This window comes from Theobroma cacao, chromosome 9, assembly GCF_000208745.1.
Source record: "Theobroma cacao cultivar B97-61/B2 chromosome 9, Criollo_cocoa_genome_V2, whole genome shotgun sequence".
Taxonomy (NCBI): domain Eukaryota; kingdom Viridiplantae; phylum Streptophyta; class Magnoliopsida; order Malvales; family Malvaceae; genus Theobroma; species Theobroma cacao.
The window spans coordinates 9233480-9304938 of NC_030858.1; the positions used below are offsets into that span (position 1 = coordinate 9233480).

At 33.8% G+C, this 71459-nt stretch overlaps 8 protein-coding genes and 1 long non-coding RNA gene across 11 annotated transcripts in view; 4 read left to right on the forward strand and 5 right to left on the reverse strand.

Annotated features, from left to right (window-relative positions):
• On the forward strand, nt 2663-5812 carry LOC18589035 (AP2-like ethylene-responsive transcription factor At1g16060). Its single transcript, XM_018127835.1, has 8 exons — nt 2663-2868; nt 2961-3043; nt 3171-3179; nt 3268-3356; nt 3451-3524; nt 3634-3684; nt 4015-4091; nt 4858-5812. The coding sequence occupies exons 1-8, from the start codon at nt 2711-2713 to the stop codon at nt 5379-5381; spliced, it is 1065 nt and encodes a 354-aa protein (XP_017983324.1). The 5' UTR covers nt 2663-2710; the 3' UTR covers nt 5382-5812.
• LOC18589036 (histone-lysine N-methyltransferase ASHR3) lies at nt 8557-22941 on the forward strand. Of its 3 annotated transcripts, XM_007013842.2 has the most exons (11): nt 8568-8999; nt 12076-12222; nt 13049-13213; nt 15033-15059; nt 15788-15905; nt 17021-17114; nt 18550-18643; nt 18800-18878; nt 19884-20055; nt 20905-20985; nt 22455-22941. In XM_007013842.2, the coding sequence occupies exons 1-11, from the start codon at nt 8664-8666 to the stop codon at nt 22609-22611; spliced, it is 1470 nt and encodes a 489-aa protein (XP_007013904.1). In that variant the 5' UTR covers nt 8568-8663; the 3' UTR covers nt 22612-22941. The 3 variants fall into 3 exon arrangements, with proteins under 3 accessions (XP_017983303.1, XP_017983302.1, XP_007013904.1); XM_018127814.1 differs by lacking the exon at nt 22455-22941 and having other exon boundaries at nt 8557-8999; nt 19884-20059; nt 20905-20990; XM_018127813.1 differs by lacking the exon at nt 12076-12222 and having other exon boundaries at nt 8567-8999.
• Nucleotides 25439-27098, reverse strand: LOC18589037 (gamma-glutamyl peptidase 5). Its single transcript, XM_007013843.2, has 3 exons — nt 26246-27098; nt 25809-26141; nt 25439-25708 (listed from the first exon to the last, which is right to left on the reverse strand). Exons 1-3 carry the CDS (start codon nt 26567-26569, stop codon nt 25586-25588), a joined length of 780 nt encoding a protein of 259 aa, XP_007013905.1. The 5' UTR covers nt 26570-27098; the 3' UTR covers nt 25439-25585.
• On the reverse strand, nt 31797-32059 carry LOC18589038. Its single transcript, XM_018126805.1, has one exon. The coding sequence runs from the start codon at nt 32031-32033 to the stop codon at nt 31797-31799; it is 237 nt and encodes a 78-aa protein (XP_017982294.1). The 5' UTR covers nt 32034-32059.
• On the forward strand, nt 40813-42561 carry LOC18589039. Its single transcript, XR_001929534.1, has 2 exons — nt 40813-41623; nt 41824-42561. It is a non-coding gene; the product is annotated as an uncharacterized LOC18589039 (long non-coding RNA).
• On the reverse strand, nt 47018-48729 carry LOC18589042 (putative GDP-L-fucose synthase 2). Its single transcript, XM_018127836.1, has 2 exons — nt 48379-48729; nt 47018-48282 (listed from the first exon to the last, which is right to left on the reverse strand). The coding sequence occupies exons 1-2, from the start codon at nt 48389-48391 to the stop codon at nt 47339-47341; spliced, it is 957 nt and encodes a 318-aa protein (XP_017983325.1). The 5' UTR covers nt 48392-48729; the 3' UTR covers nt 47018-47338.
• Nucleotides 49887-51611, reverse strand: LOC108660415 (S-adenosylmethionine decarboxylase proenzyme-like). The gene has a single exon (XM_018127826.1). It carries the CDS (start codon nt 51499-51501, stop codon nt 50341-50343), a length of 1161 nt encoding a protein of 386 aa, XP_017983315.1. The 5' UTR covers nt 51502-51611; the 3' UTR covers nt 49887-50340.
• LOC18589043 lies at nt 51624-51995 on the reverse strand. The gene is made up of 2 exons (XM_018127852.1): nt 51840-51995; nt 51624-51717 (listed from the first exon to the last, which is right to left on the reverse strand). Exons 1-2 carry the CDS (start codon nt 51981-51983, stop codon nt 51697-51699), a joined length of 165 nt encoding a protein of 54 aa, XP_017983341.1. The 5' UTR covers nt 51984-51995; the 3' UTR covers nt 51624-51696.
• LOC18589044 (probable LRR receptor-like serine/threonine-protein kinase At2g23950) overlaps nt 68436-71459 on the forward strand; it is a 5283-nt gene continuing 2259 nt past the window's right edge. The window contains exons 1-9 of the mRNA XM_018127807.1: nt 68436-68737; nt 68848-68980; nt 69109-69180; nt 69404-69547; nt 69857-69928; nt 70033-70092; nt 70175-70275; nt 70370-70501; nt 70586-70930. Of these exons, the coding sequence (XP_017983296.1) occupies nt 68647-68737; nt 68848-68980; nt 69109-69180; nt 69404-69547; nt 69857-69928; nt 70033-70092; nt 70175-70275; nt 70370-70501; nt 70586-70930 (1150 nt within the window). The 5' untranslated portion in view covers nt 68436-68646. The remainder of the gene's footprint in view (nt 68738-68847; nt 68981-69108; nt 69181-69403; nt 69548-69856; nt 69929-70032; nt 70093-70174; nt 70276-70369; nt 70502-70585; nt 70931-71459) is intronic.

The following is a 71459-nucleotide window of genomic DNA, read 5'->3' on the forward strand; positions in this document are numbered from 1 at the left end:
GGTACCATATAGGTAGAACTATTTAGCATAAATAAACTTACTATAGCTGTGATCCAAAATCCTCACGTGTTGCCTTTGCAGAGGAGTTTTACCTAGAAACATTAAGGCAACCTTATAGTTAATATACATTTACACATGTTGAAATTGTAACAACCTAAAAAGGTCTTTAGCACAATTCTCTAGCAAGCCTATTAATTCATCAAGGCATAATATCTCAAAAAAAAAATTCTAGATTATTCAGGAATATTCAAATAAATTCTTTATTCTGTTATTGTGATCAATTAAATCTTAATATTTTTATTTTGAGTCCAATGAACTATTGTTAGTCACAAAATGCCACTTGTTATTTTATGTCACATGATATTGATGTGATATGCTGATATGTCATAATATATGATGACATGATATGATGATATAACATTTTCATCCTCCACATTAATGTTACGTAAGTATAAAATGAAAAGTGACATTTTGACTAATGACAATTAGTCAACAGTCAGTTATAAAGCTCTATTTAGCTCAAAATAAAAGGAGATGGATTTTATTGAATGTAATAGAACAATAAGAATTTATTTGAAATTTTTGAATAATTCAGAGACTTTTTCAAGTATTACGTGATTCATCAATCACACTCAAATTAATTGATACTAATTAGAATGTGAGGATGAATTGTAAATCATTAGTGATGAAAAAACAGTAAAGAAAAGATGTGAAGTTGTTGATTTCTCACGTAAGTGCATGTATCGTTAACAAAAAATATAGTAATGAAGTAGAGTATCGTTTCTACGGAGAATTGTTTAATTTTTACTGTTAACTACTAAAATTATAACACCCTAATTTTATTCAAATAATTAAAATAAAAAAAATTAAAACTAAAATTAAATATTAAATAAAACTCACTTAACTACCAGATCTAAACTTATAATATTTCTCAATATTTCATTTGATTATTGTCTCTCTCTCTTAACTTAGTTTAATGGATTAAATTTCTAACATAGAGTCCTAAATTATTTACAAGTCTCTGTTGAGTTTCTTATAAAAATATCTCTTCCAATTAATTTACTATATGTCTATGCAAATTAAATTGAAGAAAGATTCATTAAGTTTGTGCTCTAATTTTGGCTACGTATGGCTTATAAGTGTATGTCTACCCTATATGCAAATCAAACCACTTAATCAACTAAATGTATTCGATCATACGCTATTTTATTTAAGGTCTACCTAAATCTACTTCGTCAAGGCTTAACCTAGGTTTCCAATTCAATCTAATTGGTGATTAGGCAATTAAAAGTATTAAGAACAAAATAAAATAAACAACGAAAATCTATCAAACATAAGTAAAAAAGAGATAAATAATTCAGACTACATAATGAGTTCAATCATAATCTTAGATTAAGAATTTAGTTCCTCACCAAGTCACACATTATCATCGAATATAGTTTAAACAATCAAAACAAACTAAGAAAATAAGAGAATAATAAAAAAGAATTAGCTCAAGAATTATAATCTTGATCTTCCAAGTCTTCTGAAATTCTTCAAAATCTTCTATCTTCAATGACTTTGTGGCTTGACCCTCAGCTTTTAATCTGGTGTTAGACCAAGTTGGGTGAAAAAAAAAGTCAATTTCAGCTGGGATTTCCTTATCAGACTGTGTAAGTCGCAGTTTTACCAAATTAATTAGCAGAAATCGTAATTACTCTAGGACTGCTACAGTATATCAAATTCGATAAGATTTTTGACCATCCTACAGACCGAACGGGGTAAAGTGGTTAACATAAAAGTTGTAGATCTTTCTCTTATCTTTTCAATGGTCAAAGAATTGCTTCATTTGGAGTTTTGTAGAGAAAGTTATGGCCAAAATACCGAAATATATGCATTGAAAGTTTGCACCTCAAAATTGCTCTCCTTATTTTACTAAAATTCTTTATTCAAACACCTACAAAAGCACAAATAAATCAATAACAACCTATCTTAACCACATTAACACCAAATTAAATATAAAATTAACTAAGATTAGATTGACTCACCTAAAATAACTAATTTAAGATAATTAAATAAAATCTATTAATTTATACGCATTACTACAAAAACTTAACCAAATTATTATTAAAATTAAACTCAAATAACTCTATATCATAAAGTTATCAGAATACATTTATGTTTTGATCTTATTGCTCCAAATACAACTAAAGTGAATTGAAATGTTGTCTTATCCTTTGTAACAAAACAAATAAGCTCTACGCGTTTCATAGAGCTCAAGTCGTTTAAAAAAGAATAAAGGTGACAGTATGAATACAGCAAAGAGATATTAGATTGATTACGAGGTAGAAAATGAAACAAGGGAATAAGTAAAGGGGGATCCATCAGCCTATAATCTGTAGGCAGGGAGGCTAAATTCATAATTTAAGGTCTTAATTGTGATTAAGACAGCTCATAGTTAGGTAAAGACAAGAGAGAAAGAGGGCTCAAGCCGGTTAAAGACGGCAAAATTATAATTTTTTCTTTGTAGCCGGCTATTTGTACTTTTGCCACCACAAAACCTTCCAAGCCCATGTTTCTTTTTTAAGTCTCCTCTCATCATCCCTTTATAACCCTCTTCATTGGAGGACTTAGTCGTATCATTCCGAATTCCTTTTTGTTTTTAAATCACTTTTCACTCATCTTCTTTCTTTCCTTGACGTACGTTGCTGAGAATTGATCATCAGGTTTCATGGGGAAACTATCACTGCAGAACCAGAAAAACAATGCACAAAATAATAACTTTAATAATACTACGAGTAATGGTGTTACCAAGGTGAAGAGAACTAGGAGAAGTGTTCCAAGAGACTCACCTCCTCAGCGTAGCTCGATTTATCGAGGGGTCACTAGGCAAGTCTTTTTGGTTATTACTTGCTAGCTAGTATTTGTTTATCTTGATTTTGGTTACCTGACATGCATGTTAATTTATGTGATTGTTTCAGGCATAGGTGGACAGGTCGATATGAAGCTCATCTATGGGACAAGTATTGCTGGAATGAATCACAAAATAAGAAAGGACGCCAAGGTTCATTTCCTTTTTCCCCTTATTGATCTTGTTCATATTTCTCAATGGAATTATATACGGAGCAAAGTTTATTGATTTAGTTTTCTCCTCCTTTATGCTGCTGCTGCTGCTATGTACTCAAATGCAGTCTACCTTGGTATGTTAACTACTACTTAGTGAGTGAAAATTTTTAATGCTGTTCTTTTTTTTTAACCTCACACATTTGGAAAATTTACATTTTCCAGGTGCTTATGATGATGAAGAAGCTGCTGCACATGCTTATGATTTAGCAGCACTCAAATACTGGGGTCAAGATACCATTCTTAACTTTTCGGTAATCTTATATTCTTATTAGCATTGTTTATTTTCATGTGGTTTTTAAGAAGACTGAGGAAGAAACTTACTATTTTACCATTAACAATACGCAGTTATCAACATACCAGAAGGAATTGAAAGAAATGGAGGATCAGTCTAGGGAAGAGTATATTGGATCTTTGAGAAGGTGAGATTGATGACTGATGATGAGAATTTATCAATAAGAAGGATCCATGTGAGAAGCAAGTATACGTTTATGCATTGAGTTAATCATGTATTTGGTCTTGAATGTGCAGGAAATCTAGTGGTTTCTCTCGGGGAGTTTCTAAATACAGAGGTGTTGCTAGGTACTTGTTTATAGTTTTATCTCGTTTCTTCTTCATTTCCGTCTTTTGTGAGTGAAAGCTTCAAATTGTTTGTGCACAAAGCTCTCAACAAAGGATTTATAAAAAATTTTATATTTAGGCAGATCTATATGGCTATAAGTACTCCAGCATTAACAAATTGCAATAGCTAGTGGATAATATTTATATATATCATATGTATATGTACATATACATACATGCACTTTTGCAGCATCTCAGTTATCTTTCTGATAATCTACATCTCAAATGCAACATTCATTTGTTACAGACTTTATAGTATTTACTTGTTTAAATTTTAATGTCGATGGACAGACATCATCACAATGGGAGATGGGAGGCTCGCATTGGCAGAGTCTTTGGCAACAAGTACCTCTATCTTGGTACATATGGTATTTGCCATTTCCCTTTTTTTTTTATTCTTTGTCTTTTCCTTTTACTGTTTCCAAATCCAAAACAAGCTAGACTCGCCAAATGTATATGCAAGAAGCAAAACCCCCAAAAGAAAACCAAAGAGAAAGAAGTTAAGAAAAGTTAGACTTCTCTCTGATTACAAAACATATGGGTACTATTTCTGTGCCATAGATGGATTAAATAAGAGTTGTTTTTCGTTTTCTTGTTGGCCATTACTTTCAGAGTTTGTGACGTTTATTAAATGGACATTCACCTGTAAACATATTTAATGTCCTGACTCGTTTTTCCTACCCAATAGCAAAGGCTAGCTTACTTTTTACATTCATTAATTGATTAAAATATTCCAAAATCTAGATTGAAAAGTACAAGTGAGTTGATCAGAATTGATCTTCGAGGTTGTCAAACAAACACTAGAATCTTATAGAGTCTTAATCACATATGAACTCACAATGGAAAGGGGGCAAGCATATCTTACAATTATATGTTTGTTACTTTTTCTTATAATTTCTTTGGAAGCTGAGGCAACCCAAAATCTACCCGATAATTAGCATACACTTGTTGAGAAGGATTGCATCAGTTAACTTAGTAGGATATGTTCCACCAACCTTAACAAATGTTTCATATCTAAATACAAGTGAAGAAAATTTCAACCTCTCCCCACTAAATTTTATTCAAAAATGAATCACTTTCAGCCTATTCTCGCTACAAAATTGTCCCCTAATCTGTTCATTGACTTTTTTGCAGCTACACAGGAAGAAGCTGCCACAGCATACGATATGGCTGCGATAGAGTACCGGGGATTAAATGCAGTGACAAACTTTGATTTAAGCCGTTACATCAAATGGCTTAAGCCTAATCAGACCAACACCGAAAGTAACCCTAACCCTAAGATAGAATCTACTTCAACAGGAACAACAAGCCCTACTCAAGAACTTAACCTAAACTTCGTCAACAACAACCAGTTGCAAGCCTCCAACCCTAGTGATCAATCCTTGCTGACTCAGCCACGGCCTGCGAATGCCACTTCAGCCCTAGGGCTTCTTCTTCAATCGTCAAAATTCAAGGAGATGATGGAGATGACTTCGGCTGCTGATCACTGCCAATTGACACCAGCGGTATCTGAACCAGTGCCATGCAGCTTCCCTGAAGACATACAAACTTACTTCGGATGTCAAGATTCGAGCAGTTATGGAGATGTTGATGATATTATTTTTGGTCAGCTTAACTCCTTCATGCCACCAATGTTTCAATGCGACTTTGATGCCTAGAGGAAGCTAATTTTAGTGATTATCTATATATATATATATGCATCGAGGATGACTTGTCCCTAACGTTTCTTATTTATTACTTATATATATACCAATAAAGATGTGTAGGTGCTTTGTGAATACAAAAGCCCTATCTAGGATCAGATTTGGCTGAAGTGGAAACAGTGGTAGGAGTTTAGATTTGACTTAGCCTAGAAATTAAACATTATATAAAGGGAGAAAAGGCTAAGAAGGGAAAGGATATACAGTTAGATGAGAAGAAAATACGTAGCTTCTTCATTGCAGGGTATCATGAAGTGACAAAAGATGGCGGCTGATCAATACATTTGGTTCATTTCTTGTAGATTAGAGAAGAAACTAAGCAGTTGTATTTAAGATAAATTTTTTTTTTCTATGAATAAGAAATCAATACTCGATCATCAGCAACTAAATATCGGATCCCTTCCATTGTTTATTTGCCTGCTATTTGATAAGCATCATTTTGTAAAGAGAAATGTTTAGTGCATTAAGTATTCTAAAGTATAATCGATCTAAGGTCACAATTATCCATCAAATCAATAAGTTCCCACAAGTGTATTAAGCCACACGTACGATAAGCAGTTCTAGAGTTGAATATGTGCTCAAATGTTTAAATATTGAAGAGAAGAAGCCACCTTGAAGCAGCAATCAGATGAGCCAAGAAAATTTGTATTAATTTAACCAGGAATTTCAATGAGCACGGACAAAAAGGAAAAATCAAGAATTGATTTTTAAACAAATGACAAATTTCTCTTTTGATCAATCGGAACATAGTTTAATCAAAATGGTCACATACACGACTAATAGCATTGATAATTTTTTATATAATTTTATGTATACATATATTATATAATATAATAAATTAAGTAATATTTAGTTTTCAAAGAAACTGACTAGTGCTAAGATCAGTGAGGATCTTTTCACGGCAAAGCCTGAAGTTTTCTGCATACAAAACTTTGTTGACATTCTTAATTAAAGAGGTGTTGTTGTAATAATTAAGTTAAATTAAGGTGATGAATTGTTAAATCTAAGAATTAAGAAAGCAAGTCGATATCCAAGAAAAGTAATGGTGTATTTATTTCTCTTATCCCCTGACTATTGGATGGTCAATTCCAATTGTCAACGACCGCACGTCATGGTACATTCCAGCCAAACTCTCATGGCACGTTTGGTTCGCGGAATAGATAAGAATGGAATAGAATAGTTATTACGTGAGAATATACTGAGGTGAGAATACAATAGAATAAGTATTATGTAGTTTGGTATGATGAATGGAATAGAGTAGGAATAATTATTATGACTTATTACAGTGTTTGGTTGGTAACAATAGCTTTAGAATAGGAAAGGAATAGAAAATAAAAAGACAACAATACCATTTATTATACTTAATTATTTTTTATTTTATTTTTTAATATTAATAATTTATATTAATTAAAATATTAATAATTAATAATTTAAAATCAATATTTTAATATAATTTAATTACTTATATTTTAATTAATAAATATTTTATTTATAATTTAATAATAAAATATTAAAATATTAATAATTTTTATTTTTATATTCATTAAAAATTTAATATATTAATAATTTAATAAAAAAATATTAAAAAAAATTTATATTAATATTTTAATATATTTTAATATTTAATAATGTTTAAATTATATATAAAATATTAATATTTAAATTTTATAAATAATTTATTCTTTTTTATTCTATTTTTTCCTTTTCTTTTTTCTTTTTTCAAGNACCATGTGGCCGGATCTGGCCACTACGACATCAGATCGGCGCTTCCCCGCGGCTGGATCTGGCCGTGGAGTGTCAGATCCAATCGTGGGATCTGGTCGGGAAGCACCAGATCCGGTGCTTCCCGCTGTCAGATTTGGCTGAATCTCTGTTTGAATCTTGTCCGACCATATTTGGTCATAAAATCGCCGTCGCAGCCGCTTCCGTCGTCGTCGCCGTCGCAATCGTCGTCGCTTCCGCTGCCGTCGTCGTCGCTTCCACCGCCGTCGCCGTCGCCACTAACATCATCTCCGGCGTTAATGTCACTTAGAGAGAGAATAAGATAGGAAAGAACATGAGAAGAAAGAGAAAGAAGAAGGGAAAATGAGAAAAAAAAAATATATATATATAGGTCTAGGGTTGTAATATTTTTAAATGATAAGGGGCATTTTAGTCTTATTATAATTCAGAGCTATTCCCATGGTCACGGAATAGTAAAAACCATGAGAAACCTCGGGTTTAACTATGCCTGAGTTTTACCCCTTTTGAGAGAATAGCTATTACTAGGTAATAGCTATTCTTTGTGATATTGCCATACCAAACAGAGGTAAGCTATTCCCTGTACCAAACGTGCAGTCAAAGTTGTGGAAACCTATTAGGATGACAAACGGAGGGCCTAGTTTCTATATATATATAGGTAGGTAGGTAGGTAGGTAGGTAAGAAGGCTTACTTAGGTGTCACATATATATATATATATATGCATTACATTATAAATACGAAAATTAATGGTAATTATTTTGTTGACATGTAATTACTGAATTGACATAATTATTTAAATGGATATGTAATAATCATATAAACTTATTTGTAAAGAAAGCGTATAAAGTAATAATTTTGAAGATATTTAAGTATATTAAGGGGCTTCAAAGAAACTAGGGAGCTAGGCATAATAAAAAAATTTATGAAGTTTTAATGGGGAGCCATGTACAACCTTTTAAGTAAGTAGATACAAGCTTTCCAAAGTGTGTATTATTATGATTAAAATATTACTGTATATGGCCTAACATTTACATCCCAAAGTGTAGATTGGGTGAGGCCCGGCCGAGCCTCTTGGGTCGGCCCATGAATACTTGTAGGAGGGACAGGTCCAAATAGACAGTAGAGAATCCACGTCTCCATTTTGATCCACCAACAGCTACCCCAAAAGGTTTCCAATTATTTCGCCCCGACGGTCCTCATTTTCACGCATTTAAAGCGCCAAGCCACCCCCAACGGATCGGCTCAATACCTACCGCATGGCAGTCTTGTAAATTCACAACTCTCCCTTCACACTCCCAATAATTTCACAACTTTCTTTGCCATTTAATTTTCCCACCCATTCCCAAATTTTCACTTTTCCCGCCCAGAAAGTAATTCCGCCCCCCCCCCCCTCTCCTTCTCCCCTTCCTCCCTCATAAAAATCTAGGGTTTTCGTTTTCTTCCAATTGTTTGAACCTTTAAACCTTTTTTTTTTAAAGAAAAATCTTTTTTCTTTCGAAATGCCAGACCTTGGAAATCTTTCTCACTCTTCATCTCTATCTCTCTCTCGTTGCCCTCACCTGAAACTTCTCTCCATTGACTCTGCCGATTCCGCCAATGCTTTTGACCCTGGCGCCATCAAAACCCTAGCCTTAAACTGCGGTTGGGCCCAGGGATTGGTCCGAAAAGGCGCTGACTGCAATGGGAATGGAATTAGGGGTTTGAAGCGAGTGAAGAAGGGGTCTAATGGTAAGGTTTTGGGGGATTATTTGAGGGATTGGGTTCAGAGTAAGATGGAATCTGGTATTCCTGAGTCCGGGTGTGTTCTTCCATTTCTCGTTGGGGCTAAGAAATCGGTACTTCTTTCTTCTTCTTCTTGTTTGTGAATTGTTTTGCTGTTTGGTTGTGGAAAGTGTGTGTGAAAATAAAGGGTATTTAAGTTTAAACTGTGGATTCATTATTTGTTGAATTATTGTTTGGTTTATTGAAAATGGTGGAAAAAAGGGTATGTAGTAAATGTTAAAATTTGTAAAAGGTGGAATTGTAGAAAGGTATATGACACATTTCAAGTTTAAGAAATTGAGCTTTTCCTGGGAATGTGCCTTCCCATTCGTCTGGTGTCTTCCCATTTATGGAATGTGATTGTGGTGAAGGTGATTGTTGGCATTAAATTGTTGGGAAAATAATATTGCCATGTTTGGTATACATGGGAAAATGCTGATTAAATTCTTGAGAAAGTTGCATCGATATGTTTGGTTATTCATGCATTTTAATGGGAAAGTAATGTTAATTTTCAAAATTTGTCTTATCAATTAAAATGCAAATTTACTACTTTTTAATTTTAGTAACCATAAGTGATTAACTTTAGTACTAAATATGAATCACTAGTATAGATACATGCTAAATTCAAATTAAATTATAAAAAGATTTTTATAAGTTCAAATTAAAATAGAAAAGGAACATATTATTTCCACATTTAAAAAATGTAAAACTTATTTTCATTCATGCTTAGAATTGCATATAAAACAATTAAAAGCAAGTCCTTATAAATTGATCTTTAAATAACAATCATAAAACGGTATAAAAGAAGAAGAAACATGAATGATTGAAGGAAATTTAATCAATTACTTATAAAGATTGAAGGAGATTGAAAAAGATGAAATTGTGAAAAAGGGTATATGACACATTAAAGTTAAAGAGCTTTTCTTGGATTTCACTTTTGTTGCTTGGAGAAATTAACACTACATTCTTAGTAAAGTGCTTGGATAACAAAAATCCAATGCGACTTTTCCAGGATTTAATTAGCACTTTCCTATATATACCAAATGTTGCTATATTATTTCCTTGCAGTTTAATACCCAACAATCACCTTCCCAACAATTACATTCCATTGGAATCAAGAAATGGGAAGGCGCCTTGTAATTTCTATGAGATTGGTAGCGTTTGATGCTAATTTTGAGTCAATTGCATCCTTGCTCTTGGCCAAGAAATTGTTCTAATAGAGGTCCTTTAAGCGTATGGTGAGGGAGTGTGGCAAACAAGTGATCAAGAATGATGTGGATGTGGTAAGGTATAGGAACTAAGGAAGGGAAGGGAGATTGAAAGTAGAAAGAGTGAAGCAAGAGTTGGAACTAGGAACTGCAATGAGAGAAGACATTGGGATGGATAAGTGAGATGCGGAGAGATCTGTATAGAAATCTTTTCTTTCACCAAATGAGACCCATGTATCTTCTATATGTTAGGAAATGCACTTAATGCAACAAATAAGAAAGTAGGTGCCAGTTCATTTTTTATTAAAGATAATTATGCTAAATCTTAGCGCAATTGACTATTATTGAGACGGTTGTGGAAGAAAGTTGAAATTGTGTAATGTTTTGGACTATGGCATATGGGAGGCACTCATGTGTTCTACTGAAAAGTTAAGGTTGTGACCCTTAACTATCCTCATATCTGATTCACCAAGTCAAGCTTCTACAACATTTCAAGAGAAATAGTCAAGCCAAGGATCTTTCCATTCGTCTTGGGATTGAATCCTTGCATGTGTATTTTTTAATGCTATTTTGTTGATGTTACATGCAACACATGATTGAGAATGAGGTAATTTTGTACATTTACAATTAACCAAAAACATTTATCTTCAATTACAAAAAATGTAAGGTATGATATTGTAATTGCAAATTAGTATATGAAATCTTTTCTTTGGATATTGCAATATTTTAGGTGTCTTAGCTTAACAATGTGTTTCGCCCCCATTTCCATGAAGGACAAAGGTGCTTTACGTGTTTTATTATGTACGGTCTTGCTGTTAGGAACCTCTCTAGATAGCAGCCAATACTTTTGCAGGATTCCTTTTCTTTTGATGGATGGAGAGGGTTAAAATTGTGTAAATAAGTTTGTCTATATAGTTCTTGAGAGATTAGAAATTTCTTTTTTAGTTTCCAGATGATAATTGAATGGAGATTCAGCATGCAAAAAATTTACAGTTAAAGCTTCATTACAAACTCCTTAATATTTGTTGGTGGCTTCTCTCTGGTGAAGAGGGTCTTGATGGTCCATAATTGCTTTCTTTGGATAAACATGTTTTAGAGATGTACAATCAATGGCAAACTAGCTTAGCAGAAACTAAATTATGCAATGTGGGGTGTGCAAAATAGGTGTTGTAGCCATCTTCTTTTGCTACTCAGTTTTTTGTTTAGTTTGGATTCTTGGGTTTCTGTCAGGGGAAATTTCTTTTCTTCCTGTTAAAATGGGTATCTTTTCAACTTAAGGTGGTAAGATTGCTGGAACATTACTCCATATTTTGTGCCTCAGTCCATTTGGATCTCAGATTGAGTGCTGCAAGTAGTTGTCATTATTTATGAATTTTAATCCTAGAAGTTTATGATTTTTTAAGCCTTCAACATTATGCAATGTACCTGGAGTTTTTGAAGTTAAATGCTACTTCCCTTCTCACTATAATTTTTCCGTCATGAGGGTGCTAACATTCTTGTCCTTCCAATTTTTTGTTTGTAACTAGCTTCTCTGTTCCTTGTTCAGTAGAGCTTACTTATCAGATAAATAGAAGAAATGTACTGCATATTCTTCCCAAGTTGAGTTTGTTGCCTGATACATAGCTAACAGTAATATTAGCAGACTATATAACTGCATAGGATGTTCATTTGGTGAATTGTTTGCTGAATTTATTGTGTTTTTATGTAAGGTTTGCAAATTGTGCCTTTCTGTATGTTCAGCATTTTGAAACTTGAATATGTTATGCGCAGCTAGAGTTCACTGCCTTTTTGTTTCTATACTCTGTATTAACATTTTGGTGAAGATTGAGTTTCTCAATGTAAATATAATATCATTTGATTGTAATGAGCTGGTTGATATTTGACTGTTTGTTTATTGTGCTCAGTTCTTTTTTCTTCTTTTCGTTCTGAAAATTCATCTCAGGTTGAATGTCTCCATTGCTATAAGCTCATCTATCCAGGGGAGGAGGTATTATGCTCAGTTCGTGGTTGTCAAGGAGTTTATCACGAAATATGTGCCAAAGAAAGTTTTAGGATGTCTAATCCAAAAAAGTTCCAGTGTCCACAGCATGTAATACCTGCATCTGCTAATTTATTGTTTACTTTCAAAGACTTTTACATCCTTGTTCTGTTTCTTGGCTTCCACCTAACAAAATGTACCTGGTCATTAACAGAGTAGAGAAGGGAAAAGGGGAGAGGGGCAGATAGTCATACTATATATTTATATGAATGTATATATGTACGTATGTGTCTGTGTGTGTATGTATGTATGTATGCATGCATGTATGTGTAGTTTTCTTGTTTGAACAGGAAGTACAAGTCCAACTATGGTTTTTTTCCTTTGACTTTTAAGTTTTTGGTTGTGTGTTTACTTTCTTTACAACTATGTTTTTAGTATTTTAGTTATGTTGTTTTAGTTGATTCATAAAAGTCTGTCTGGGCTGTTTTCTCTCTGTCCCTAATTGTTCCCATGGTGTCGGGAATGCCTTGCTGTAAACATAATTTAGTTACAACTTAAAGGTTACATGTTTTCTCTTGAATGAAAAGTTTCTTGCTTTTGGGACTAAACCCTAATTTTCTAAGGATACTATGATGTTAGAACCATCTTATGCTGTCATCATAAATGAGTGTTTTGCTCATATCTCTAGATAAAGAATATCTTCTGCAGAAACTGAAAGCAACTTGTGTTACTTTTGACCAGAAATCCGAAAATGTTTCAAGTTTGAATGCTCTTTTTCTCAGATATTGCACTTTATGATCCCCCCTCTCATGATTTATGAATTATTTTTATCCTAGATAATTGTGCTATATGTGAGAATTGAGAATGTCTTTTCTAAAACATGTTCAGAATTAGTTCTTGCACTTTTGCTTATCTACTTGGCATCTTCAATGAATAGGTATGCTTCGTTTGCAGACAGAGAACACAATGGCGATGTGTATGTTGTTCAATGGCGTCTCATAATAAGTGTGCCCCGTGGCCAGATGCAGTGACTCATTTGGAGGACAAACCGGGGAGAGCAATTTGTTGGAGGCATCCAACTAATTGGCGGCTGGACAAGAAGGTCAATTTCTTCTTTCCTTCATCAGATATGTCCTATTTCTGGCTTTTAGTCTTATGTTGTTATTCACTTTGACAAGGCTGCCTTCAAGTACCTTTGGTAAAGTCTTTAGCAGATGTGGTTTGCAAGGTATTGGTTGTGTGTCAAATAAAATTTTTCTTTAACTGCGTTTTCTTTCCTTGTTTTCTTCTCTTGAGGTCATGTTTTAGATAATTTTGCTAAATACCTAAATCTATCCCAATTCCAGAAAATCACTTCAAAATTTATGTCTCCATTTAACTTATTTGTAATTGACTTGGAGTCTGGTTAGCCATATTGGTGAAAATTTTAAAATATGAAAAGATTTGTTTTATTATTATTTTGGAAACTTAAGGTTGTATTTTGGAATTTGAATCAGAAACAAGGGATTTGGATTTCAAATTTAGCATAAATTTTGTGTGATAAAACTTATGAAATGTGACTCTCATGATTACACTCAAATCTATGCATTTGTTATTATCTGTCAAATAGTGAATTTGATATACTTAGATGGCAAAAATGATTTTAAATCCATCCCTTCTTGCTCTCTTAGACACATAGGTACCTTGAAATTTTTTTAATTTTTTTAGAATGTCTATATTCTTTGACTCATACCAGAGTTTGAGTCTTAGAAAAGAAATCTTACTCGAGGAAAAAGGTTATGGGTGTAATATTGGTGTAGTTGGTGCGAGATCCAAATTTATATTATTAATTTGATGCAAGATTTCAATTGTTATGTAGTTTATAGAACTCTAGGGGTTTCAAGTTCTTCGACTTATACCAGAGTTTGAGACTTTTTCGTTGTATGGCCTGAAGGATTGAGTTTGAGTTGCCCACTTCACCTCACCAGTTATAAATGTGATTCAAACCTGATCCATGACCTTGTTCATGTTCAGTAGGCTAAGAGTTGCTGCAAGATCTTACATCTATTCCATTCCTCAAATTTGAGATGTAGAAATCTCTCGTTTTGACTGGACTTTGAGCTTCCTGAGATTCTGGAAGTCAAGAGCCTTTTGTTTAATGATCTTCATTAGTTGATTGCAGGACATAAATTCTATGCCATATATCTCGCGTTAGAAGAGAAAAAGAAAAAAGAAGTAAAAAGCGGACTATTGTCTTCCTTCTCTAGAAATGTTATTCTAGGAAAAAGGTTATAGGTTATCTAATATACTTTAGAATATATTTTCTTGAAAGTGCAACCTCTTTTACCGTAAAGGAAGCTCTTGTAGGAATTCATGTAACAACAATGCTGTTTTCAGATGTCTAACTTGCCTGAAGTTTCTATTTAAAAATATGGTTGAAAATTCTGCTTATGGATTTATAACAAGATAAAAATAGAATGTTAGTGAATAAATTTGTCATTATGAACAGTTACGAGTGTCAATTGTTCCTGTATGCAAGTGAACATCATGGTGTCTAATTTTCTAGCATTTCTACTGCTAGAAATCAAATTCTCATTGGTCAATGGTATTGTCACATTCCTTTTTCAGTGTTGGTATATATGCGTTTGTGTTTGCTTATGTCCGATATAATGCATGCCCTATCAAAGCTTTAAAAATCTAGTCCAGTTAGTTTTTGAAAAGAATGAAATAGATTGGTCTATGATATAGTTATCCTGATCACCCTGATCATGAAACTTACAAACATGTTATTCCAAGTGTTGATGAATAAGTGTTAAACATGTGAGACTTACTAGTTAAGTTTTAACTGTGTCATTGTCTTTTATCTTGAGGTTTATCTCTCCGTTCTTATTTTCTATTGATTAGGCTGGCTGACAGGACTGATATATTTATTGAATGAGCAGCATGCAGTTCCAGCAACTGAAATAGAGGTCAGATTTTTTTTTTTCACAGCTTTATAGTGAAATTGTTTAACTTGTATATAAACTTCCACTCTGTGGATATTTAAAATTATATAAATTGTTAATATATATTTATTGGAAACAAGGCAGTATTATCTGGTAACTCTTTCAAGTCTGGGATAGACAGTTTTGATAGTCTGGTATTCTTCAGTTATTATTATCTGTCATAAATTGAAGCTTCCAAATATGTCATAATGAAGTGCATGTTATATTCACACTTCATTTCATTAGAAAAAATGGGGAAAAGATTGAGTTTGACCTTGCAACAATTAGCTTTTGCCTGTATATTGCCCAGTTTGAGATTTAGATTGACCTGGTACCTTGATGTACTATGGACAGCCCTTGGAAAAAAAAGAAATTTTTGGTTTGCTTCTTGAGAATTGGAATTCTTATTCCAAACAAGGTGTAGAAAAGACTAACGGAACTCATTAATTTCCTTAGAAGTTTATCGGAGGAGTTTGTTATAATTGTTATTGTTTGATAATACCTAGTAAAGTTGGTTTTCAATGAGAAACTCTTCAAGGTTGTCAAGATCAGCAGAATCTTCAAGGGTAAAATAATAATCTATACCATGACAATTGCTGACTCATCTGCCCATTTTCTTGAAAAACGTTTGGTTGCAGTTAATGATATCTGTCAAATATGCTTAGTGATCTCCAGATTTAATTGGCTAACTATTTCCATGGTTCATATTTTAGGAAATTTTCTGTCAATTGCCTTTACCTTACAAGGATGAGGAGTTCAAGCTTGACTTGACATGGAGAGATTTAATGGAGAATAAATTGGAGCCACCTCCATATGTCCACATCAAGCGCAGTATCCTAAGCATTTCATTACTTTATTGAATCAAATTCATGTTTATGAGTTGAATGATCACACATGCTTGTATAGTTGGTTTTCTTTTTCTATTACATACTAAATATGACTTCAAAATATTAACTTTTGAAGGGCCATTTTTTCCCTTGCCGAATTTGAGTTCTTTCCATAATTTATGATGCATTTATCTTTACCAGTTTATATTTGGATTTTTTTGACAATTTTCTTATTAATATTTTGGAATTTGATATTGTGTGTAAATTTAATGTGTCATACATATATTTACCTTCATATTGGATGCTCAGTGAAATTAATATCATACATATTAAGTTGAAACCATGATATGAAAAGAATTAAAATAACTTAAGACTTTAAGGTATGGCAAGTTGTGTAGTGAATTGTGATTGCTTGAAAGTTAATGTCTACAATATTTAGCTGTTGAAAGGTGCCATTCCTTCGTTTATTTAAGTGTTGATGATAGATTCCTAATTATCATTACGACCATAAGAGTAAAATTAGTAGTGAAAGAAATCTATTGTATAACAGTATTACATTAAAAGATTAATGATTGTTGCTGTGCTCAATATATCAACAAGAGTTAGTTACGATTTTTTCTAATATAGTTTTGCTTGCTCTGGCTATGTGTTATAGCTGGTGGAGAAGAAAATGGAGTTATTCATATTCTATTATATACAATGCAATTATTTTGATTAAATAGATATTGGAATTGTTTTAAACCTAAATCTAAGTCTTGTAGTTTATTTCCTCAACTTTTCCGGATTTTTATTTAATTTTTCTTAAATTTTTGGAATAAACAAGCTAGATAAATGGAATGAATGCACAAAGTATGTGACATATATATTTTTTCAAATATGCTTGCATTTAAAATAATTAGGGTGATTTTAAAAGACAAGACTGCTTGTGTTGAACAGATTCTTGCTGTTCCACCGAAGCTACGTATGATAAGATGACTAAGCGTTACGTGTTGCGATATGCTGAATTATAAGGCTCAATTATGATTTGTCCTTTGACATGTTGAATGCCAATTTCTAATTTGGCAAATTCAAATTTTGTTTCATTATACTTTCTGTTTGAGCTGCCTTAAATGAATTTAGATGTCTACCTAGTGAAGAAAAAGCGTGATGATGCTGATGATGATATTGGATGCACAAGTTGTAGTTCCGATTGCTCCGAGGATTGTGTATGCAGGTATTTATAATCTGTCTTTCAAGTTTATAATGCTTAACACTAGTATAATAAATGATCATCTGATACTAGTGTATTAAATCGATCTCTCTTCCTCCCCCCTCCACATGCACCTTTTCTAAAATATCATGTCTTGCAATGTTCTTTCTAATTGATCAGTAATTTCTTCCCGAGTGTTTTATGGCTACGAAAAATTTTCTCGTTGAGCATCATCGATTTTTTTAAAATTTGTTTTCCCCTGGAGAAGAATTGTGCAGATGGGTTGGGGAACTTCTAAAAATAAAGTTCTACATTTGTATTCTTGTGGCTCTGTGCTTGCATTTTTTTGTCTGTATGTGCATATGCATTTCATGTTGCCCGTTGTGTCTCCTTTTCACTCGTTCCTTTGCATTCTGCTCAAAGTACACGGGTTTCACATTATTGTTTTCTAACTTGATTTTTCTAACTGAAAATGATTTTTCTTCTCTCAATCAGTTTGTTAGTTCATGGGAGCTAACGTTGTTGGTTCAAATCGTATAGAGCCTGATTTTGCTATTGTCAGGTCAAAAATAATTTCTTCTTGAGTGTTTTACGGCTACAAAAATTTTCTCGTAGAGCATCATTAATTTTTTTATAATTTGTTTTACCCTGGAAAAGAATTGCACAGATGGGTTGGTGAACTTCTGAAAATGGAAGTTCTGCATTTGTATTCTTGTGGCTCTGTGTGTGCGTTTATTTGTCTGTTTGTGCATATGCATTTCATGTTGCATGTTGTGTCTCCTTTTCACTTGTTCCTTTGCATCGTGTTCAAATTACATGGGTTTCTTGTTATTTTTTTTAACTTGATATTTGAAAATAATTTTTCTTCTCTCTCAATTAGTTTGTTAGTTTTGGGGAGCTAATGTTGTTGGTTCAAATCCTATAGAGCCTGATTTTGCTCTTGTTAGGTCAAAAATTACACCACTGAAAAAAATTGAACTACTATTCAAATTTGACCTCCTTGGATTAAATTAAAGGTGGGTGAAAAAAAAAGATGTTAGGTAATGAAAGGTCCAACAGATCACCCTGTGTATTTTGAATATGCGGTTGCAAATAATCCAACCAAAGTAATATGAATTAAACCTAAGTCGATTCCAAATGGAAAAACTTCAGTCATCTCAATTTATTTGAAAGGAGAAAAAGAAAGGCAATATCTATCCCTTAATGTTGATCTCTACTGCCCATGAATCTCAATAGCTAAAATTGATGCTACATAATTCTGTTCTTTTGCATTCTTCATCGGGTGGAAAGACTTGATATTTCATCTACCTCCTGAGATATCATTTGAATGCACCAGTTGGCATGATTATGCAAAGCAGTTATGTTAATGTTATTTATAACTATAGTGTTTCACTATTTAGATTTGCCCTTTAATGTGACGAGTTAATGATAATTATAACATGCTTGTACCATATGGTAGAGTTCAATGCATAAGCTGCTCAAAGGCTTGCCGCTGCCCTGAAACTTGCACCAACAGGCCATTTCGCAAGGAGAAAAAGATCAGAATTGTCAAGGTGACAATGAGTTGTCATCAATTATCTTTATGTTGAATTGGTATCTGTATGAGCAGATGATATTTAGTGTTGGTTTTAGGATTATTCTTGAGAAATTATGAGTGCAATTATTTCCTATAAAATTCTCTTCTGAATAAATGCTTATTTCCTTTTCAGACTGAACTTTGTGGTTGGGGTGTAGAGGCCGCTGAACCTATTAATAAAGGAGATTTTGTAATTGAGTATATTGGGGAAGGTAGTTTCACTTCTTCTTACTTAACTTATTTTTTCAGTATATTTAAACATAGTTTTGTTTTTTTTTTTTGAAGTGTCAAGTTACAGTTGTTATGGAAAAATTTTGCATTTAACCATCCCTGAACAGTTCCCTTTTATAGAATTCTTATTATTGGTTTTCGTTGTCATCGAAGAGGTGTATTCTTTGACTAAAGTGCAGCAATGTTTTCTAGTTTATATATATTTTAGTAGCATAAGCATAAGATCCACGGAAGACATGAATTATTTATTGAATCGGATAATGTCTTGTACTTTTGTAGAAGAAAAAAATCATAGTTTTATAAATCTTTCCAAGGTCACCATGTCCTGCATGGTGTAACTCAACTTCTCGTAGTTATTGCTTACAAATCCATGCTTAAGGTTTTGTTAATTTTTTTTATTCCATCAACACCACATATCTGTGGTCCTGTGGACATGTCATAAACTATTTTTTTTCTGGGGAGAGGGGGGGTGGGGTGGGGTGGGGCGTTTCTTTTTGTTTGTGTGTGTTGCAAATAAATTATAGTTATGAAGTTAGTTAACAATCTTCTCAATACAATTTCACTTGCACTTACTTACAAATCATGCATAAACATGCTTATATGCATGTTGACTCTTAAGCTATCTAAAATTTTGGATGACGTAGACCATGAAACATTTGATAGATTTATCTTTATGAGCAACATTGGTGTACTTTTAAAGTTAACCATTTGGATGCAGGTATAGGCATAGAAGCAATTAGTGTGACAATTAGACATGACAAATATTTTGTCATTGTCTCTTTACTGATGAAATACTACAAGTTCTACCAAGAAACAGTGAACGTTTGTTTCTCCACTTGCCTGATTGTACCATGGAATTTCATATGTATAATGAATATAAGCACACTTTTTATCATCTGATTTTATGGATGGCCTTCCTCACTGTTTCATCTTTCCTTTTCTTTATTTGAGAGCTGAATACTAATTATAACTATCTTTGACTACAGTAATTGATGATGCTCAGTGCGAAAAGAGGCTTTGGGACATGAAGTACAAGGGGGTGAAGAACTTTTACATGTGTGAAATTCGGAAAGACTTCACAATAGATGCAACTTTTAAAGGGAACACATCTCGTTTTTTAAACCACAGCTGTGATCCGAACTGTGTTTTGGAGAAGTGGTTGGTATAATGATATTGCTTTTTTATGTTGTGGCTGTTAAATGCTGTAAACACTTATGGTTGCTTTAAGATTGGAGGGCATTATTTTACTGGTGAAAGCTTTTATTGCAAATATGGCATGCTCATTCTCAAGGAAACTCCACATGCATGCACCCAGTTATTATCCTTGTCTGTGGTTTTAGATTGTATAAATGCCTTGCAAAAGATTTTTGTTCAAATAGCTATGCATCTGTCTAAGCAATGAGAGAAATAAAAAAAGAGAATAGATGAGAACTGAAGCCAATCTTTCTTTCTTTCTTTCTTTGTTTGGATGTAGGCTAATTAGAAGAATACCCTTGTGATTTTGCTGTATCATACATATAGTGTACTTTAGTTAGATATTTTAGGAATATGTTTGGAATTGGCAGCAACAGTTTATTTTTTCTTCTTCTTTGCTTTTTTTTTCTTTTAAAAAAATATTGGAAAGCTTCAGATGCCAAATGCTGTCAACTGAATTTTTTTCACATTTCTTTCTTTATTTGTTTTTCCATATTTGGGATCTACTATTTCTTGGGCCTATATTTGCCAGCATTTGTTGATAAGAAATTACAAACAGCTTAGTGGACTACATTAGTTAGCTTAGATTTTTTGGGGCCATTGGCTAGCTGGCTTATTTTCAAAATCCTATTTACTTCTCATACCTCTTAGACTTCTAAAGTAGAATTTTAGTGCCGCTTGGATTCTTATTTTCTCACCAAAACATTCAGGTTCTTTTGTATTTGGCAGGATTCTTTATATACTAAAGCCAATGTAGTAGAACCTCTGTTGGTAATATTTGGTTTTAACCACTTGAAACTGCTATTTTATCAGGCAAGTTGAAGGGGAAACACGTGTGGGGGTGTTCGCTGCTCGATCAATTGAAGTTGGCGAGCCACTGACATATGACTACAGGTATGCATGGGTCTGAAAACTGCTTGCACGGCCTAAATTGGTACCATTTTTCTGTTTTTAGTGTATTGCAATTTACAACTATAACGATGCATGAATATAGACTTGATTGTGGACATCTGCACTTACTATTACTAATGCCCTGGATTGAATTTGGTGTCACAAGTCAACTGACATTAACTTGGTGCATTTTACCAAAAAAATAAATTAAATCATATAAAATGAAGGATATAAATGTCATTTAATAATTCTACAAATGAGGATTTAGATAATTTTTTATTATTTAATTTATTTCTAAAAAGTTTCACACATGCAATTGGAAGAAAAGTACTCATTCCTATAGTTAACTATTTTTTTCTTCCATTTTATTTTTTCTCACTTTGATTATTCACCTATTGTTTTTACCAAAATCTAGTTTGGCATCATGGCCATTGAAATTTACTTATTATTCTTATGATTTTTCTTTTTCTGGAATGGGTGGCATACTTCGGTAAATGAACCTTCACTATCATATTGTTTTTACCTTTTGCCTTGTGAATGTGTTCCTGAGAAAATTGATTAGCTTAGTATATTCCTGTCTTGCAGTGGGTTCGGATTCTGATAAGCTTATCTAGACATGATGTGAACTATGTATATGTTGATGCACAATTGTATGTTTAGTGTTTTCTAAATGAGATACCAGATCTCTTGGCTTCATGTACTCCTTTTTCAGTAGGTCAATGGCACAGACTATACAATCATCATTCATCACATAAGATATTTAGGAAATAGAGGTCTTTCTTATTCACCATTCTCATGAAAGAATAGAATCTGAATCATAGCTTTGTGGTGCTTACAAATTGCCCCAAAGCTAAAGTACTTACAGAAGAGAACAGAAAACAATATGATGCATCTAATGTGTAATTAATGATTTCAGGTATTTGAGTTCTTCATATGATGAGATCTTTATTTTTAAATGTCACTCTAATTTCGAACTTGTAGATACGAATGGCCACATCATTGGTTTGCTGAACTCACTTGGTGGGAAAATGCTGAGTTTATTGTTGTTGTATCAAGGTTTACTGATTAATATGCCATGTTATCTTGTCCTTAAAGAAAGTTCGTCCTCTCTGTTGCATTATGTAAGATTAAATTCGAAGTCTGTTCTGCTGTTGGCGATTGTTCTCTGGTAATAAATGCTACATCATCTCTTTATCAAACTGTAGTCATGGACTTCATGACTTCATGTAAGTTGCCTATCGCTCCATAGATCTAGAAGAGCTTGTAATATGTTGTTGCTTTTTAATAAGAGGATTGTTGCATGATAGAAGTGAATTTATGGGGTTATATAGTTTGTGAAAACAACTTCTCATCGCATTGTGGAATCTGGAGTGGATCCCTCAATCATAGTGATAGACGCTAAAATTTACCCATTTTATATAAAAAAACTAAAATACTAAATCTTTCTTTTTGTTTGGCTTTTGCTTGTGTAGGTTTGTGCAATTTGGACCCGAAGTGAAGTGCTATTGTGGTTCTTCAAATTGTCAAGGTTATCTTGGGACCAAAAGAAAGATTGTTAAATTGGATCTTTCCTGGGGCTCAAAACGCAGGAGATCTTCAGCTGCTTGCTTAGCCATCATAACTGTATAATTTGTATCAGTTGCCTGTTTAGACTGGCTGGTTTGTTGTAAATTAGTCTTACCAGGCTAGAATGGGTGAAAAAAAAATTGAAAAGAAGAAAATGAAAGAACCAAGATGAGTCAAGCTTCAACATTGTTGAAAAAAAAGTATTTTTCTCACATAAACATTTCCAAAATCCCCTTTCAATTGGCTTTGATGTAATACTACTGTAAGGAAGCCTAGCTCCCCATGTTGGGTTGCTCATCTGAATGCAGAGTTGGATCTTGGTCACATTGGCTGAGAAAAATGAAAATGGCTTGTCAGAGGCATTCAACTGTCTTAATTGTGGTTTTCATGTTTATTGAGATTGATTGACCCAAGGTTGAAGGTTCCTTGCTCATTCCCTGAGTTGTGCCCATATAATGTAAGGTAACAAAGGTTATGCCTCAACAATCACTTCATCGTTTTTCCCTGAACAAGTATCAGCCTTCATCTGATTGTAGAACTGTGTGTGTCGTAACTTGATTGAGGCCCTGTTCGGCACCTCCTTTGCGGTACTAATATAGAGTGGTGTGACCATCTGTTGGGCAATGCATTGAGCAGCATGATTGGACCATGCCCATTGCACTGCAAACTTTAGCACACTTGGACTTCGAGGTTACAATGACCTCATTGCATTCAACCCGGACCATTATACTCATAACCTTCCTTGATTTTTTTTTTGTTGCCTTTGATGTCATTGTATGTCATGAAAATACCCTCCTAATATGAAATTTTTACACAAATATCTGCATGAGTTTTTACTAATTTTTTAATAAGTTAGTAAATATATAATAATGTAAATGGCATCTTAAATAATTATTATTTTATCACTTGTATTTTTTTACTAATTGTTATATCAAGAATTATGTTAATATCAAATATTATGTGTTAATATTTTTGATTTAAAATATCAAATAACATACAAAACATACATGAATGTAGTAGTACTTTATTAATCTTGACATGCGTAAAATTTAAGAATTATTATTATATAAAAAATAATTTATTAACTTTATACAAAATATATTAATCATAAACTAGTACCTTTAATGGTCATCTTCTGCTCTCCTCTCATCACATCTCACCTCACCCTCACTGTTATTTTTTATGGAATGCATTTTATTTCGCGGTTAATTTTAATCTCATCACTGTAATTCACAATCTTATGACCGAGTTATCAATCTCACCATTATTGTTTTTAATCTCATCACGATATCTAATTGAATTTAATCTCTACGTGATATGAAAAGATTAAAAGTTTCTCCTTTGCATGAGACACTCTAGTAAGCATGTAATTAATGGTGTTAATTTGAGTTGAAAGTAATTTAATTAAAAACTTATTTTTATTTAATTTAGCAATTTTTACGTTCAAAGGTGCAACCAATTGGATTATGATTAAAAAAGGCAAAATACTTTTATGTTGTCTTGTTTTATTTTTGATGTAAATTTCATATTACCATAAAAAAGAGGAAGAAGATTGCACGTATAAAAAAAAAATAATATTAGTTGTGTAATTCCTTGAATGATATACAACTACCATGTTTGATAATATTGATACTCCATCTCTAACTTGCTTGTACTTTTAAATTCCAGTAATGGCTGATTCATGGTGACTAATTGGCACCAATATTGCCAATTGAGATATTATTTAATTAAAGATAAATTAATCTTAATATACTAGTATTAGGGTGAAAGCAGCTTCACCGACTTGGTTAGCTGATGGCAGTTTATATTTATCCACACACGCACTTGGTTTCATATATTAATGCAAACCCAACACTCCATCCAATAGAAAAAGGGAAAATAAATAAAGAATTTAAGGAAGCAAGCATCTAAGCAAACGCAAGCATTAGCCTCCTAAGATTCGTAGGTTCCTCCATTTGTTTTTTCATGGTATATCTACGAGAATAGGGTTCCAATAATATTCCCATGCAGATAATATAAATGTGCATTATCCAAGGTCTGGATAGCACGCACAACCTACATTCATTCCCATTAAAGTTCCACTTTCTTAACCATAAGGCAGTAGATTGGTGCTAAGGACCATTCCAACATCATGTTCTGTTGGTCTTTGGGTACTAATCCTTCGATTGGGAAAGGGGTGACTTTAATGAATTGGAGAAAGCCTACATACCTCTCTCATTATATGCCCAAAATCATATGTAGATAATGTACAATAAGTTTTGTCTTATAAAAAAATAAAAAAGGAAAGGCATTAAAATTTTGAAGTTGGTTTAATCCAAATTTTTATTAGTTTTGTTTGACTTGTATTTTTAAAATATTTTTTTTATTGATTTCATTCATCAATCTATATAATGTGATAGGTATTGAATCTTAATTTCTACTTAAAAATTAAAATTTTTAAAAACAGAAATTATAGATAAAATTAATGATTCTTTATATATAATTAACTTTTTTAAAAAAGAAAATGAAACTCAACTCATTGAACGGAGATTTGTGCATCTAACATTAAGTCAAATGTTTGAATTATAACCTTTTAAAAAATATTGTTTGAATTATAAATAATTACTTAACTTAAGTGTACAATTACCTGGACAAGATTTTAAACAGTCTTGTAAAACTTCTGTACTTGCATTCTTAATGGTGTATAGAAGAATAGCTTTGTTTTTTAGAAATAATAAGAATAATAATGGTAAAAAGTTTCCATATTTTAGGTAATTTAATATCAAACAGTTTGTTTGGTATGAGTTGGTAATTAGTTGTCAGTGAAATGCGCAACAAGTATACTTGTATCTTTTCTCTAAATTTCAAGGATCGTGTATACTTGATACGATGTGGCAGACAGTTGTGTCGGTGGCCAATATATTTGACTTTGTTATATGACAACGAAAGACACAGAAAGCATACAAAGTATAAGGAAGGTTTAACCGTGTTAGATACTTGGGTTAGTTCCAAGAAACTTGATCCCGCAGGATTCCAGCGAGTCAAAGATAACCCTTTATCAGATTGGAGAAAAGGTAAAATTCTGTCTTCTCCTGAGAAAATTCCTGCATATCGTTTCCCAGCATTTCCTATCAGGTTCAGCTATCTCTAAGCCAACTTTGGCGTTCTCAGCAAAATCTCTCTGTATTTAACAAACATCAAACAGTAGCAAAATGAGGACCCTGAGGGAAAGAAGAAATCAAATTCGATTAGAACTGAAGGAACCAGAGCTGCCTGGTTACCTCAATGGAATTGTTATTGAGAAGGCGATCGATGAGGTTGTAAAGGATGTCCTTGGAGTACTCAGGGTGGCCTTGAATGCCAAGAATATGTTGCCCAATTGCAAACATCTCAACACCTGTCTTGTCTGAGAATGCAATCACTTCAGCTCCCATAGGGACCTCCCATACCTCATCCTGGTGGCACTCTATAATCGAAAGAGAAGGGGGTATTTCATCCAAGTCCTCCAGGAAGCTGGACGCCGACAAATCTTTCACAATCTTTACTTTCCTCAGCCCAATATCCCATCCAGTACATGCCTTCCCAACTCTTCCCCCCAATGACCTGCATAAAACCTGTGGAACAAAAAAAAAAAAAAACAATGGAATTAACATTCTGGGATGTGGAGATTGTTGGAAATTACAGAGAAATCAAGAGAATATGGTTCTAGATTTAGTACCTGATGGCCAAAGCAGATCCCAAGAACTTTCTTCTCCATGGCATCAAGTGTTTGCAGCAGGAAGCAAAGCTTGAGAATCCAGTGGTCATTCCCATAAGCATCATAGGGACTGCCACTGACTACAAACCCATCATATTTATGGAGCTCATTCATGTCAGGGAACTCTCCATCAACAACCCTGAACAAGTCCCAGCGTTCTCCTTCTTCTCCAAAAGCAGCAACAAACACATTGAAATAACCCCCATATTCTTTCTTCACATAGTCAGAGTCCCTGGCTGCCAGCAAGAGAGCATATCTTTTTTCTCCAGCTTTAATTAGCTTCATTTCTATCAGCCAACCAATGAAACTTCTTGAAAACCTTTGTACGGTTTCTGAATCCTTTCAGGGGTTGTCAGAGAGCGAGAGAGAGTGAAAAAGAAATTAGAAATTGAGGATGATATCTGTTATGGAAAGTTGAAGACCGAGGAAGGAAACAGGGCTTTATAAAGTGCTTGGGTGAGGACTTGGAAATTTCAAGTGGGGTGGGTTGCTGTATGAGTGAGAATTAATGAAGACAGGAATCTGCCGATGAACGTTGCACGGCTAAAATCTGTCTGGATTTTGACAGATTCGTTTGGACTTTGGAGACACGGTTTTAGCACATTCCATCGCTTGATCTCCAAGAGGTTCACGTCCGCGTCAAAGGTGGTGGCATCGCATTCCTGGGGCTGTGGTACACCATGCTGCCCTACCCTACGTATTCCTCCACTCCATAACACTCGACATAGATTCAGCCTTAGGCTGTGAACTAATCCAAACATGAGCTTTTGACTTGATACTTGTTAACATAATTATGGTAATTGTACACATACATTATAAGTTAAATTAATATGATTATGTTAGATTATGATATTATTATATTGCAATACAATTATGATACTGTTAACACAATTTTCTGTTAAATCAATGAGAAATTTATTGCATATATTGTATATATTTGATTTTGGTTATAAATTTATTATTTTTATAAAAATTATTTTATAATAAGTATAATGCGATATAGTGAGCGATAAGAACAAGAAAAATAAGTGGAAATTATATCATGCTGGTAATAGTAAAAAAAAGTCAAAATAAATGGTTAGGTTTATAACTTAGTTTTACTTTGAGATGTTTCAAAAAAATTTTAATTTGGTGATTCAGATATGAAAGTAAATTTTATTAAATTTCTTTTATTCTTGCATTATTCTTGAGTTTCAATTTGATTAAAATACATTTAGTAATGTCATATAAAGAGAAGCAAAAGGCCAAAGGGCCTATAAGAGAGTGGGCCACTTTTTATATGATTTTTAAACCAATTTCTATCTTTTTGGATTTTAATAAAAAATTTACAAGAAAACAAACACTTGCTTGGCTTTTTTTTTTTTTTTAAACTTTTTTTAGTAAAGTAGAATTGATTATGCAAAACGTGTTGAAATGCCATTGACAGAAAAGAAATGAAATTATATATGTTAATGACACCGAGTNACTTGTCTTGGTTCTTTTTTTTTTTTAAACTTTTTTTAGTAAAGTAGAATTGATTATGCAAAACGTGTTGAAATGCCATTGACAGAAAAGAAATGAAATTATATATGTTAATGACACCGAGTTGCCTCCTTATTTTTAACCATTTCATCCTAATCTATATCCTCCCCATCCCATTCAACACGTTTTTTATTCTTATATTTGAAAACATTAAAAATTATAGCATGTCTCGATCAAAAGATTATCCAATTCACAAGTTTCCCATTTACCAATTTCCCTTTAATTTTTTTTTACCCTTTAAATCATCTCTCTCTAACAAATACAATAAATCAAGATTTAAGCTATAAGGATAGAAAGATTAGAGATTAAAACAATACTTTATTTAAAGATTAGAAATTACGTTATTCTACATAGCCATAGCATCACATTCCTTTTTTTTATTTAATTTATATTAGTTTATGTCTTAATAAATTTTAAAAATTTATTTAATTATTTTTAAAAATTGATGTGACTATTATGAATGTATATATGTGAATATCCATTATGTCACAACCCAAAAATTCAAACCAAGTTAGGCAGTTGAGACAGGTCAAATAGCTTAGTGGGCCAAACATAGGAGTGTAATTTGATTTGAACTCTGTAATCAAGATTATTTGTTTTAATGATACTGGTGAATTTACATCTTAAGACTTTAATGAATATTGCATTTTAACTGGAATAATTGTTGAACAATCGATTGCTCTATTTATACATAAAATGGTCCAATAGAATCGTTTATTAAATGCTTCCAACTAATTACAAGGTCATTGCTTATGAAATTAAACTCCTTATTTCTGCTTTGGGGGCATGCCATTTTGCATGTAGCATCACTTGTATGCATCATGCCAATGAGTTATCATAAATTCTTCCCTATACAATTGATTTATGATCGAAAACCATATATTTTCTATTTAAGAATTTTAGGATGTGCAGTATATGTCTCAATTGTTCCACCACAATTCACAAAGATGGCTCTTAAAAGGAGGTTAAGAATATATGTTGGATACATATCTTCATCTATAATTAAACATCAAAAACCATTAACAGAAGATTTATTTATAGCAAGGTTTGCCGATTATTATTTTGATGAAACAAAATTTCTAACATTAGGGGAGAAAATAAGTAGCTAAAAAAATAAATTTCTTGAAATACATTATCATTATTTAGTTTTGATCTTTGCACAAATCAATATGAATTTGAAGTTTAAAAGATAATTCATTTGCAAAATATAGCAAATCAGTCGCTCGATGTATTTACTAACTTAAAAAGAATACCTAAATCTCATATACTAGTTACAAATGCTCTTATTAGGATTGATGCCCTTGTAGGACAAGGCATGCTAGAAGCGTGGCAAATCAATCGGTTCCAAAGATATACAAAATAGTAAAAAAAAAAGAAACAAAAACTCCAGAAAAGACTCTTAATATAATTGATAAAATTTTAAAAGAAATTCAAATACCTGAAATCATTGAAAATAAAGAGATCTCAATAAATTATGTCATGATAGAAAAAAATAAAAGTAGAATGAAATAAACATTAACGATATTTTTACATTATAATGTAACGCTTAATATTATGAAAAAAAATAAAGATCTTGAACCTATATTTATTGAAAAATGTAGACATAGAAATGATTGACCAATGTGGAACGACACAATCAAGGCAGAATTAAATTCACTTGCAAAATGTGAATTTTTTTACCTTGTAGTCCATACAACAAATAGTGAAAAACCAATAGGATCTAAATGGGTATTTGTGTGAAAACAAACTGAGAAAAATAAGATTTTTGAGATTTAAAATATGGTTTGTCATATAAGGTTTTATCCAAAAACTTGGTATTAATTATGAAGAAACATATTCTCTTGTGATGAATGCAATTATATTTCCATATTTAATTAGTCTGGCAAATTAGAGAAGATTGAAATGCATCTAATGAATGTAGCTATAGTCTATTCATATGGCTCACTTGATATCGATATCTATATGAAAATCCTAGAAGAATTTAAGTTACCTAAAGCACACAATTCTAGAAAAATTTATTTGATCAAATTAAATAAATATTTATATAGATTAAAAGTAATTCGAATGCATGTGGTATAATCACTTTAATGAATTGCCTTAATGAATATTTGTTGAAAGAAAGCTATAAAATGATCCTATATGCCCTTGTGTGTTTATCAAAAGATTTGGATATGAATTAATTGTTGTTTATGTTGATGACTTGAATATTATTGAAACTCCTAAAAAGTTATTAAAAGCCATGGGTTACTTAAAGAAAGAATTTGATATGAAAGACCTTGAAAAATAATGTTTTGTTTGAGTCTTTAGATTTATCACTTGACAAATAGAATATTTATCCGTCAATCAAATTTTATAGCAAAGGTGCTAAAATGATTCCATATAAAACACATCCATTGAATTCACTAATAGTTGTAAAGTCATTAGATGTGTAAAAGAACTCTTTCCAATGTCATAAGGATGATGAAGCACTTTTGATCTTGAAGTAGCATATGTTAGAACAATCGAAGCACTAATGTATCTTGCTAACAAAACAGGACTTGATATATCATTTGCTATAAATTTATTAGCAAGATATAGCTCTTTTCTAATTCAAAGATATTGGAATGGAGTTAAATATATACTTTAATATTTTCGAGAAAAAAAGGACATGGGTTTATATTATTCAAATGTATTGAAAATAAAATTTAATTAGTTATGCAAATGCAGGATATTTATCTAATCCATGCAAAGCTCGATCCCATATAGGTTACTTATTCACATATGAAGGTATGACTATTTCATGCTATTTTGTAAAACAAACTGTAATTGTTACTTCTTTTAACTATGTAGAAATTTTAGCAATTAATGAGACAAGTCGTGAATGTGTCTAGTTAAGATTTATAACTCAATATATTCAAGAAGCGTGTGACTTGTCAACCAAGAAAGAAATTTCAACAACGTTATATGAGGATAATATTGCTTGCATAGCCTAGTAGAAGGAAGGATACATTAATAGCACGTTTGGTTCGCGGAATAGGTAGGAATGAAATAGAATTGTTATTCTGTGAGAATAGAATAAAGTGAGAATATAATAGAATAGTTATTACTTTGTTTGGTATTGTGAATGGAATAGAGCAAGAATTACTATTATAACTTATTGCAGTGTTTGGTTGGTAGAAATAAGATTGGAATAAGAAAGGAATAGGTGATAGAAAGACAGAACTACCCTTGACCATATTAACATTTATTTTCATAAAAAAATAAAATTATTCGTATTATCATTTAAATACACATTTATCCCAAAAGATAACTATCCATCATAATTATATTTTCTCCCAATTACTAAAAATAATTATAATTTAGTCACATATTTTTATAAATCGATAATTATTTAAAAATATTATTTAATTATATTATATTTTATCCATCATAATCAATTAAATTTGTGTATGGATGTTTTTTTTTTTAGCCAATTCTTCATATATTATGAATCATTTTCAAAATATTGTAATTGGGAAAAATATGAGAGAATAAATATTTGGTCTGAGCTTTAATTTATTAAAAGGCATCCCGTTTGAAGTGGGTTGGATATGCAACTCTAGAGTCAAAACAATAAGTGAAACGAAAAACTCAAAGTTATCAATACAAAGACCTGCATGATGAAAGAAGGAACCTCTCTTCAGGTTTTTATCCATCCTGACAAAGATAACTTCCTCATTTACAACAGTAACTTGATTCATATAGCTACTGTATCCCTTCCATTTACCTTTCAATTCTAAGCATAGTTCACAAGCTTATGACATAGCAAAATATTTCTCCCTAGGCATTCATCTACAGTTCTTTTTACTACAACCTTGAAATTATCCAATCAGAACAAAAGATTATGTAAGGGTTCAACACTTATAAACTTACGCTCCGTTCCGTGTGATATTCTGGCGAATACTACACAATTTTTGACTGTGATTGGTGAATTGTAATACGATGATTACAGGAGATATGTCCTCCTTCCTCCTTAGTTGAACAAATGGGCTAGATCTGGATCATCCAACTTTACATCCAACCAACCATTCAAGCGCATGTACTCGATGTAATGATCTGGGGGTTTCACTGCACGAGGATTTCTTGGAGTAAAACCATGAATTCTCTCAATATCTCGAGCAAGCCATCGAACATAAGCTTGGTCCAATGGTGGCACAATTTTCAAGAGAATCTCTTCTCGTTGTTCTTGCTTCACAGGCTTGTTTCCCATGATAAGAGAACCTGGCCAGCTTCAAGCAGAATTAGCCAAAAAAAATTAGCAGTAAATTAGTACTCCATGAAAGAGAGATGTAATCTATTTGTCTTCTATTTGATTATCAATTTTGAACAAGGAATATATGCATACCCTCTCAGACCATGGGGATGCAATAAATCTAAAACAAATGTGCCTAAAGCTTTGTAGTTATACTAGAATAACAAGACTTCTTTTGACATCTACCCAAGTGACTAAAACTTGGGTAAGAAACAAGAAAGACAAAGCATTTCAAGGAATTAACAAGAGCAAAGCTGATGCAGTAAGTCGGTATTTTTTTTATCTTCAAAAGCATAAATTAAAGCTCAGATCAATGAAAAATCCCTAATTCTTTAAAAGCATACTGACGCTTTAATTTTGCAATTAGGAGTGAAGCAGATGCCAGTTGACATTCATGAACTGCAAAAGCAATTTGACTTACTGCAAGGGAGTTGGACAAAGCTCCTTTTTTAGAGCATTTGTTCAAAATAACCATGCTGTCATAATGCCTATTGTTACATTAAAATAATAAAAGCAATTAGAAATATCTTTGTAACATAATTCTAAACTAGTAGGGTCTTGATAATGTCGCTTGAGGATCTTTTAATGTATTCTCCAACTTCAGTACACCTGCAACTACATTAGCATACACAGAACTAATCTGAAAGAAGTCAGCAGCTCTCCCTCACAAGAAATGCTGAACATAAAAGCTTATGCTCTTACTCAATACATATTGCTCCTGATTTGCAAATTAATCACCAAAAAATTACAAATTAACCTTCTCTGACCCTGATCTCTAACAACACAAAATCACAAGTAAATCAGATCTACTAACAATAAAAACCCTTAAATTAAAATTTTATTACCGGAAGGATTTCAAGCAAATACCTGGACTATGGACGGCTGAGAGAGAGGGGAAGACGGGTGAAAGTGATTGAGAAAGAGGGGAAAACCCACGGGTGAGAGCTGCTGAAAGAGAGGGGAAGACCCATGGCTGAGATAGCGGCTAAGAAAGAGGAAAAAGACCAGTTGAGAGAGGAGATAAAGACGGGGGAAGGCCGGTCAGTTGAGAGAGGAGAGGAAAACGGTCGAAGATCGACTGAGAGAGGAAAGGCTTTTCGAGGGAAAGGCAAGATGGGGGAAGGAGAAAGAGAGAGAAAAAAAATTAGATTTTATATGGGACAGAGTCGTGATTTTCTTAATCAATTGAGGGTATTTTAGTCAAATGTTATTTCAAACCTATTCCCCCGGTCACAAAATAGATAATACCAAGGGGGGGACAGGTATTAGCCATTCCCACCCCAAAGACAAGTTTGAGGAATTCTTATTCCTTAGGAATTCCTATTCCTTACCTTATTTGACAACCAAACAAGAGAAACGGAATGGCATGGGAATAGCATAGTTATTCCCCTTACCAAACGTGCTGTAAAAGCAATAAAACAAAACCTATTTTACCAAAAATTCTTCTTAACTCGTGATCTCCAAGAAAAATGTGATATTAGTGTTCAACAAATTCATTTAAGTGACAATCTAGTGGATTTATTCACCAAAGCCTTTCCTACTGCAACATTTGAAAAGTTGGTACAAAAGATTGAAATGCGTCATTTTAAAGATTTATAATAATGCAGTCATCAAGGGGAGTAAAATACACACTGTACTTTTCCTTTTCATCAAGATTTTTCCCACTGGATTTTCTTGGTAAGGTTTTCAATGAGGCAATATTTCAAAAGCGTATTCTTGAAAAGAATTAGATACTATTTTTCCTTCACTTAGATTTTTTCCCATGAGGTTTTTTTTCAGTAAAGTTTTAACGAGGTATATTCTTAAAACAATAGACATTCAAGGGGGAGTGTTATGAATATATATGTAAATGTCCATTATATCATGATCTAAGAGTTCAAATCGGGTCAGGCAATCGAGACAGGCCAAATAGCCCAGCAGGCAAAACATAAGAGTGTAATTTGATTTGATATCTTATATTTGATTATTTATATCTAGATTTGTATATAAATTAGATTGGATTAAAATTTAGATTTAATCCATTCAAATCAAATCTCTTAGCATTATCTTTATCTTATAAATTCTATCTTAATAGGAGTTATTAGCTTATAAATCAGTTTTTTCACTTCATTTGTGAATATATACTCTTAAATAAAATCTTCTTACTTTATTAATATTTTGTTCTCATAAATGTTCTTTTAGGTTGTATTTCACAACAGTGACAGTCTTAGATACATTTCTTATTAAGCACTCAACAAATTTTATATCACAAATCACTGTTTCATATTGATCTCATCTTTAGTAGTACCGCTACCATCTTTAGCAAAGACTTCAGCACTACCATCTTTAGTATACGGAGCTTATTTTAAAATATAAATTTTAATTAATTACATATAAAGTTATAACATCTTCTTATAACCAAAGTATGTATCAACAAATTATAACACCCTCCTTTCTATTTCCTTTGTCCATCTTTACGTTCTTTGAATATTCAAAATTATGTCTTCTTTCTTTTTTTAACACTTAATTGTCTTACTTTTCTTTATTTAAAAATTATTTTTCATAACTTTTTTTTTTACTTTTTGAACATTCTAAAAATCATGATACATCAATTTTATAATAAAAATAAAATAAATTTTAATAAAATATATACTACAATTAAATTCATTTTACAAGTTAAATATGGACAAGTGAAATGAGAAGGACGGAGTAATTAACCTTATACAATTAAATATCTAGACATCACAATCTTGCGGGAATTGTTGATGAATCTTTTAATCAATAACTTAAAACCAATAATTAGTAAGCTGTAAATAATAATAATAAAAAAAAGAAAAATATAACAATCACATGGAGTATAAGAGATTGTGTATGCCAGCAAGGACGGAATTAGAGTTTTCGATTTGAGGGGCAAAAGGCTTATATAATATTATGAGTTGAATTTTTTTTATGCTAATTAGTTAATCAACATTTTAACTTTACACTTACTTTTTAAGTTCTGAAATGACAAAATTATTTAAGTATGTTTTTGAACAAACATAAAAACCTCTTGACATCTTAAATTGAAATGGTTAAGTATTTATGAAAGAAAAGAAGTTCAAATATTTTGAAACCTAAGTTTTATGTTAAAAGTATCGGTACATTTTAGATAAAAAGCCAAATGTCAAAGTGTTAAACTAAAAGTATCAATATATTTTAAATAGAATGCTTTTACCCAGTAACATATGGATAAATAGAAAAGCTATTGCTTGAAGAGTATCAATGCTCTCTTAAAAAGTGTCAATACCTTCTTGAATACTAAATGCTTTTTCAAATCAAACCAATTTGGATATGAATTTCATCAGTTTGATTCTTCAATTTTTAAAAGTTCAAAATTTTAAATATTTTAGATATAATTTATTGATTATTTACTTAAATTTAAAAATAAATAAGTTTTTTTTTATTTCATAAAACATAAAATATCATATAGAATATAACAAAAATACAATTCCATTTAATTTGGATAATTTTAATTTTTATCTTATGAAATGAAAATCAAATGACACAAAATACATATATTAATATCTGAATTGAAACCGAGCCTGAACGGAACCAAATCCAACATAAAGAAATATGTACATGTCCCTAATTAACAATATCTTTTCAAAGTGCAGAAATGTTTCAAGAGAAACAACCAGTGGCAATGGAGCGACTGAAAACCCTTACTGTATATGTTTCAACGGTGTAGTGGCAGATCCAATATGTATTATATGGTAACCTTTTTATAATGGAGAAAGGCAAGAAGCACTGAATTTTTCATTCAAATATTGAAAGAGATCCACTCTTTATATTGGTGAGCAAGTACATGCAATAATAGTCCGTCAACCGGGGTGGATTGCACCCCCTTTGGTTGGGGAAGTCGCCCAAGCTTTCCTCACTTTCTATGGCTTCTCACTTGCCTCCTAAACTTGCCATGAAAATAAAAGCAAAAGTTGTTCACCTCAAGTTGGGGAGATTATTTTACAAGTTGTTCAAAAGGCTGTTTCATGACTCAGACATTGTCTGAACTTCAAAATTCGATGCAGCAATACACATGGATGATACGATCTCATCATCGAAGCAGGCATCGTGACACGACAAGCTTAGATATACTTACAAGAAATTATGGAGAAAAGGAATGCTAGTCTCTCTCACCCCAAGCAAATGGTGTAGTGGAAGCTATCATCCCTCAAACGTAAGCTATATATTCTCTTCAAGTTAAAAAGATGCTTTTTTTTTTGCACTGCAAATATGATGGTCCTGTAACAAATTTGGCAAGGAATATATGAATATTCCTGAATGCCCATAATGTATGATCCCTTGATTTGAGGCAGATACAATGGAAATTCCAAGCTGCTGGCAGCAGCTTTTGCTTGTGGCTGTAATAAAGAATGGTATAAAAAAAGTTAGTGTAATCCTACCTCAACATATGTATTTCTAAGTATTGGGTTCTGATTCTTCATCAAAGTTAGATTCAAGATTCCAAAATATATGGTATCTACTAAAATCTTTGCTTCCATATGAAGTTGATACTATAGTTAGGCAATTTGCTTCACTGCTAACATAAGAGTATTTAGCAGGCTTTGGTTGTTGGAATCTAAACAGCCAATGCATAGGGCTTATATATGAACTCTAATATCTAAATTCTATTCTTGCTTTTTATTCAAGTTGCAAAAATGGTGACAATGTTGAATGAAATTTTTTTGGCCAGGAATTTTGATGGGAATTGTGATACCCCATCTCATATCGAATGTGAAAGTGATTTTCAGAGTCTAAATAAGGGTTTAAGTCAATTATTACTAATAACTTGAACTTAAATTTATGAGAACCATGTGGTTTATGTCTGAAAAATTGTGCTTGAACTTAGATCATTTCAGTAATTCTTAGGCGGTATTGAAGAATGAATTTGGTTTAGTTTCCAAGGAATACATGCATACAAAGTACTTAAAGCTAAAGACCTTTATTCCTAGTTCAGTTGAAAACAAGTTTTTGGAAGAATCATGTGGATTTGAAGATCATATGTATCTTGATCCCGAAATGCCTCTTAGTCAGTTAGGAACATGGACCAAAAAAGATGGATACCAGAAAGGCCGAGCGAGGGTAAGGAAGTGATCAAGAGTAGGACTACAATCACAATCCCATGAAAATTTCAGAATATTTGCACCATGGAAATGAGTTAAATCAGGGACACTATAAAAATTATTCTCCCAACTGTATTAGGATACATTTTTTGATGTAGAATCCTGCAGATAGAAGAAAAGAAGCTATTAAAGCATTTTAAGAAGAGTAGGCAAGTGGGAATTAATGCATGTGGGAGATCAATGTTGAATCATCGTTTGCAGAATATAGGCCACAACTTCATCCAGTTGGCTTGGAGTCTGTACATCTTGTCAACCAACAGAATACTGTTCCTTCACCATTTAGAGTCTAGAAGGAATTTTGAGCTTTGATTTTGCTCTCAGATTGGATTAGGATCATGTTCCAGCAGGTGCATCAAAGCTTTTTTCCTTTTCCAAACTTTCCTTTCTGCACTCCGGGGCAGGCATAAATTTTGTCAATCAATACTCTGGAGGATGTTATTCTCGTTCAGCAAACGAATTCATCTCATTGCTAAATTTGGACTTCATTAACTGACCAATTGTGATGATATCATGAAGAAAGATTCTCCATATGTTTACAGAAAACTCCAAAGATCTCAGTTCCGTTTCTTCTGGGGGGTTCAGAATTGCTCAATCAACGGATCTCGTATCAGACGATGAACCCAGGTGTATTGAGAATTGGTAAATGGATCGATGGGCCAGCGCTGTAATGAAATTAGCTTTAATCTAAAGCATAAGGTTTTGAATCCTATCACATATATATATATATATATATATATATATATATATGCATGCATTTCTTCCTTGTACAAAAACCGATGATAAAGTACTTGTATATGGAATATGCATGTGCTCAACACTGGAAGGACAGGGTAGCATCTGGCAGAGATAGCTGAGGTAGGCTTCTTTTCAAGGCTCAACGTGGTCAAATATAAAGTGGACACGATAACAAGAAAAAGGGGGAAGAAAAAATGTGAAGAAAATCAAAAGGCCCTCATTTTTGGCATACAACGTGGTCTCATCATCACAAAATCATCTTCTTTTTGGGGCCTTTATTTTACTTTTGCTCTCAAGTTGTCAGAGAGATACGGCCACCTTCTTCTTCTTCTTTCTTCAAATATTTTACACTTTAAACTGATAACTATGCAAGTCGGAGCACCCCCACTAAAAGAATAGAAAATAAACTACTTTATTTCTAAACATTGTCTCAGAATTGGCATTTTGGTCCCATTTACACACCCAACATTGCTTCTCTTTTCCTTGCTCCTTTTTAATTATGTCTCCCTTTCGTTCCTTTATCATCATAGTAATAATGATTCATAACTTCCTCTATTAGCCCTTCTAAGATTTAAGTTGGATACAAATCAGTTTGCCTTTGGTTTCCTATAAAATTACATTTGAACCCTACCATGGACAGTCTCTGCTCAGTTTCTTCACATAAATCTATCAAAATTCAAAACTCTGCTAATGAGCAGGGGAATTTGATTGTACTTCTTTATGAAAGAAGATAAGATGCATAAAAGAATAAGAAATCAATGCATCAAAAATGTCAAGCAAAAGATGTCAACTGATTTCAAACTTGGAAGTACTTGAACATTTAGCTCTTTAATTAATACATGATCTCTCTATTTAAAAAAATAAAATTCAAATTCTCTTCTTTTAATTTTTTTTTTTTAAAAAAAAAACTGATTTCAAGCATGGGCCCTTTAAGCTACCCAAAATAAAACATAAACTTTTTTGTCATGGCAAGCATTGGGGGACCTTTTTTCTTATCAAAGAAGCCTAATAAATGTTGCAGTAGAGCAGCTCTGGGCCCAGAATCAAACAAAACTTTGAAGTCCAGCGTCCCCAAAAATGGGCTTCAAACGTTAACTTCCCGGAGGGAAACTGCAATATTGTCTGATCGTGTCTTGGCTACAAGAGTTCAACTTGGTATGGTGGTGGCATAGTTGGTAGTTTAAGCAAAGGAAAGGGTGCATTAGTTTGTATTCAATCAAGGTTTTGAATTTCTGTCATAAGTAGGGGAGGGATAAAGTTGACAGCGGCACCATCCGCTTTGTCATTAAAAGGCTATAAACCTTACCTTCTTTATGATTTTATTATCCTCTCCCCCAGAGAGAGAAAGAGGAAGAGGGGGAGTGCTGATGAATATGATAAAAAAAAAAAAAGGCTTTTGATGAAGTTTTCAGTAATTGGATTGCGACTGTATAGATGAAACCTTTTGCTTTTTCCATAAAATAACATTAGAATACTCTCCTGTCTATCATTTTTCAATTCTATCCCCCCAGTCTCCCTTGACTCGTGGCAGTTTGTGGGTTATAGTAGTTGAGATTCTTAACATTTACTCTCTTTCTCTCTCATAATTTACATCTTACACTGCAAAAATTCATATGCTACTATATAGGAAATTGGGCTCCTGATGAATAAGTTTCTTGCTTTTATCCTGGAAACTGTAAGGTACGGATGAATTTTACTTGCCCAAGTTATCCTTTCACCCTCTCTCTGTCTCTCGAGCAAAGAAGCTTTTAAACTGATAAAACAATGCATATTTGTTCCTGTGTACACTATATTTGTATCTGTCATGGTTTCAGTCATACTCAACAAAAGCAGTCTCCTGATGTTGTAGAAGATCTTGATCGAAAACGATTGATATCTTTGCACCCCCGCCCATTTTGTATTCATTTTATATAAAAACTTGTGACGTTTCTAATTCCCATTCTTCTTTACTTCTTAGCCTTAATCTTTGTGGCAAAAAAGCCTCAAAAAGCTTCCTCATGACCAGAACCACCATTCCTGCGTGAAACAACACCATATCCCCACTCACCAATCGTTTTCCCATTGTTCTTGTTTTCTCAGGATGGTTTCTTTGTTCTCGGGTTTTCTTTTGCAGATCAAAGAACTAGCTTTAATCAAGACCGTTTGATCAGAGATTCCTGATTCATACTTGTCTTGGGTTAAGAGCTGCCTTACTTTCTCTTCAGGTACCTCTCTCCCTCCCCATCTCTCTCTCTGATTTTTCCCTGCAAAAATTAAAAAAAAAAAAAAAAACCATTTCACTTTCTCTGATATCTGACTTTTCCTCAGACATTCTGTCTCTTGCTGTTCTCTATTATGATAGTCTCGAGCTTGGTTTGTTGTTGGCACTTGGTAGCCTATCACTTTATAAAAATAAAAATAAAACGAAAAACAGAAGCTCATGTTGTCCTACCTCTATTATAAATGGCTAATAACATGCCTACATGCATCACCGTACACGTTGCTCATAATCCTGATTGATTCCAATCCATATCCCCACACAACCTTGGTTGATCCCTCCAAATTGAACCTGGTTCAAAGTCACCGGACTCAGCAGTTAGGGGCATGTTTTAAAGAGGGTTGGTGTTAAAGATGGTAATGTGAAGCAAGCAAGGCGCATTTAGATAATCCATGCAAGCAACCAAACCAACAAAAGCGGCAGAGACACAAAAGGGAAAGGGGAATTCACATCACATGACACTTTCTGTTAACATGGATACGTGAAATCCGGGGTACTTTTACCTCCGTAGCGCCAAATGACCGAACAACCCTGTTCTTCCTGATTGGTCCCACGCTCCAAATAGGGGTGTCCCCACCAAAAAACAATATATGTAGCAATTGTTTGACCAAAGGCCAAGGGGGGACCCAAAACCCCAAGCACCCCACCCCATCCACATTGAACACAGAGGGTCGAGGTAGGTGCTTGTGGTTGTGGCTTAGGCGCTTAGCCAGTTAGACTAGACTCCCTAGAAATCCAAAAAAACGAATGTTAGGCGAAGAACGACTGTGGGGCGTAGGGTTTTGTTGGTGGTCGTCTCGATAAATCTGGCCTCGGCATTGCTGCTGGTTTGGTCAGGAGAGTCAGAATCATGAAAATAAAAACTGGCACATGATTTTGAACGTTATATTAGAAAAATAAAGAGGAAAGAGAAGAGATACAGTAGTATCATTTTTATGTTTATGTGGATCCCAAACATGGGGGAAAAGAAAAGGGGTAGTGAAGGGATTTTGGGAAATGATGAGGGTAGGCAAGGAAACAAGAAGAGGACACCGGTTGCTTGCGCAAATCTAGCTAATCTGGGACTTCCGGGCCAACTAAAGTGAAAGTTGGGGTTGAAGCTGTGGTTAAGGCAAAACCCCAAACCCAAAGCCATCCCCCCCACCCCAGCCAAACCGTACCAACATCACCATTCCCACATTTACTTCTTGGCCTCATTATGTTTAGGCAGACACGGTTCTCAATATAGCCAGTAGATACATGTTGCAAGCCAAGCACCTTAGCTGCTACTTACTCTTCTTCTTCTTCTTCGCTCAAACGCTCTCTTTCTTTTTCTTCACTCTTTGAATATTTGAATCTTTTCTTTCTAGCATAGGACAAGAAAACCCCATCATCAAAGGAAAAAAAACGAAGAAAGTAGAAGAGAAGTAAATAAAAACGTACAGGCACCAAACCCTTGGTTCTGATTTTATGTTCCTCTCTTTGCTTTCATTCATGTTCCTTTTGATTTTTTTTGACCATTTTTGCTCTCTCCAGCAAGGTTCTTGTCTGCTTTCCTTTTGTTATTTTTTGGGAATAGTGTTTGAAAAAGCTCACCTTTTTTTTTCTCATTCTTTGTGTTTTATTATAATGATGATAGGGTTGTGGTGGGGGCAAAAGCGGAAGCAAAGGGAGGACTTTGCTCCAAGAATGGTGACTGCTGTGAATCCATCTACAAAGAGAATTGGAGGAAGATTGGGCTTTTCCATGAGAATTTATGTGAAGCGAATGGGTTTTGGAGGCTTATATAAAGCATGGGGTAATTATAGAAGAAACTTCAGTTTCTTCAAACTCCAATCTTTGCAACAAGCTCTCTTCTTAATCTTCTTCTTCAGCTTTTGGTGATGGGAGGGGGAGGTGGTGGCGGTGGTGATATTGGCTGGACGGCTCAATCTCTTTATTGTTCATTTATGATATACTAAAATTTTTTCTTCTCTTTTTTGCTGCTTACTTGTTGGTCCATAATGTTGGTAAATGCAACGGGTATGTTGGTCTCTTTGCTGATTTTTTCCGCTTTTATTTTATTTTAGTTACACTAACTTCATCTTTTGGCTTTTGGTTTTATGCCTTTTGCTTGCTTCATGAAGAAAAAAAACATTTTCAGAGAAAGAAAAAAAAAAGAAACTTCAAAACAAGAAACTAACAGTAATCAGGAGGTTAGAAAATAGTGCAGTAAATAGGGAGGAGCTGATTCTGTGAAGGGTTGGTGACTAAAGTAAATATTTGAGGTCTCTACACTGTTTTATTGTACTCAGCCTCTGTCCCTGTAATTTATTGTATATCTTCTGGGGAAATGTGTGAGCTTTATTAATAGTAATGATATTTGTTAATTATAATATGTCACACCCATTTTCTGATATTCCATTTCTATGATAAATTTGTAGTCTCCTCATGCTTCTATTCCGATTCTCATTTTTATTTCCATTCATTCAAATGGGTGTTTTTTTGGGATTTATCTTTTTTGGGTTTTGGGTGGGTAAGGGTGAGGTGACAATTGCAAGCACTGGAACTGCTGGTCTAGAGCACCTAGAGTTGGGCACCATGGGTTATAGACTACAGAGTCCAAGTGGGTTTTATTTAAAATTAGTATTTAGGACAAAGGGGAAGGGGGAAAGGGTTACTGCCTCTGCCTGGGCAAGAAAAACAAAGGCAAAGACAAGAAAGTTGAGGTGTGAGTGACGAAGGTGGGCTTGTAGTTCATGGAAGTGTCCTATCATCGTGCACTGCAAATTTGGTTTTGCTTCCTTTTTGGTTTTTGGTATGCACGTGAAACTGGGTTGTGTTTGTGTTTATCAGAAAGAAAAAGAAATTCAGAAGGTGATTATATTTCTGAACGTTTGATATGGTCTGGTGGGGCCTTTGGAGTGATGGTAATTGCCTGGAAAGTGGATTTCTAAAGGGGAAAAACAATGGTTCAAACAAGCCCTTTTTTTGTTACCAAATTTGGTGTGGGGATTGGAACTCAAAAAGTTTTATCTATAAGTTTGGGGAAATGTGTTTTTCAATTGGAGAATATGAAGGGAGATTTGCTCAAGTTGTATCGTAAATATGTTTGCTTCTTTCATGTTCATAGAATTATTTAGATTTTGGGACAATGGCTGTTTCCCCTGTCATATATTTCACACTGATATGCCTGATTAAAGTATTTGGGATCGGAAAAGCAAGCAACTTGATGGACTTAAACAGTCAAATAAAACAAGACCATCATCTTTTAGTCGTGCAATCATCTGGAAACCATGAAAATATGGACTCAGCTCGAGTCTGGGTGCCTGTCCAAGTCAGAACAGAGGGGTGGCACATGTCAGCAAATTTATGATCTTGTCTTGTGGTAGTAGGAGGAGACAGATTTTACCAAGGAAATAACTATATTCACACAGTGGTTTATGACCCTATTTATTCTGCAGATTTTCTCATTTCTGCATGTCATGGAACCAGTTTGAAAATCAGTACTGAGCACATCCTGTAGGTAAAATGTCAATTTCAAATTATAATATAAGTGCAACCCCAGATTTTGAGTGCTTCCGCCTCTGTTTTGTTTGCTAGCCTAAACAGGCTCTTCTGGTAATGTGTGTTTTATTTTCTCAATTTTTTTTCTACTCCTTTTCATTGGTCTAGTCATCTTTCCCTCTACAGCTCAAATACTGTGCTTACAAGCATTGGCTCAGGCCCCCTAATAACGGAAATCTAAAGTTACTGCACGAAACTGATGTAATCAAACATTTAACAGATGAGTGAAATTAATGTCAAGGGGCCCCCAAGCGTTTAAGATTTTTGTCTCTTTTAACTGGGTATAACTCAGTTCATGTTACTTCTCCCAAATCTTTCATTCAATAGCCTGCGTGCATTTCATTTTGCACAAAACGACTCCCAACGGTTTCTTCCAAACCTGAAAGCCTAGATGAGGGCCCTGAATTATAGTGGCCCCTCTGCTTCCACCTTTATTGGATCATTTTGTAAATTTGAGGAAATTTAACGACGTGTAACAATTATGTTTGTAAATTTAAAATATCTTCATCATTTATTCAATGTGAGATTTTGTTAATTTTTTTTTTTATTTGAACTCACGACATTCTTGTCACTTTACTTATTTTACACGTTGAAGTGTTTGACATGATATTAAATTTAAATTAACTTGATAAAATATGAAATACTTGTATTTATAATTTGAGGACCACTTCCTTACCTATTATTATCCAATGAGAGATTTCACGACAAAACGACTCTGCCGAGGCATGCCTTGCATTCTATTCATTTCTGAATTCAAGGCCAGTACGCTATTTTTCTTGTTGATGACCAATTAGGTTCTCTCAATACTTGAGCTGACCGCCCAAGTCCATTGAAGTTGCCCCTTTGCACCCCCAAAATTCTGCTTATAAATGCCAAGGAACTGTTACTTCTACTGAACTCGATTAGATTAAACTACCTGGCTAATAAAATGTAGGCCATTCTACATTTATGAGTAGCTTGACTTTGGGCACGTTGTCTTGCTTTTTATGTTTCCATCAAATATCACCACGAAAATCGATTTCTTTTTTCTTTTAACTAATAAAATACACCGACAGCAGCCTTGGGTGAAAATGCAGCTCACTCCCTTTCCAGCTTTTGTCCTTTAGGTCCGGGAAATTAGCAAATTGATCTATTCTCGTATCCTTTCACGTCAGAACTCTCTTTTTACGAACAGATTTAAGAAAGGTCTTTGGATAACCATTACCCACAAATGAAGCTGTCCTCGAGTGCATCTCATCACGACAAGAATTGAATAAATGCCATGTTTCCTGAATGTGGAAATAACCAGGCAGTAGAACTTGTCCCTCCTGTCCTGTCTTTGATCGTGAAAGTCGAGGCCAAATAGCAAAGGAGAGATCTATACGAATGATATAGCTCAAAATATATACATCTGCCAACATTAATAGGACGAATCTCAAAAAATGCAACACACAAAAAGGTTCTGAGGGAAAGAGTGCTCAAATAGCTAAACAAAAACCCAAGGTTGAGCTTCAACAAGTGAAATGGCTCCAATGTGCCAAATTGACAGTATTTTGGTTTTTTACCAGCTAGTTAGGAACATTCCCTTTGCACTTTCCGAGACCAGAAGCAATTTGGATGTATAGGAAGCAAACCGCTTCACACAAAATACTATGTTTTCTCTGTGCTGATGTCAACCAGGTAAACTAATACATGCATAAATACAACTAAGGAACATGTCTAGTGTAAGGCAATCAAACAAGTTGCTTCAATTACACAGCACAATGGCCGCAAGTATGCACAAAAATAGCAGGGAAAAATAACCAGAATACAAGCACCAATTGTAAGTGTGGGATTAAGATTGATCATGAAGATATATAAGTGACATGCACAAGGAATAATAAATGAATTGCAACTGAAAATGTAAAACTCTGCAATAATCATTCTAAGTTAAACTCAATTTTTCAAGTGAACTTGTGCCATTATAATATTGGAGAAAATACTCATCCATCAACAATGCACACTCCCAAAGCACAACCTGCATTCAAACATAAGAAGACAAAAAGGGCCTAAGACATTTCAAACAGGCACGCTGCTTTTGTGTTCCCTAGCCCTGATTTTGCTAAACCAAATCTCGATCTATTGCAGTTGACAAACTTTATCATTCAAAGACAGCCAAAATATTACTTTTGTAAAAGTATTTGAATAAAATGATCATAAAATGGAAAAGCAGATCTCATGACCAGACGATAGTCACACAAAACCAGCAATTGCATTAGTGAGCTTTTCACTACACTGGTGCACTACAGGCATTCATATCATAATGACTAAAGCTAACTAGGTAACTGATAAGAAACCTACTTCCCAGTATCCATTTACCACCACAATACAATTTCCAAATCAGGAGGTAGAAGGGGCAAGGTGGAGAAGAACACCTTTGGTCTTTAACTGTAAAACAGTCCTTATATTCACATATCAAACAAAATTTAGCACATCCTTAAGAGGTAAACTGGAATATTAGAATGCATATCAAACTCAAAAATCTTATCCCCCTTGTTCTGGCAGGGTCTGATTGCCGAAACAAAGGCTGCTAAAGCATCAAATTCATGCTGATCAAAATACAATCTGGAATCAACTTTGGTTGAATCGAGCAGCAGGAGATTATTTAATGATAACATAGTGTTTAACTTCCAGTGCTTCAACAAACGAAACTCACACTCCAACAACTAAAACTACTTTGACAAAATTCCAAAAGGATAAGAGCTAAACCACAGCTATGGGTATGTATAGGTGAAACAAAGTAGCAAACTCACATTTGTCCTTCTCTCAATCTGCAGTTTGTTTCCAACTAGACATGTGTTTATGTGCAACAACAAAATAATCTTCCACATTAAAGAAATAAAAAGGCAGTAATAACATAAGGCATACAGAAAAATCCTTAAGAATCCATCAATCATGAAATCTAAAGCAACAAAAAGTACATATGATAAGCAGCCGGCAAGTCTCTGAACAATTATCATTCATGTCTATATATATAATAGCAAGAATCAAATACCATTTTTTTGGGGGTTCTTCAACATGGGTGGAAGGCAGCAAACGCCAGTTTTTTATCAAGCATCATTTAGCATACAAATGCCAACTTAATGCTATTCTGTCACAAGAAGGGCTCAACCCTGGCCTTTTACAACCATTATATGAGCCTCACATTTAAAAGACTAAAACGATATAGCTCTTAAGTAAACCCAGTTACATAAATATAGCAACAGCAAAAACAAGAAATTACATCACTCGAGAGAAAATAGCAGAAACGCTGGTTTACAGTTCTTTCATGGATCCCCCTTCTAACACAGATAAGTATATTAAACCACAACCATAATCAAACATAACTTATCCATTTCAAAATGAATAAATTCCAGTCAATTCCTTGAATATAAGTTTGATCCAACCACCTCACTCCTTAAATAAAAAGGAATTCCTTATGTTCAACTTGGATGCCATATATTGGTACAGAATTAACCTCAAATTATTCCATGGCATATCAGAAAATAACAATAACAATAATAGTAATGACAATCTCAAGCACAAAAAACAACAAAGGAATGGCCCAATTAAAAAACTCATCAAGGGAACAACCACCAAAAGCCACTGCATCATTGCTTGACATTCTCCAAGTACCACTTGTAAGTATCAATAAGCCCATCTTTCAACGAAATCTTGGCACTCCAACCCAATGAAGCGAGCTTTGAGCTATCCATGAGCTTCCTTGGAGTCCCATCAGGCTTCGAAGTGTCCCAAACGAGCTCCCCTTCAAAACCAACCACTTCCTTAACCAACTCAGCTAATTCCTTAATAGTTACCTCCTTCCCACTACCTACATTCACATGTTCTAATCCACTATAATTTCCCATTAAGAAAACAACCGCATCAGCTAAATCATCAACGTGTAAAAATTCCCTTAGCGGACTCCCGGTCCCCCAAACAACAACTTCTTTTGCTCCTTCAACCTTGGATTTATGAAATCTTCGCATCAACGCAGGCAAAACGTGGGAATTTTCGGGGTGAAAATTGTCGTTAGGACCGTACAAATTCGTTGGCATACCGGAAATAGCATCGAAGCCGTATTGGATTCTGTACGCTTGGCACATTTTAATCCCCGCAATCTTCGCGACAGCATACCATTCGTTGGTAGGCTCCAGGGGGCCGGATAACAACGCGTTTTCCGGGATGGGTTGAGGAGCAAATTTGGGATAAATACAAGAGGATCCGAGGAAGAGGATTTTTTTGACGCCGTGGCGGTACGAGGAATCGATGACGTTGGTTTGGATTTGGAGGTTGACGGCAATAAAATCGGCTGGATACGTGTTGTTGGCGTGGATTCCGCCCACTTTTGCGGCTGCTAAGATGACGTATTGGGGCTTTTCGGTGGCGAAGAAGGATTCGACGTCGTATTGGCGGGTGAGGTCGAGCTCAGCATGGGTGCGGAGGACGAGGTTGATGAAGCCTAGAGATTGGAGCTTACGGACTATGGCTGAACCCACTAGTCCTCTGTGGCCTGCTACGAAGATCTTCGCCGATTTGTCAGAGAAGAAAGAATCTGTGGAAAGAAAAATAAAACAGTAGCAGAGTTAAATTTTAAGTTGAGATTTGTTTGGGATCTCAGAGAGGAAGACAGAGAGAGCGAGACAAGTACCGGTTTCTTCCATTGCCGGAGATTGGGAAGTTGAAGAGTTAAGAGTGAAAGAGTTGGAAGACAGGGAGAAGTGTCGGTTTGTTTTTCAACTGCCAGCCAGATAGCCAAAGGTTTTGGCTCTGAAACTGATAAATCTGGTCCTCTTTGAGTGACTGGGGCTGAGTTGGGTTTGTTGATAAGAGGATTTAGGCCCAGTAAACTTAAAACTTATGATGCCAGGTTTCTGCTCTGGGATTAAGCTAAAAGTTTGGTCTTTATACAGTTGCAGGAACTTTGTACCCCCAATTTTCATGCCAGAAAACAAGTCATGATGGATTTGAACTATCTACGGGTGTAGCCTTTAGGAAGCTTCATTTGTCAATTTTGAGTGGAAGGGCAGCTCAGCCAGAACATAGGGAAAGGACCACCCAAGTATTATGTCCAAGCTCTTGGGCCCATTTGGAAACCCACAATACGTTCGATCTTGAAATGTATGCACCCCCATTTCTTTTGGTGGAAAATGGGATGGGCCATGGGGAAAGATTAGGGTTGCATGAAGAGGAATGATAAATCGATCTTAAAACGTACAAAAAATGGGAATTTGGCATCTAGGATGGGATGGGATGGGGTGGGGGCAAGTGCCAAGTGGAGTTTGCCAACTCAAGTTGTCCCTTGTCGGGACAGGGGAAAAGTTACCCCTGATTACTGACCCATCAATTTGCTCAATCATATTCATATATCAAAAACAGATTGCTACTCCTGAATGTTACATGTCAACATCTTGCTTCGTCAGCACACATCATTCATTCTTAGAATCTTATGGACTACATCTCTTGCACAGTTTCATTATGTGCTTCGGCTGCTTGTTACATGCATGTATTTCCCCCTGGAAAATTATCTCACTTTCTAATATTATCAATGCCTTTTCTTGCGTGGTACAGAAACAAAAGAGTCCAAAGTAAAGAACCCCTTGAGGAATTCAAGCTTATCGAACTTGGAACAAACCGCTTGTATCAAGTGAGCTATTACTGAGAGAGGAGGCTTCTCAAACTTGGACAAACCCTCGGAAAGATGGCCAACATTTCGAATCCACTCCATCTGCTCAGCTATTGGCTTATTGGATAATATTCAATATATTATCATATTACTGGTATATTGAATGTCCAAAAACATATTAGACTACAATTAGTTATTTAGTAAAAATAGAACATGACACAAGCTTGTAGATATATAATCGTCCCTTTCATAGATCTTCACATTCAGCAAGAGCTTGGAGATATGTTGAGCAACAACATGATGATGTGTATTTGCATTTTCCTTTGAAAGCTTTCAAAGCATTGATTCTTTCTCTAATTTTTGCTATGTCATACCAAGGTCAGAATAGAATACATAGTCATTGAAACAAGAAAAGAAATTAGCACTTCCAAAGTATAGATTCTCGCTGTCAGGCATTAATCAGTCCCAAGGAGAAAAGCCCCAAACATTTCGAGATTGGGAGTGAACATGAAGAAAGAAGAACGGAAGCTGTGCACCGTTACAACACATTTTTCACTGATTCATTGATTGCATTAAGTCCAAATTCAACCTTAAAAGTTAAACGTGAACACAAAATGATTACATTGACTTTGACGACTGCCATATTTTGTAACCATTCACATCCTCAAGCGTGAAAAAACACTACATTAGTTTTCTCCAACAGTATAAAGGAATGACAAATCAAATTTGAAATAATCTTCCAACTCAGATCAGTCCATACTAGAAGCAATTATAGAATTCCACTCTACCTGTGCTCACAAAGCATGGAAATGACATTGACAACAGCTTTAGGGACACCCAAACAAAGATTATGCCAAACCCATTTTAAAACACTCGACCTACCAAACTTACCCAGAGCCAACTTTGACCCCCACAATTTTTATTAACTGAAAACTAAAAATAACTCATGACAGCCTGTAAATGACACGCTGCCAAAGCTTCCAACTCTCAGGCTGATGAAATACACTGACAAGCCACCGCGCCAGCCACCTCCTCCTCTTCCTCCACCGCTTCCTTCCAGCACTGCATGGTCAATTTAGCAGGGGCGCGCAATGTGCACCTCTCTCCCTTGGAGAAATAAGTCCAGTAAACCACACACCCTCCACCTGGCAGCTCCTGCTTCACCATATACCGACGCGAGTAGCCTTCCACGTCAGCACCTTCCATGGCCCAGAAACGAGCCCCGCCACCATGGCACGTGACCGCAACAGAAAACTCGTTCGGACAAAAACATGTCAGCACCCTTTTAACTAGAGGTTCCAGCTTGACAGAATCAGTGTCGAACCCCATCGCCTCGTAGCTAGCGTAACTGAACCCCTCTTCTGGGGTCACGTGGACCGTACAGTAAGCAAGTCCCTCGATCCCATTCATCGAATACCCACACGGGTCAAAGTCGAAGTCGCATATCACGTGACTCGGGATGATGTCAGCAATTCCGGACGTTTTCGTCATTTCACGTGCCGAACAATTCCCATTCCGCGACTTTTTGTAAAACACGCCTGCCTTTTCTCTATCCAAACCCGTCATGCACATTTCCAGAGTAACCAATTCCCTTGGATCTTCCATCAACGGCTGTGAACATTTTGCTACAGCCGAGTAAACGTGCCAGCTACGAGTAGGAAACCTCGGATCGCCAATTATATAAGCCTCCGTAATATAATCAGTAAAAAATTCGTTTAGCGCGGTAACTTCCTCGGAGAAGTTACGGTGAGGGGCAGGTTGGTGATCAGGGAAAATGAAGGTGCCACGTGAGTAGTTGACTCGTGACACAGTGAGTGAGAGCGAGTTACTGAGCTGAAGAATCGAGGGGATTGATAAGAGGAGCTTTGTGGTTCCGCATGTCTTGAGGATGATTTTGTTTGGGTAAACAAAGAGGCTTGACTCGGAGAGGACGTAAGAGTCGAAGTTGGGATTGGAGAGCTGGGAAACTATGTTGCAACAGGCTGGTTGGAGGATGGAGTCGAGCTGGGTTTTAGATAAGGCTCGGAGGCCCAGCCCATTTGTGTCCTTGAAGATGGCTGGATCAAAGAAAGTGATTTCCAGACGTTTTTCGAAGCCTTCGAAGCCTATTGGGGAAGGAGGCGCTGGCGAATCCATGTCACGTTTCATCACAAGAAAGCTCAATACTAACAATATCAATGGAAATTGTTTTCTTCGATGCGGGATTATTTAATGGCTGTTTTTTTGTCTTTGATTCTTAGCAACTGTTCCTCAGTTAGAGCAAGGGAAGAAAAGAAAAAGAAAACGAAGAGGCTGAAGAGAATCCTACTCTATGACTTAGTGGGCCAGTTAGTTTGGGTTGTATCAGGATGGTTTTCTAACGCACTGCAAGAACAAAAACATCCAAAGAAACAAAATGTTAGAATAATAAACCAATTAAACATTATGAAGACCCAAAAAATGATAAAAACGAAAGTGCTCTATTTTGGGGAATGAAGGAATCGTACGTTAGAGTAAGCAGCAGATCGGAACTTTTCGATGCCACCGTTTGGACGAATGTCTTCAATGCTGTAACCGAGAGGAGCTTCGTATTGTAAAGAATTACGACTAGTACTACTACTAGACTTCTTTTTGCCACCTTTGGTCTCCATTACAACATCCACGCTTTCCTACACCAAGAATCTCAATTAATCTTTTCTCTCAAAAGTTTGACTCTGGACCAAATCGGTTTAATCTCAAATGAGCACAACGAGATTGTATCAGAGATTGAACCTTTATAGACCAAAAATTAATCTAAAACCCACACACAGAGCCATATAAATTCATAAATCAACAAAATATTAAGAACCCATTGTTCTATAACCAAAAGAAGAAAAAAAATCCTTACAGCGTAAAGAGTCTGATTAATGGGGAGAGAAATCCAAAAGGAAGAAGACTAGAAATCCGAGGTATCTGGTCAGGAAAAAGAGGGCATGCAAAGGGACTCAGTGGTAAGAAAAATAAAGCTACAAAGGCATTTAAGGGATTGAGGAACAGAGAAGTGGGGAAGGTTTTTCTTTGTATGAGTGAGAAAAGAGTGCGGAAACAGAGTATTTATAGACGGCCAAAAAACTGGCTCCGGAGTGGCATTAGTAACAATTAGAGATTGCTCTTAGTGAAAACCAATGGAGCGGTTTGGCAGTGGGGATTTCTCCTCAGGTCCACTGTGCGGCACTCTTGCTCTGATTCCTAGGCACGTACTATTTCTCATTCAACCTAATTCATTATCTCACGTGTTGACAAAGAGCGTGTATCACACGTTTTGCCGGATTGTATCGAATTCTCTTCCTTAGGCAAGTGGAACTGTAGAAGTGTGTTCCAGTCACTAAAACCCAATTTGGATCTTGTGATATAGATGCTAGCCATTTTCACAAGGGCGTGAGGGTTATTTTTATTTAGTTTGGGGGTTAGAGTTACTCGTGGAGGCAGGGATTAGCATGATGCTGATATCCTATGTTGCCAGCTTGTAACGTTGAATTTGTGCAGCTTTGATTCAATGTGGGTCTTACACGTACTCCTATTTTAGTCGCGGAGGGCATCAAAATTTGAAAATCCAATTTCTTGGGCAGTCAGGAAAGCATCTTTCTCAGGGCACCTTTCATGCCCACCTTTTTATATATAAGATAAATAAATAAAATCAGATAAAAAACCGTTTTTACCTAAAGCCTTGTTTTGATTCTCTTCCACTTTTTCCATCAAATTGTTTGTTAATCACTGTGCCTCAACATTAGCAGGAGTATTTTGGCTAAACTTTAATCAACGGAGTAATTATGTACAGATTTTGGATTATCATTTATCAGTGCCATTAATGTGAAAGTAAAAATAAATGCGTTGTTAATGAGCAATGAATTAATTTTCAAAAAAAATAAATGAGCAATGAATCTCAATTTTGTCCTCATCTTGAATTAACTTGTTCAAAGTCAACTTAATTGACGAATAGAGCCCGGCCAGTGGAACTGATAATCTGACACAGTGGTCTGCTCCCAAATCCGAACCCCTTTTTTTAATTTTTACTACTTTTGGCTTAACATAAAAACAATATCTTAGTTGTCAAACTTTTTACTACTTTTTGAGGCCGACACTTGGATTATTATGCATGCATTTAAAACACCGTCGAGTCTACACTTGATAATTTTAAATATGATATATTAACACCACACGAGAAAATACAGATTAAATTAATTTTAAATTTAATTTTAATGTATTTCGTATTTAATCGTGTCTGATATGTTAAGATATAAAAATTTTTTTATCTTAATATGTCTGACACGATAAACACGTTTAAATATATTTACTTAATTGAGTTATCATGTTTAATTTTATTATCATGTTTAAACGTATATATGTGACATATTTATTAACCTATTAAAAATTAATAGTTAAAAATTATTTTAACTTTATATAAATAATTTTAAATAATAATTTTAATAAGTTTTTTTAATTTTATAAAAGGTATAATGTAATTATACATGCTCAACCTTAATTTTTAACTTTTGATAATTATTTGATATTATTATTATTATTTTTATTATAATTATTTTTATAATTATATATTTTAAATTTAAATAATAAAATTATATTTAATTGTAAATATTTTTATTTAATCATGTTAAACTTATTATTAATCGTGTACTGTCATATATTAACACATTTAATAAATATGTTAATCGTGTTATGTCGTGTTACATGTGTATTAAACGTGTACATATACATATTTTTAAATTTAAGATACGAATATTAAATGCATCATGTTCATATTTAATCTTAATATATTTCATATCTAATCGTATTTGATATATTTATGATACATTAACACGAATTATCAGACTTAAGAGAGTCAGTGTCTCCGACTAAAAAGTGAAGTGGAGGTGAAAAAATGTTGAAGGCGGCTTTGAGGGTTTGGTAAAAAGTTTTCCATGGGTTACCCACGCTTGCAATTTTGGCCCGCTTTAACTAGGCTTCATAGTATTTAAAGTCTGAACCCATCCTAAATTTATTATTTTAATATACGAAATGACTTTTTTTAAAAATTATCTTAAAAAGTAAGTTTTTAAGCACCCATAAAATAGTGCCACCTCTTATTGCTTACCTTAGCATCTTTCAGAAAAAAAAAAGGATTAACTTACCTTAACAAAGATTAAAATGAATAATTAACTTATATGATCCATAATTGCTTCATGGCTCCAACCTTTCTCTGGCTTTCACCACCACTTTTCATTGTCACTCCCATGCTCATCCAATTGCTTGGCTTAGAGCTTGAGCCAACTTTAGGGGCTTTATGTTCTTGATATATAAACCCTCAATCATGTTTTAACAATACGTTTCTTTCCTTTTTTTTTTTTTTTTATAAAATTAACTTGGGTTAATTAAGGTGAGTGGAGAAATGATTTGGTGAGGATGAATATATGATGCTACTTACATGTTTTTAAAAANGAAACTGTTTCTAACTCACTCTTCCTTTTTTTTTTTTTTTTTCTTATAAAATTAACTTGGGTTAATTAAGGTGAGTGGAGAAATGATTTGGTGAGGATGAATATATGATGCTACTTACATGTTTTTAAAAAAATAGATATCAAGTGGCATGATTTTAATGGATACCTAAAAATCCACTTTAAATGATCCTAATATAAGTTAAATTCTCTAGTAAACAATAAAAACTATATTTAAATTCAAAGTAAAAAAAATTTGAAATAGTAACACAAATAAAACTCTCTTTTAAAAGTAAAAAGTTTGGTGGTCTTGTTGAATGAAGTTTTTCCTTTCTGTATTCAATCATTAGGTTATCCAATTATGAAATTCTACATATTCCTTCTCATCCCATAAATCCCAGTTTATTAATATGAGGATTAAGATACGAACTCAAAACTTTTGAAATGAAATATCTAATGTCTCATTTAGGGCAACATCTCTTTTGTAAGATTATGTAACCATCTTCATTTCATACTTGACCAACCCAACATCATATATATATATATATATATATATTATATATAGTAATATATATATATATATATATATTATATTAATTCCTTTTTGCTCCATCTTCGAAATCATCTCATTTCTTTATTTTTATCCTTGAAATTAACAAGCAGAGGGCATGCTTGTGGAATCCACTACTTGTGTGGTTATCACTGTTACAAAGCAAGGGCAAGAGGGCAAAGTGACATTACCTTGTCAAGTTGATCTCCTATAAATTCTCCTTTAAGATCATTAGCTAGGGTCCAATTGATCCCACGATTTGTGATTGAAAATTAGTCTCGTGATCAATTTCTTTTTAGCAAAAAAACAGAAAGATAAACGGAATAAAGATGGAATGTTACCATTAAAAATAGGATGAAGATACGATCTAGACCTAGGATAGGAATATGTTATTAAAGAAGATATTACGTGGATGTTTATGCTTCCCAAAAGATGAAGCATCATTTTCATAATCCTCACGTTTATCTCAGTTACTCTATAGTAAATTAATAAATTAAATGACCAAGAATAATGATACCTCCCCAAATGATTAAAAATTGGTTTTGTGTTTCTACTTTAAGTATTTAGTTTATTAAGAGGTGCATGAATTAATTTCCTTACTTTAAAAGGTATATTCAAATTCTTTTTTCTCGATCAAAATATATAAAAGAACCCTGCTTTTATTTTTTATATCTAATGTTAGATTTCATGGAAGTATTAAATGTATATATTGAAAATAAAAGAAAGAGGAATATGTGCCATTGGCCAAAATGACACGGTTCACACGCTTCTCCTTCACTGCACTCCTTTGCTTATGGACTTATTATAGCTACGGTGGGATTCAACGTGTGCATAGCACGCAGGAAGAGAATTAATGCTGTCATCTGCCAAAAGCAAATGTGAACTTGTGGACAACCTCTGTAAATGGCAACACCTTGGATCATTAATTCCCTTTTGTTCAGAATCGGGTACAAGTTTTGATAAATGCCTGGGTTCACCGTTGATGATAGGAAAGAAGAAAAAAAATGAGTGTTTAACAGTGTCAAGGACAGAATATGGGCAAAAGGTACGAGGGTAGCAGAGCAATTAAGGACTGTCGAATCAAGGCGGTTGCACAAGCAATACCAACTTACCACATGAGTTGCTTTGCTCCATGAGATTAACATGACGTTGCCCAGATTTTGGTGGGTGATGGTTCAGAGCGAAGGCATTGTCATTAGCCTAGATGGGAGTCATTATGCATGTCTAAATTCCAAGGTGAATTAGGATTTTGGGATTTTGATTCTTTTACTCTTGTTGCATCGGCAAAGCAGTGCCGGAGATTACTGCATAAGCAAAGTTCTGTATGCTGCAAAATGCTTAAAAGCCAAGAGTACTTTCCTTGAAGCTACAGGGGGTTATAACCCTTCTCCTACTGGAGGAGTAATTTAGTAGGTAGGAATGTGTTAGAGGAAAAACTGAGGTGGAGAGTAGGTGATGGCATGTCCATTCCTATATGGAGAGACAAATGGATTGATAAACCTCCACCTTTAAGACCTGGCATGAAAGAGTCTGCTCACTCATTTTCTGGCTTTAAGAGTAGCAGATCTGATAGATGAGATCAATGTGAGGTGGAAAGAGCCAAAGAGGGAATGACACATCAGCTGTTTCAAAACAGGCCATTGCAGAAACTTAACAGCTAGGAGAAAAGTTGGCTGAGTTCAGGAACAACGTTGGCTTCTTCGTGTGATTTTTGCTCTTTCTCCCATGTATTTTGAGAGCCAAATGTGAGTGCCCATAATATTGTAAAGTTAATTGTGATTTACATTGTGAATGTCTCTGGCCATATTCATTACCAGAGCCAGAGGGGGTTTGTGGATGATGTTCATATACGCTTAAGCCTTTCTTTCCATGAAAAAAAAAATTCATACCCTTAAATTTGATGTAAATTCACTTTTTATCCTTTCAATATATAAATTAATTAATGGAGAATTCACTAACTATTTATTAAAAATTATACTTTTTGTTTAAATCAATACAACTTATAATATAATGGTGTGTGCGTGTATATATTTATAATATCATTGACACATTTTTAACATGAAATTGGAGGAAAGCATCAAGATTCAAATTACTTAAATATGTTTCAAATTTTATTAGGGCAATGAGTTCGTTACAATGTCTAATTGTAAATAACTATCTTATATATGCCAAATATTATCTTTACGACACTATTTTATAAACATACGTAAATTTATGAATAGATACATCCCAAAGTTTTGTTCAAGAATGTTGACTTTCAGTTATAATTCATAATTTTTACATCAATATATGTAAATTCTTAATAATTTTGTATGTCAATGAACTCGTTGTATTTTGAGAGTCGATATATTTGTCAAATATTAGTATCTAAAGCCCTTGAGCTAAATAATGTTGGGGAAAATAGCTAATTAACATTAGGCAAACTACATGAAATTTGATAATGTCAGTATTGCATTGGAACATTTGATTTAGTAACAGATACACATGTCCCTTTTCCTAAATAAAACAAATGTCATAACTAGCCTATAGTGGACCATTAATTAAAAAAGAGAATGCTAAAGTATACCATATTTGGAATATTGATAAATTCATTATTATTTTCGTATTATTTATGAGTATTTAAAATGTAAGAGCAAACAACATTACCCGTTAAAAAAATTACATAAGCCAAGCTGGTCCAAAAATCCTAGGGTTCAAAGTTGAGAGTAATCAATGGCATGTGCCCCTTGTGGCATTGCGCATGCGTGAACTTAACCTATTGGCAAAGCGACATATAATTGACTCATTAGCTTCTTAGGGTATTAATATTCAACCAATATGCATGGCCACATTGCTTATCTTTTGCTACATGAACTCAGTGGTGACACCAATATCAAATTTTATGTATTTTTTTTCTCCACGATGCCATATACTATGTTCCTTTTTTTTTAATAATCAGAAGACAAAGAAATCAAAAATAATAAAACTTCTTTTTTAAAATAAATATACATGATATCAGAAAATATTTATTGTGACGTATCGTAAATTAATACAGACATCGAAAATTAATATTAACAAATGTCATAAAAAATACGACTTAACAACTGAGTGAATTACTTGTTAATTTTAAAAATAAAAGCATTTTACTTTAAAGTAAAGTATTAGAAGATTGAAGATCAATCACAGTGTCAAGTACATCAGAAATTAATTGAAATCCATCCACAATAGATAGAGGGGGGAATGCATTATCTAAGACTTGAATATGATTGAATTTGCTGGATAGCGTTCATCATTAGATCTGCAACTTTTTACTAAAGGCGTAGGCCCGTATTTGCAGAAACCCACGGGAGACACCTCGTGCCTTTGAGAGGGAAACAAACAAAACATAATATCACAAAAAGTGGAGCATATCCCCATGCATAATCCAACAAGCAAGGCGACTAGTGTTTCCACCCCCCCTCCATTTATTTTAGCAACGATTTGGATTTATGTGAATAGAAAAACCACTAGAAGCAATCTGCAAGATATTACGATTGTTAATGAAATGTCTTGCCATCAAATTGAGTCAAATGGATAGTGAGGGGCTCGAGAATATCCAATTCTAAGAGTTCGAATTTATAAATTGCTAATCATTTTATATATTATAAGGTAGCCAAATATATTTATTCTATGTTTATTTGTCCATACTATTATCCTTCATGCCATCCTCTTGGGCCAAGACTCAGCACCCACTACCGCTACATACATTATTATCATATAGTATATGAGTTTTTGGGTTTTCTATTGATGTTTTTTATTGGAAGAAAAGCACATAATTTGTTGATCGTAAGAACAATAGCACATGTCCTTTACATGCAAAAGCCTAAAGAAAGAAAGGGAAAAAGATTGGACGAAGAAGATATTAACCAAGCCAATGGCCAGAAAGTTTCACCATCCATTTGCTTGGGTCTCTTTTAAAGAATTGTTTGCCAAGTTCTTTGATAATTCTCTGCCTCACTCCCAACAAAAATAATAATGGGAAGTTGATAGGTTGCACTGCAAAAATTATAATAATTTTTTGTGAAATTTTTTTGTTATAAATACATTGAAAAACGATATTATTGATGAATTTTTGACAGAAAATTTATCAAAAACTTAGTTGAAAAAATCTTGGTTTAGTGACGTGTTACATAAAAATATAAATTTTATAGAAATTGGTCGAAACTTTTTCGATGAAAAAGTCTGTTGAAAATATTATATATTCAGTTGGAATTGAATAAAATATATAAACAATAATAAATCGTTACAGTCAAAAATAGCAATCGTAAAATGCCCAAAAATTCCATAAAAAAATGTACGAAAGTGTCAAAATCATGTTGGTGTGGAGCTAAGCCCCTTCCCACGTCTTTTCATCCAGCTGCAAACCATGAACTCCACTCGCAAAGTAAGCTCTGTCGAATGCAAAATTTCGAAAAGAATTTCCACAGGGGCCAATCAAAATTATCTGTGAAAGCCATTTGTTCCCAGCCTGGGCTATTTCTAGGTTTAGCTTTGTGGGGGCCCTTACGACCTCGTGCCATTTGTACATGTTTATGTTACTCCCATTTTCTTTATTTACTTGTCTATGTCTAGATAAGTTGCTCAAAGTGATATTTTCTTGTGCTGCTAGAAATTTTTATCAAGAGAAAACCATGGCTAATTCTAAATTTTGAACCCAAAAACTGAAATCACATATCTTCGTCTAAAATGGGATGAAAAATAATTAATTCAATTAGTTGTATCAATCATACTTTAGCAACAAATGGTTATTCTCTCTTTAGAGGGAATGACAATTTCCCTTTTCTATTTTATAAATTCTAACTCTCATTCTAATAATCAATTTTAGACCTTTAAATTGGAAATTTTAAATTTTGATAGTAATGCGACTTCTAATTTCCTTTTTTAACTTACTAGTAATAGAAAAATTGAAAATTATGCTTATTATATATTATATACATCACTTTTCTTTAACATTTAGGAGTATACTGCTTTAGTTATGGATGTATGATTGTAAAAATCGTATTCGGCAACATTGGCAAAGAATTTGGGACATGGTGGTGGCTCCACCCCCCACCACCCCGAAAAAAGAAAAAAAAATTTCTTCAAAGTGAATTGTGATGCGTCCTTTGATCAATCATCTCAATGGGTGTCTGGTTGTTGATGGCATGAATTCCTTGCCCAAGTAGGGTCAGGGCAGATTGCATAAGCCCTCACTATTCGGCTTGCCTGTGAACTCATCAAGATAAAGAAGTGGAGTAAATTTTTTATTGAATTCGATAATTTGGAATTTATTCGAAGGTTCGAGGAATTAGAAATCAAAATAAGCTAGGAAACAAAAGTTATAGAGGGAATATTTGTTGCACAGTCGATCAATTTTAATTACATTGTCACAGAAACAAAATAGATTTGTAAATTGAATTACTCAAAAGAAAAAAATTAGAAATCGTTCTTTTGATTGGTTTGTCATCCCTCCACCGATTTATTAGATTGGTTCAATTTGTAATTTATACATCGTTGGTATATTGAAAAGGAAAAAGTAATAATCAAAAAACTTGCTTGTTCTTTTGTTTTTTCAAAGAAACAATCGGAAACATTTAAATGGAAGGAGGAAACAATTGGAAAACCAATATGGTAGTTTCGTTTACCAAGTCATGAGCAACTTTGGGCTATCAATATAAGTGCTCGAGAGGCCGCAGAGGCTGAGCCCATCTCTAAAATCTTCAGGAGCTTGCAGTGCAGACCCATCTTTTGGTAAGCCGTCTAGGCCTGTTTAGTGAATAGGCTTTGAACACAGTTGGTTTAAAAACACTTGGTATAATAATTATCTTTTTATTGTTTGGGATAATTTAAAGATGATGGATACCAGTGGCAGTTAATTTTGAAATCAATAGCCATCTTTAGGCATGATTCCTGGCATAAAAATGTGGAGTAATGCAATCTTTATTCCAACCACATTCAATTGTCAATTGTTTGATTTGCTGAAGCATCTTTGAAAAAAAAAAAAGAAAAAGGTTTTTCTTGTTGGTCAAGGAGGGTCTATCAGGCAATGGGGACAGATTGATGGATGAATAATACAATTGGGTATCTAATTGTTATTCCACTTTAGGCAAAAAAGTAAAAAAAATTGTTCATTGCACCCTAATCATAGATTGGAATCCGTAGATGGTGGGATCCTAGAATTAAAACCAACCATTTAGAATCTCTCAATCTGATTAGAAAACACATTTGTATTGAAATCTCTGAGAGGGATGAAACCTTGATTTCAGGAACGTTAGTACATGCAGAATAATTTAGCAAGGACCTAAACCTCGTGTACAAAATTTTTCATGATTTGCATATGATTTGCGATATTCAATTCAGCTTTAGTCACCAAGTGGCCTGGAGTAGAGATGAAGTTTTCGTACGATTTAGATATAAATTTTGGGAAATTGAACGCAGCTTTGTTTTGTTTTTCCACAATCAACAGGGGGTAGATGTCGTAAAAAGCATTGGTTTATAGGGCCGTCCAGCGGTGATTAATTAGTCGTACAATGAGAAAGCATTTAAATAATGCAAATGGATGTGATTTGGATGTAACTTGACCACTTTTCAGTGCACCTTTATGCTTTCGTTGCCATTCACTTGAATTGAAAGAGAAGTCCCAGAAGAAAAGCACAAGGTTCAGGGCAATTGGCATGTAACGTTTTTGAAAGATAAAAAAAGCAGAGAATGAAGAGATTAAAGATGGCAGGAGATGGTGTGGTTAATGATTTTTATAGCAAAACAGTCATAGATATATCCATAACTTAATAATGGCAATCCTTATTAATATTCCTCCGAAAATGACATGAAGAATAAAACATGGAAAACATTCTTGACAGCTATAATATCTGCACAACTTGTTTGTAGTTGTTCTTCTTTCATTTCTTTTTTTTTTTTAAAAAATGGAAAAACATGGGGTACCTGGTACAGGTCCATCAGTCCAAAAAGGTTTCCATCATCCAGATTCTCCTAAACACGGTTTCCAAATCTCGTTCAGTTGGGATTGAAACAGCTGGAAGACCTTTCCTTTTCTTCTTCTTTTGTCTACTAAATGTCAATTCGGTACCAAAATTTTTAAATTTTTATCAATTTAGGTCAAACGATTCAATTATAATTATTAAAAATTAAATGTTTTTAGTTTTTTATAATTAAGAGCTACCGTGAGAGGTGTTTTATGCATGTAGGACACACGCATGACGTGAATACTGACTTGTTGTGTGGGATACAAAATGATAGTTTTGTCATAATGTTTTTTCTGTCAAGTTAAAACAATTCAAATTATAACGTGATGTGTAACAATTTTGTCATCATGGTGTATAACGATTTTGTTATCATGACATGTAACGATTAAATTTTTAACATGATATATAATAATTAAATTTTCAACATGACGTATAATAATTACATTTTTTAACATGACATGTAACAATTAAATTTTCAACATAACGTGTAACAATTAAATTTCAAAATATGGTGTGTAACACTATATATTTCAATATAGTGTTAATAATATTTTTTTCACAAAAAGTAACAACTAAATTTTAAAACATTATGTACAATACTATATTTTTCAATATGGCGTTAATAACATTTTTTTTAAAAAAAAAACAATAATATTTCCCAACATACCATGTCATCAACTCACGGGATTCTTATTGCATGTAATACACACTCCATCCACCTGTTAACTTGACTCTTAATTATAAGAAATCGAAAATATTTAAAAATTAATTATTACAATTGAAACATTTGACCTTTAATTAAAAAAGTGCTCAAACATTTAGTCCCAATTTACGCATTTAGCCTCTTTTGTCTAATGAAAAACTAAAATAAAAGAGTTTATATAAAAAGTTAGGAACAGCTACTATTTAGATGATATCATTTCTGTTTTCAGAATAATACTACTTATATTTATTTAATTCAATGCTTGAGTGATAAAAGTAATGAATTTTAAAAAAATAAAATAATGCAAAAATAAGTTAAATAAAAATGATTCTATTACACTTCCATTTTAGTTCAATTTATTGAATATTATTAATAATCATAGTAACTAAATTAGAAATTTTTATTTTTAGAATCTTGAAAAGAGGAAGATAGATTTATTCGATTGGAAAAAAATGATCTCTTTTTATGTAATGTAATCATAGTGTGTAAGTTTAATAAAAGCACCTTGTTACCAACATAAAGAATACCAACAGAAATCAAAAACAAAATTGCACTTGCATTACTTATGAAATTTGGTGCTCTTGTCAAGCCACACAACCATACCCCTTATTACTTGCTGTCATTGTGAGCTTGTAACTTCGAATTTTTAACCTTAATGCTTCATTTATTAATTACAATCAAAGGCAAGTCTCAATAAAATTATTTTTTACTCAAATTTGTTGAGCAATGATATTTTTTTTACTTAATTATACAGTGTTAATATATTAAATATAAAATTTTTTATTTTCTAAAATAATATTTTAAAACGTTTTAAAATTATTTTTAAAAAATTTAAATAAAGTTTTATTTTTTATTACATTCAATTAAATTTATATATTTTTATTTTTAATCAAATAAAATTTTTAATTAATAATTAATTAATTATTATTAATCGATATATTATTTAATAATTTAAAATTTTTTTGGCATATCATGTCAATTATTTTTTGTCATGGTTCATAGGATGGCATAGCAAAAAGTGATCAAAAAGAAGGAAAAAAACACTTATTTTGGTATGAGTAACCATACAGAAGCTGAAACCAGTATATTTATTTATTTATTTATTTATATATTAGGGATGGAAACCGTGGGTCCCAAAAAGGCTGCAGGAAAGGTAAGGCACGGGCGTTTTAACTTTTGCTTTTTCCAATTCTATAAGGACTTGTTTTTCTTTTGCTGGGCCTTTTTTATAAGTTTTTGCTTTTATCTTTTTCTTTACAGGCACTGAAAATAACATCTAACGTGGAAGCATCAATTCCATAGGCATGGAAGAATAAACGCACTCCAACGAAGATTTGGTTTTGTTTGTTTAGAATTCCTATACTTATTTAGGAGGGGGATAAAACAATTATTATTATTATAGTCCATTTAAAAATACTATCGCGTATCGCCAAGTGCAATTGGATACACATCTCTGTAACCAAAAGGATTGTGGTGGGCTTTTTCTTTGGGAGGGCAAAAGAAAAAGATTCACTTCCCTTGTGTTTCTTTGCTTCTCCTTTCAGCTTTTGCTTTCATGGGGATGGGTGTTTGCTACGAGCATCCCACTATGGGACTCTGAGTTTCCTTGGAAGGTGGGTGTCGTCCCCATTTTAGTTTAAAAGGTTTTGCATGGTAAATGTACTCATGTTAGTGTTACACAATAATTAAAAACAGGACTTTCTGATTTTTCATTTATGGGTGTTCATTTTAGTCTAGGGATTTAAAGAGTTTGGATGGAAGAGATTTTGTAATTATTCAATGGGCTGATCAGCTTTTCTTCATTTTGGTCCACGGGGTTCCTTTCTTATTAGAATATTGTCACAATCTTTTGCTCGTGTTGATCTTGCTGGGATGCCCTAATAATTTTTTATCATGCCAAGTTGCCAACCATATATAGAATATTAAAGTTGAATCTATGGATTTTGAGTGAGAGGCTTGGACCTATTGAATGTAAGTTGAAATTGAATTAGTGATAAAAAAAAGAAGATGTTTTTCTGATGGTATAACCTGGGAATTAAACACGAGGAAAGAATTTAGCTAAGCCTTACAGCCCATTTCAGCCAAAGAATGAGGGCGTACAAGTAAAAAGGGCAAATAGGCCATAGAATATTCACTAGCTTGGAGTTTGTAAGATGATTGAAATCTCTTTGAGAGATTATATCAGAAAGTTACTTAATCTAATGGATTAAACTCAAAGAATCAAATTTGTGCCTCATTATTTATTTAAACTTAAAAGGAATGAGATTTAATTAGATATATCCACGCAAGTGCCCCCTGTCAGCCCAGGTGGCGTGATGCAGACGCGTGGCATGAGACATCAAATGCGGGAGTGGGGTAAGAGTTCTTGTTTAAGAAATCCAAACGTGCGTTGGCCATGTGGGGTAGATTGACTTCTGGAGCAGGATTTAACTGACTACGGAACCCGCAGTGAGCCTGCCACGTGTCTACATCAGGCAACGTTGATGCTCGGATGGACATTTCTATTAATTGTTTGACTATAGACCGACGGAGAGGGATGACTGTGAAATCTTTTAAAAGTTGGAGACCGATGAACTTAAATTTTTTAGGTTATAAACAAAAATGATATATTTATAAAAAGTCACAGCTACCATGGATTACACTAAAAGAAAAATGAATTTATATTATTTTGGGATATATATAAAACACGAATGAGCTTTCTTCTCATTGAACGTTGATGAATACATCGAAGGGAACATAATGAAGAATATGTGAAGAGGCGAGGATAAAGCATCATCCTGCATGAGAATGACACCTACTTGTCCACTAGGTAATGTGTGACTCTAATTATTGAACAAGTGTTGAACTCCCTAAAGAATCATAATCCCAATTCCATTCCTCCCCCCAAATCCACAAGAATCCATCATCACCCACCTTTTCTTATGATTTTGCTCCTACCAAAAGTATATTTACCATGTAAACATTTTCTACAATGATTTTCTTCACAAACTTATGTTATCCACCAGTACAACTATATATTATGAATAGAAAGGAAATTTCCAAAGTTGAGAAGAAAACCATATTTAAATTAAACAAATGGTGAATAGGAATATTTTATTTTAGTGTTGAATTTAATATATAGTAGTAGTCTTGGATGATAGGGATGTAAACGGGTTGATATTGCACATGTATCTGTAGGTATCTAAATTGATAACATAGGGTTCAGGTATCTTATATTTAGTTAGGTTTTTAATACTTGTTTTGAGTTTGGGTTATATTTGATTCTATTAGGATGTTTGATGTATGCTACATTTGAATATGATGTTAGATGCTACAATTATATGGTTTTTTTATGTTTTATTGTTGTTGTTTGAGTTTTTTTTTTTATAATTTTTTGTGGTTTAAATTTTAATTGTTAGTAACTTGCACATGAATTAATATAAAATATTTTTTTATTCGAGTTTCAGGTTTAGGTTATTAAATGGGTATCCATATATAAAAAATTTACTTTGTATAATCGGGTATTTAATAGATTTGGATAATTAACAGATAGTGCTATACTATCAAGATTCGGTTTTAGATAACGTTTTGCAATTTTATCCAAATTTTAATAAGATTCGAATACTTGATAGTTAAACGATTTTGAGGTTAAATACTTCAAAAATAACGAATTTACATCCCTACCTCAGGATGTGCAGATGACAACAGTATCAACCATAATGGAGAACCTTTCAATCTTTCATATATTATGAGAGAAAAAGGTACATAGGATAGAGTTAAAGATATAAATATTGATCAGCACAAGCATAAGATTTTAGATGATAGAGAATATAATTTTCCTGTAAAAGATAAGAAAGCCCATAAACAGCATACTTGGTTGCACCCATGATAAAATAGCCTTTCCATGTATATATCATGGCAAAATAGATAATACTTTGTAAAGAGAATTAATAGAAAATGGAGTCAAGTGTGGGAGGGCAATTGGACCATGCAGGCAGAATGTGTGAATTAGGAGTTTGGGGATAAACAGTTGGAGGTAGTTCAATTTTCAAGATACTTGATCGTCATACACCTGAATTGGACCTAAGGGAAAGGGGGGTGCATGTTATTTTGGAAAATGGTCGAATATCGGTGAGTGAACAAAATCATGAAATAAAAGCAGTGGGGGATTAAATAAGGGCAAGGTAATTCTTTCTCTGGTTCTATGTTTTTGCTTGAATCGTCCATCTTTTAACCGTTTAAAAAAAAAAAATACAACATGGTATAGTCAAGGATGAAGTCAATAATTTTCAAAGAATATAATATAAGCAACTTGTGATTGCATCTAGGCAAAAAGGAAGAGCAACTTGCTATTGCCAAATTTGAGATATATCAACAACAGGCCTAGAAGAAAAAGCAAGCTTTCTGCCTCGGGGTGGTTCCTTTTTTGTATTTTTGTTGTTCTCTTTTTCCTATCTGAGCAATCTACAGTTTAGATAATCCTCAATTCATGCACACTGCATGCATGCTTGCTCTTCTATAGCACCCAAAAGGGGAGGCATCCATAAAACAAAAAAGAAAAGCATCAAAGCTGTTCCAGCTACTTCAGAAAAAAACCAAGCAGCCATCAATTCCACAAGGACTTGTACTATGCCACATGAACAACTTTTATATGTAAACAAATTAATCCAACACTGAGTTTTTTATTTATACATAATAAGTGTATATATATATTATATTATATATATATATATATATATTATTTTTTTTTTAAAAAGACAATGCACACCTCTACCACTGTTGATTAAAGTAACAAATGTTGGAAATAGTTTTACACCACCCAAGGAAAATAAAAAAAGTAATCTTTTTCTTCTTATTCCTGCAGCCAGGGTAACAATGAACCCTTGCAGGCATATTTCATGTCAGTTTTCACATCCAATAGAATCAAACTAGTTCTAGAAATAAAAAAAACTATACTTTAGTACTTAAACAAAAAGGTTTAGGGATAATGATGAGCAGGTTAGTAGGCTCTAGGAAAAGCAAACCTTGGAACAAAATTAAGAAATAGGCCACTCAAATACCCAAAAGCAAGAACCATCCTCCCCTCTCCATTTTTGGTTCTGGATTCTCTCCCCCTGCTTTTTCCTCCTCTATGCTTTGGCTGTAACATGAAAAAAGTGAATCAAACTATTAATTAATTATTGTTCCAAAAATAAAAAAGGAAAATTAAAGGCGCATGTTAGCTCAGGGGCAATGCAGTCCAGTGGGTACAAATTTTTACAGTATTCACGTCCCTCTCAATTTCTGCTCACAAAAACACTCACACACACACACACTCTCTTCNAATTTTTTTCTGTATATATATATATATATATATAGGAAGAGAAGAAAAGGAGAGACTTTTACTTTGTTTGTATAGTTAAATAATATATTTGTAAGTACAGTAGAAAATTAAAGTTGTTGTTTTTGGAGACTGAGAAAAGAGGGAGGGACTGAGTTAAGAACCCAAGAAAGGAAGCCGGGCTGAGGGAAAAACAGAAACAAAAGAGAAGTTTTTTCTTTTGGTTTGCCTTGAACCCAAAAACCAAAACCAGAGAAAATGTTGTTCTTTCACTAGCACTGGCATTGTTATTGTTATCGTGTCATAAAAAAAATATGAGTCTTTTTCTTCTCTTGCTCCTCTTCTTCGACTTGTTTCTTTCTTCTGCTAATGTTTCTTTGTCCTACGAGCCTCGAAACCATGAAGGTAAATGAAACAAATGAAAACTACAACCATTTGTATTCGTTTGGATTATGTTAAAGTTTCCGTTCTTTTTGGGGCTTGATTTTTTTCTGTTGTTTTTGAGGGGTTTATAGTGGAAGCATTGATTAGTATAAAGACAGAATTGAATGATCCACATGGAGTGTTAAACAACTGGGATGAAGACTCTGTTGATCCTTGTAGCTGGGCTATGATCACTTGCTCTTCTGAAAATCTTGTTATTGGCCTGTCAGTCTCTCTTCTTTTTAGCTCTTCTTCCTTTTTTTTTCCCTGTTTTCTAATGTTTGCTTCATTTGAAAACATTGTACGTTTAAGCTAAACTGTTTTAGTCTTTTCATTTTTATGGGTTTTTCCAGGGGAGCTCCAAGTCAGTCTTTATCAGGGACTTTGTCTAGGACGATAGGAAATCTCACCAATCTTCGCCAAGTGTAAGAAAACACAACATTTTTGTTCCTCTTGTCTGATTTTTCATTTTTTCCCTGTTGTTTTGGTTTTATACAAAAAGGCCTTTTTCAAAGCAAAGTTTAAGTTCTTCAACATGAATGTTCTGAATTAGAATTACTTGCATAATTCCATTTGTCTATTATCTATATGTCTTCGATACTGATTTTTTTTCTTTTAATGTTTTAAATTGCTGCTGTGAATTTGAAGGTTGTTGCAAAACAATAACATATCTGGTGGAATCCCACCCGAGCTTGGTACTCTTCCAAAGCTGCAGACGTTGGATCTATCTAACAATCGATTTTGGGGTGCAATTCCAGGGTCATTTGGACAGTTAAATAGTTTGCAATACCTGTGAGAATTTTACTGTAATAGTTCTCTATTTCCTGTTTGTATGCTAAGAAAAGTAGAGGAGAAAAAATGGGAACACAGAACTTTGAGTCCTATGTTTTCTTGTTTAGTCATGTTAATCAAATAGTTGTTTTTTTTGAAAGACTTTAGTTGACAAGACTTTAGGGTGGGGGTCCTAAACTAGAATGACAATATTCATGTACATTCAAATCATATGGCTTTATATTTGCAAATTCTCTTTATGATTTCTTTGTTTTGTAACTATGTTTGACATCTTAGATTCTGTGTTGTTTTGTCTTGTAATGAGAATAGGAGGCTGAACAACAATAGCTTGTCTGGGCCTTTTCCTGCGTCTTTAGCAAAAATCCCTCAACTTGCTTTCTTGTGAGTTTGAATTTCTTTCTTTTTCCATTTTTTTCTCTATCTTGTTATGTGTTTTTTTTTTGTACACTGCTACAATGTTCAAAATATGATTATTGGTGTTTCAGGGACTTGTCCTATAACAATCTCAGTGGATCTGTACCCAAGTTCCCTGCCAGAACTTTCAAGTATGATTTCTTTGCTTCAGCTCTCTTGTCAATTACTATCATCATTTAGTTCTAATTTTGCTTTTTGGTACGTGGATTGTAGTATTGTGGGGAATCCATTGATTTGTGGAAGCAGCTCCCCTGAACTCTGCTTTGGATCACCTAATGCTGTTCCCCTTTCAGTTTCTCTGGGCTCATCAAATGGTAACTCTTTTCAAACCATCCTGTGACTCTCACAACTAATCTTCCTCTCCTTGTTAATGGTTTGTATATGTTGCTTTTTTGCCTCATAAATCAGGGGAACAAAAATCCAAGAAATTAGCAATTGCACTTGGAATCAGCCTCAGCTTTGCCTCTCTCATACTCCTAACACTTGCACTACTTTGGCATAGAAAGAAACGGAAAAGGCTAACAATTCTAAATATTACTGGTCAGTGACAACAGTCAATACTGTTAAAAAGTTTCTTTGTATATTTATTTAAAGTGATTTAACATTGTCATAATTTTATTGCAGACAAACAAGAGAAGGGCCTCATAAGCCTAGGTAACCTTAGAAACTTCACTTTCAGGGAACTCCAGCTTGCTACAGACAACTTCAGCTCCAAGAACATACTTGGCACTGGTGGCTTTGGCAATGTATACAAGGGAAAGTTAGGAGACGGAGCTCTTGTGGCTGTGAAGCGGCTAAAAGACATGACAGGAAGTTTTGGGGAGTCACAATTCCAGACTGAGTTGGAGATGATCAGCCTGGCAGTTCACAGGAATCTGCTCCGTTTAATTGGATATTGTGCTACCTCTAATGAGAGACTTCTTGTCTACCCTTACATGTCTAATGGCAGTGTGGCATCCAGGCTCAGAGGTTGGTGCTAGCTTTTAAAGTTCTTTAATTCAATTTTCATGTTGGACAATTTAATTTCCTATTTTGTCAGATAACTGCACAATCACTGTATTATTTCACTTCCAGTGTCTAATATTGCAGTGGACCACAATTGATTGAAATTCCAAAAATTAAGGTCCAGCCTTTGCGGATTGGGACCGTGCTTGGAGTAGTTTGTTTTCTTGCTTTTTTATTTTGTGGACTTTTTAAATCTTAGAGGGCTTTCATTTTTTGGCTAATTCTTAAAATCCCCCTTTTCTGTTGGTAATTTCTTCCAATTATAAATTGAAATAATAAGCTGTTACTATATTTTCATTTTATTTTAAGTTCAGCTGTATATGCTATTATAAATACCAAGAGGGAGTATTTATTGTCTGCATTTAGTTCATCTGTTTTACATCTGTCTGCCAAATAAGCTTTTCTGAGTTTCATAGCTGCTATGGTTTAATTGCTTTCTTTAGCATGGTGTGCAAACTAAAATTGACCTGCAGAATAGGCTGAAGTCTAGGGT

Excerpts from the sequence above, each read along its gene's own strand:
- LOC18589035 (XM_018127835.1), top strand. The coding sequence starts at position 2,711 with ATGGGGAAACTATCACTGCAGAACCAGAAAAACAATGCACAAAATAAT. Across the intron at positions 2,869-2,960 it reads ATTTATCGAGGGGTCACTAG|GCATAGGTGGACAGGTCGAT; the intron begins GCAAGTCTTTTT and ends TGATTGTTTCAG. Across the intron at positions 3,685-4,014 it reads AAATACAGAGGTGTTGCTAG|ACATCATCACAATGGGAGAT; the intron begins GTACTTGTTTAT and ends GTCGATGGACAG.
- LOC18589036 (XM_007013842.2), top strand. The coding sequence starts at position 8,664 with ATGCCAGACCTTGGAAATCTTTCTCACTCTTCATCTCTATCTCTCTCT. Across the intron at positions 15,060-15,787 it reads TTCCAGCAACTGAAATAGAG|GAAATTTTCTGTCAATTGCC; the intron begins GTCAGATTTTTT and ends TTCATATTTTAG. Across the intron at positions 15,906-17,020 it reads ATATGTCCACATCAAGCGCA|ATGTCTACCTAGTGAAGAAA; the intron begins GTATCCTAAGCA and ends AAATGAATTTAG.
- LOC18589037 (XM_007013843.2), bottom strand. The coding sequence starts at position 26,569 with ATGAAGCTAATTAAAGCTGGAGAAAAAAGATATGCTCTCTTGCTGGCA. Across the intron at positions 26,142-26,245 it reads GGATCTGCTTTGGCCATCAG|GTTTTATGCAGGTCATTGGG; the intron begins GTACTAAATCTA and ends TTTGTTCCACAG. Across the intron at positions 25,709-25,808 it reads TCAATAACAATTCCATTGAG|AGAGATTTTGCTGAGAACGC; the intron begins GTAACCAGGCAG and ends TGTTAAATACAG.
- LOC18589038 (XM_018126805.1), bottom strand. The coding sequence starts at position 32,033 with ATGGGAAACAAGCCTGTGAAGCAAGAACAACGAGAAGAGATTCTCTTG.
- LOC108660415 (XM_018127826.1), bottom strand. The coding sequence starts at position 51,501 with ATGAAACGTGACATGGATTCGCCAGCGCCTCCTTCCCCAATAGGCTTC.
- LOC18589043 (XM_018127852.1), bottom strand. The coding sequence starts at position 51,983 with ATGGAGACCAAAGGTGGCAAAAAGAAGTCTAGTAGTAGTACTAGTCGT. Across the intron at positions 51,718-51,839 it reads GATCTGCTGCTTACTCTAAC|TGCGTTAGAAAACCATCCTG; the intron begins GTACGATTCCTT and ends TTGTTCTTGCAG.